Source organism: Cetorhinus maximus, chromosome 4, assembly GCF_964194155.1.
Source record: "Cetorhinus maximus chromosome 4, sCetMax3.hap1.1, whole genome shotgun sequence".
Taxonomy (NCBI): domain Eukaryota; kingdom Metazoa; phylum Chordata; class Chondrichthyes; order Lamniformes; family Cetorhinidae; genus Cetorhinus; species Cetorhinus maximus.
The window spans coordinates 19,033,668-19,091,935 of NC_135882.1; the positions used below are offsets into that span (position 1 = coordinate 19,033,668).

The 58,268-nt window shown below is 39.9% G+C and overlaps 1 protein-coding gene across 1 annotated transcript; it reads left to right on the forward strand.

Moving 5' to 3' along the window:
* Positions 1 to 400: 400 nt before the first annotated feature.
* On the forward strand, positions 401 to 43,632 carry LOC144679526 (antizyme inhibitor 1-like). The gene is made up of 12 exons (XM_078540005.1): positions 401 to 589; positions 18,152 to 18,292; positions 20,469 to 20,673; positions 28,565 to 28,741; positions 28,894 to 29,066; positions 34,937 to 35,071; positions 39,212 to 39,293; positions 39,864 to 39,944; positions 40,493 to 40,658; positions 41,909 to 42,027; positions 42,441 to 42,652; positions 42,922 to 43,632. Exons 3-12 carry the CDS (start codon positions 20,566 to 20,568, stop codon positions 43,049 to 43,051), a joined length of 1,383 nt encoding a protein of 460 aa, XP_078396131.1. The 5' UTR covers positions 401 to 589; positions 18,152 to 18,292; positions 20,469 to 20,565; the 3' UTR covers positions 43,052 to 43,632.
* The last annotated feature ends 14,636 nt before the right edge of the window (positions 43,633 to 58,268 follow it).

Genomic DNA, 58,268 nt, shown 5'->3' on the forward strand with positions numbered 1-58,268 from the left:
TATATTATTTATAAATCGTATTATTTTTATTCACCGTGTTAGCTGAAGCAACCTTTGCTCCCATCCCCTAAATACCATCTTCAGCCCACAGATAGAGTAAACGTGATGGCGTGGGCACGCCGCGGTATAAGACCGAAAAGGAAAGTGTTGACAGACTTAGTCATCCTGCCTTTGGCACCAGTCCTGCTGAGTGAGACTCCACACAACTAAAGTTGACCGTCTCCTGCCCAAAACGGGGGCCGCGCGAGATCGACGGCTCTAGTTGTACCACCCGCCCTTCGAGCGGTTGTTGTGGTAACCAGGACCTGCCTGAGGTGGGGGGGGTGGAAGGAGTGGCGGAGACATCACCATCCGGGTCCCCGACCGAGGCTATAAAAGCGTGCGCCAGGCGGACGGCTGCTCCTTTTCTATACTGTCTGCCGCTTGTACTGGATCTTATGTGAGTGGCTCCTTCCACCTTCGACTCGGACCAGCTTTTTATGGCAAAGGGCGATCGTCGTCTTTCTCTTGTGCGTCCCCCTATTACTTTTTAAAAATTCCGCCTAAAAAGAGAAGACGCTTTACCAAATCTTTTGGGCCGTTATCTCACGTAAGTACATTTTTTTCTCTGTCTTTTCAGCATCGAGTTTGGGGGGGGGTGCCATGTTTCTGAGATTTGTATCTGTAATCCGTCCATTCAATGAGACGAACAGTGGTGACAAAAAAAGGTCTCGGGCTGTGATCAACGAGTGGGATCGACGTTTAAATCATGTGAGGGTATGATGAGGAGCAGGACGCGATGGTGGTGTTTGAGGAAGCTTAATATGAACAGCTGGTTCCAGTCCGGCCTTCATTCCCTCAGATCGAAGGCGAAATGGGCTATCCCAGTATCCCCCGCGGCGGGGCTCCGCCCCTTCCCCCTGCCCTGCCGATCATCCTGCACGCCGGTTGGCGGAATGGGAACTCCCACATGCCTGTCGTATGGCCGGAGCCGCTGTCAATCAAAAAGGCGTCAGCACGCTGTGACGTCTGACCGAATGTTGAATGGAAGTGACGGTTGAGGATGGAAATTTATTTCAAATTTTGAAAAAAATAAACGCCCGGGCGGGGTGAAAATTTTCTGTTTGGCGGCGCAGTGTTCACACAAAGTCTGCTGTGCTGCATTGGATATGAAGGAATGGCGCACCAACGCCTCATTGTACATTTTATATTCACCAGTTCAAACCAGAAGCTTCTAACCAAGAGGCGCGTTTTTATATTTCCCGTTCAGAATGGGGTCCAGCCGTATTTTCGCCATGTATATATATGTATATAATGTATAATACATTAGCTTCTGGTGATGCTGACTGCGCTGTCAGCTACGTTATAATCAGCAAGTGGTGCAATAATGGCTGCCATGCATGTGGCAGTACCTGTTCGCCGAACTTGCAGGGAAGGCGGTGAGAATTCAACCTCCTCTTCCCCCAGGTTTGGGGGGGGAGGCTCCAATGAGTGTGGAGCCGGCTGCCTGGGCTGGCAACTCGCAAACCCCCCCCCCCCCCCATATCACTTGAAAAGCAAAATAACTGCGCATACTGGAAATGAAAACGAAGCGCTCAGCGAGTCTGGCAGCATCTGTGGATAGATGGAGAGAGACGAGAGTTTAACGTGTTTGAAGAGAAGAGCCATATTGCACTCTTGTTTCTCTGTCCACTGATGCCGCCCAGACCGGCTGAGCTTTTCCAGCGCTTTGTTTTTATTGCAAAATCCATCCTTGTCATTGCAAAGCACACTTTCCCGCGCCCCCTCTCCCCCCCCCCCCCCCCCCCCAAAAAAAGACCCAAAATAACTGGAAACTCTGACGTGCTTCCAAAATAACGAGAATGATGGAAACTTGGAGGCGTGGTTTTATTTTGGAGGGGGGGGGGGGGGTCGGGTTTAACTTTCCTACTCCGGTTCTGTTTGTTTTGGCCACGAGAAACTTTCCAAGGATTGTCGCCAGATCTTTAATAGGGAAAAACCAACAGATCATTTCCACCGCCGCACATCAAACTTTTTGAATCCCTCACGTTGGACGCGTTTCCATGCCTATTTATTTTGAAGTTAAACTTGTTAACCCCATCGGTCCACAATGGGATCGAACACAATGCTGCCTTCCCCTTTATTTTTTTTTAAAAAAAAAGTATAGCTTTCTGCTCCAGTGAGCTAAAACAAAACATTATGGAGTTTGATTGTGTTGTTTTGTTTGGATTGCCCCCTCCCCGCCCATCCGTTTCTGGTTTTGAAAAGGCGCGCCGGGCCGAGGGGAAAGTGGGAAAGGTGTGTGTGTGTGCGTGCGGGGTGCCGGTTATTATTGTTTTTAAATAGTCGGCGGTGGTAATGTTCCGGTTGGGGCCGGCACAGGCCAGATTGATGCTATTGTTGCGTGTGGACAATAGCGCCGGCTGCGCCTGCGGTAATAAATAGAGAGTGTGAAGCGGGGGACAGCTGGAGCCGGGCATGCAGGAGTGTGCAGACAGCAAATCAGACAACAGCTGATTTTAAACATTGTCAAGGAGTGAAGTCGGTCAGAGCTTTCGTAAATGTTTCAGGTAACATTGTGGGTTTTTATTTTTAAGGTCTGGAGGGGTAAAGTCTTTGTGTCGTGTTGAAAGAACGTCTTGTTTACATTATCACCCCCTCCCCCGCCGTTAAATTTATCCAGTTATAACGCTTCGAGGGAGATTGGATTGCCTTTGGTCGCTGGTGAAATTGGTAGATAATCTGTGCCACCAACACCGGACCTGAGGCTCAGGTAACAGCTCAAAAAGACAACGCCAAATTCAATCTAATTCCTGACCTAAGGGATTCTGTGTAAAGTGAGTTTTGTATGGTGTGCTTGGAAGTTTAAAGTGCACATAATATCTACCCTGATGTTCCAGGCTATTGAAAGCCCTGATTCCCATTGGTCCAGTTCACATATAAGTGCAAACACAGATCAAAGGAAAGCTGATAATTGGGGTGTTATTGCATTTCAAATCGAGTTAATAGCTGTACAGTAGAATGTAGTACTTGAATTTCTTTGAACTATTTTCTCAATTTTATTACTGGGAATGCATGTGGACCCAACAAAAATTATTATGAAGATATTTCTTATGTTTAGGAACCTACTGTTTCAAAACTTGACTTTCTGTTAAAAGTGCCTTTACTCTAAAATGGCCTGATACTAGCACTGACAATGGGAATTCAATAAATGTCATCTGGTGAGCAAAGGAAATGTTCTAACAATGTCCTTTAGAACTGTGAATAATACTCAAAGCTGTAAATGTCATTTGAGTGTATGGCAAAGCTTTTGAGTTACACAGTACAATGAATGCTGATGAGGACAAACTGGGATGGTTCTGAGAGCCAATTTTTACCTTTCTTTTATGTTCTGAGTTTAGCCTGACGACCAAACATAGTCAGCCTTGCATTATTAGAACAGCTGAGTGAAACACAGAGCAGGGGGTGCTGGAGGGACAAACAGTACAGACAGTTGTGATACTCATTTGATTGTTATAGATAACTGTCATAGCGCATTGCATTTCAATCAGCAGTGAGATTCACCTGTTTACTGGCACAAAAATAGATGCATCTATTTTACCTGACTCTACTACCAGAAAATTACCCTAATCTTTACCATATCTTCTGTGTCCATTTTGGCAAACACTCCTTTAATTGTATTATTAAGGTTAAGCATGCATAAATGGAGAGCATGGATGGATTAAGTACCTTGAGCACATATAAAGACAGACTTCTAGGGTACTGACCAGATAGGAGGCAGACATTTGTAATGTTGTATTCTGTAAATAAATCTAGTATTAAGTAAAGATTAGCATCTGGTTTCCTATTCCACTAACTGGCTTCAGAGTGAATTAACACTGCCCATAACTTACATTTTCCATTTTCTTCTTAACCGCCTTTTCCCCTGCCATCATACTTCCTTTCGTTGCTTCCTCCTGTTGGGTACTCTGCCAGCCCTACAGCTAAATCCCAACCTCAATGCTTCGCTTCTGCTCAAGTTTCCTATTCTTGTGCTGCTGTCTCAGGCTTGATTGTCTTGGGTAGTTCCACAACTTTCTTCTGAGTCTCACCATCCTCCAAAGGACCTAGCGAGGCACTCAGCATGTCCTTAAATGAAGCAGTCCCAGCCTCCCCTCTCTTTGACTTTCTTCTCACTGGGAGCAAGTGTCTGACCTTAACAAAAACAGAAATACCTGGAAAAACTCAGCAGGTCTGGCAGCATTGGCGGAGAAGAGCAAAGTTGACGTTTCGAGTCCTCATGACCCTTCAACAGAACTAAGTAGAAATAGGAAAGGGGTGAAATATAAGCTGGTTTAAGGGGGGAAGTGGGGGGGGGGAGGTTGTTGGGACAAGCAAGTAGTGATAGGAGGAGATAACCAAAAGATGTCACGGACAAAAGAACAAAGAGGTGTTGAAGGTGGTGATATTATCTAAAAGAATGTGCTAATTAAGAGTGGAGAGCAGGACAAGCAAGGTAGCTTTAGTGGGGGTGGGGTGAAATAAGCAATGGGTGGAATACATTTAAAAATAATGGAAATAGGTGGGAAAAGAAAAATCTATATAAATTATTGGAAAAAACAAAAGGGAGGGGGAAGAAACAGAAAGGGGATGGGAATGGAGGAGGGAGTTCAAGATCTAAAGTTGTTGAACTCAATATTCAGTCCGGAAGGCTGTAAAGTGCCTAGTCGGAAGATGAGGTGCTGTTCCTCCAGTTTGCGTTGAGCTTCACTGGAACAACATGTCTGTCCTTGGCTTGCTGCATTGTTCCAGTGAAGCTCAACGCAAACTGGAGGAACAGCACCTCATCTTCCGAATAGGCACTTGACAGCCTTCCGGACTGAATATTGAGTTCAACAACTTTAGATCTTGAACTCCCTCCTGCATCCCCACCCCCTTTCCGTTTCTTCCCCCTCCCTTTTGTTTTTTCCAATAATTTATATAGAATTTTCTTTTCCCACCTATTTCCATTATTTTTAAATGTATTCCACCCATTGTATATTTCACCCCACCCCCACTAGAGCTACCTTGCTTGTCATGCTCTCCACACTTAATTAGCACATTCTTTTAGATAATATCACCACCTTCAACACCTCTTTGTTCTTTTGTCTGTGACATCTTTTGGTTATCTCCTCCTATCACTGCTTGCTTGTCCCAACAACCCCCCCACCGCCGCCACCCCCCCCCCCCCCCCCCAAACCAGCTTATATTTCACCCCTTCCCTATTTCTACTTAGTTCTGTTGAAGGGTCATGAGGACTCGAAATGTCAACTTTGCTCTTCTCTGCCGATGCTGCCAGACCTGCTGAGTTTTCCAGATATTTCTGTTTTTGTTTTGGATTTCCAGCATCCGCAGTTTTTTGTTTTTATCTAAGTGTCTGACCTTATGCATGGCCACAAACATGTTGTAATTTAAAGGGGCCAGGAGGTGCACGGCCTGTGCACGGACTTTCAGGTTGCCATGTGGCCACACAACTTAGAGAAAACATTGGCCACAACCTAGAAGATTATTGTATCATCATCATCATGGCCTTGATGAAAATTTTGTGATGCTACCTTCCCCTTTACTGAATCCTCCCTGCTTGGCTATAGCTTCCACAACCTGCCCTTGCCATACTGCAGTGATGGTGTGATCCTCATTGCCAAGTCTCATCATGTTCCCTGTGCTTACTCCCTCAGTACCTTCCCCACCATTGAAAATCTCACCCCTACTTTTAAAATACTTATTTACTGCTCACACAAGCACCAACAGCAGCTTTTTCACAGAGAGATAATCACTGCTTCCCTCCCTGTACCTCAGCACCATCTTTTCCTTGAATGTTCAATCTCCATCTCAACTCACATTAACCTCTTTCCTTTTCGTTTACTGCCCTTTCTTAATCTCTCTATCTCCATATAAGCTTTCAAAGTGTTATTTGGTAAGGACTTCTGGAATTGTGAACTGCTGTACATGCCTAAACCAGAATGGTGTGTGATTTGCAAGAAATGTTGTTCCTGTGCACCTGCTACCCTTGTTCTTTTTAGGTGGTAGAGGTCAAGGCTTTTGGAGGTGCTGCTGAAGAAACCTTGAGAGTTTTTGCAGTCTATCCTATAGAAAGGACACACTGCAGCCACAGTGGTGGAGGGGACAGATGGTTGAGGATGTACTGTGGGTCAAGTGAACTGCTTTGCATTGAATAATGTTTGTCGTCTTGAGTGTTATTACAGCTGTCCCATCCAAGTGACCAGAGGGTATTCCGTCACAATTCTGACTTTTGTCTTGTAGGTCATGGTGAGGCTTTGGGGAGTCTGAGGTTGAGCCATAGGCTGTATAATATGCAGCCTCTGACCTGATTGGGTAGCCACAACATTTATGTGACTTGTTTTTCTGGTCAGTAGTAGCCCCCAAGATGTTGATGGTGGAGGATTCCATGGTATTGCCATTGAATGCCGTGGTGAGGCAATTGGACGCTGTTGGAAATGTCATTGTCTGGTGCTTGTCAATTGACAAATACTACTTGTCATTTATCAGCCCAAGCCTCATTATTGTTTAGGCCTTTTGCATATGGGCATGGGTTGCTTCATAAGATGTAGGAGCAAAAGTAGGCCAAGTCCCCCATTATCCAAGGAATGACAAATGGAGCTGAGCGCTGAAATCATCAGTAAACAATCTCCACTTTTGACCTTGTGTTAGAAGGAAAGTCATTGCAGATAACTGGGCCTATGATGTACCCTGTGGAACTGCACTGATACCACAAAACTGAGATAATTTGCCTCCAAAACCCACTGCAGCCACCCTTCGTGCTAGTTATGACCCCAGCCACTTGAGTTTCTCCCTGGTCCCCATTGACTTAATTTTTAATGAACTGCACTTGATTGACTCTTGCCTTGATGTCTGGAACAGTCACTGAATGGCCCTGGCAGAACCAAAGTGAACAAGTAGCACTTGACAGCAGCACTGATGACTCCTTGCACCATTTTGAGCGTAGGATGATGGAATGCATACTTAGAGTAGACCCATTAGCTCTTCGAGACTGTCCTGCAAGGCACTGTAACTGCCCAGCTTCTTGTGAAGGGATATACATGAGCAATTTTATACATAATTGAGTAGCTGTCAATGTTTTTGCTTTACTGGAACAGCACAGGTCTTCAGGACTGTAACCAGAATGTTATTGGGACCTGTAGCCTTGGCTATGTCTAGTCATTTTTTGGAATCACGTCTCATGCCCACATGTCCGTCCTTGGCCTGCTGCATTGTTCCAGTGAAGCTCAACGCAAACTGGAGGAACAGCACCTCATCTTCCAACTGGGCACTTTACAGCCTTCCGGACTGAATATTGAGTTCAACAATTTTAGATCATGAACTCTCTCCTCCATCCCCACCCCCTTTCCGATTCTCCCCCGCCCCCCCCCCCCCCCCCGCTTTTTTTCCCCAATAATTGATATAGATTTTTCCTTTCCCACCTATTTCCATTATTTTTAAATGCATTTCCATCCATTGTTTTATCTCTACCTTATGGCCTATTTCGATCCCTTCCCTTCACCCCACCCCCACTAAGGCTATCTGTATCTTGCTTGTCCTGCTTTCTACCCTTAATTAGCACATTCCTCAGATAATATCACCACCTTCAACACCTCTTTGCCCTTTTGCCTATGACATATTTTGGCTATCTCCACCTATCACTGGCCCTCTATCCAGCTCTACCCCCCCCCCCCCTTTAAACCAGCTTATATTTCACCTCTTTTCTATTTTTACTTAGTTCTGTTGAAGAGTCATACGGACTCGAAACGTTAACTGTATTCCTCTCCGCAGATGCTGCCAGACCTGCTGAGTTTTTCCAGGTATTTTTATTTTTGTTTTGGATTTCCAGCATCCGCAGTTTTTTGCTTTTATCTTAAGAGTGAATTGAATTGGCTAAAGACTGACATCTCTGATGGTGAGGACATCAGGAGGAGTTAGAGAAAGAACATCCATTCAGCACTTTTAGCAGAAGATATTTGCAAACACTTCAAACTCGTCTTTTGCTAGACTCTGGCATCGTTGAGGATGGGAATGTTAATTTAGCCGCCACCTCCAGTTAGTTGCTTGATTATCTGTGTAGTCCTTTATTGTAGCTCCATCAGGTTAGCACCCCATTTTCAGGCATGCCTAAATTTCCTTGTGCTCTTCTACACTCTTCATTGAACCAGGATTGGTCATTTTATTTGGTGATAGGGGAGTGAGGGATATGTGGGGCCATGAGATGATCGATTGTGATGGAATAAAATACTGCTAAAGGCTCTCTGCCTCATAGATGTCCAGTTTTGACCGTTAAATCTGTTCTTAATCAGTAGTGTTTAACAAAAAGAATCTTACAGCATAGAAGGAGCCTATACTGCATGTTGTGCCTGTACCAGCTCTTTGCAAGAGCTATCCAATTTGCTTCCTCACCCCAGATTTTCCCTATAATCCTGCAAATTAGCCCACTTCAAATACACGTTCAATTGCCTTTTGAAAGCTCTTTAGGAATCTGATTGTACCACCCTTTTAGGCAGTGTCTTCCAGATCTTTGACCCTCTGGAAAAATATTCTCATTTCTCCTCTTGTTCTTTTGCCAAGTGTTTTAAATCTATAACCTCTGTTTAGCAATCCACTTGCCAAAGGAAATGGTTTATCCTTCCCTGTTCTATCAAAACCCCTCAGAATTTTGCATACTTCTTTGGTCACCCCTTAGCCTTGTCTAAGAACAATAATCGCAGCTTTTCAATTTCTTCACATAACTGAAGTCTCTCATCCCTGTATCACCCTAGTAAACCATTGGTATTCAATGCCCTATTTACACCGCCAAGTATCCCATATGCTTTCTAAACTGTCATATCAACTTGCTCTGTCACCTTCAAAGATTTGTCAATATGCAGATGCACGCCCCACAAAGACCTTTCTGGTTTTGCATCCCTTTCAGAATAGTATGATTTAGGTTATGTTGTATTTCCATATTCCTTCTGGAATGAAACACTTCACATTTATCTGGGTTAAGTTGCACCTACCATGTGTCTGCTCATTTCACTAGTCTGTCTGTGTCTTCCCTGAAGTTTGCTACAATCCTGTTCACTATTTACTCCATTGCCAAGTTTTGTATCATCTGCATACTTTGAAACTGTGCTCCCTATACACAGATCCAGGTCATTTATTTTTATCTTTATTCTTGTATCACAATGGCCCTAATAGCGATCTCTGGGGGAACCCACTTAATGCTTCTTTCCAATCAGAAAAAAACTGCAACTCAATACCACTCTCTGCTTCTATGCCTTAGCCAATTTTGTATCCGGTGGAGGGTGTCTTGAGTATTGACTAGACTTTGTGTCCAAAAGGACTGTATCATGATCGCTCATGCAAACAGTCATGGCCAAATGAATCTGCAACGGGTAGATTGAGGATGAAATCAGTAGATTATTCCATCTTGATGTTTCCTCCTGCTGCAGGTATGTCCTTCAGCACGGTCAGCGGGAATACTATAGAACTGTATGTGTTGATGGACATTGAAGCCCTCACCCAGAGTAAGTTCTGTGCTCTTGCTGCCCCTCAGTGCTTCCTCCAAGTGGTATTCAATATGGAGAAATGCTGAGAGCCAGAAGGTGATAATCAACAGGAATATATCATAGGTCTTCAGGGTTAATTTTGAGGACTCCCAGTGCCATTCCCACCTAATTCTACCACTGTACCTTGGGTAGGACAGGATAACAGATGTTTGCTGATTTTGTGTTATTCTGAGTGTATAACCATTCTGAATTAGTCTGTGGGACAGCCCTCTCAATTTTGGCACTTGATCTCGGATATTTGTGAGGGCTGGATTTGCTTTTTCATGTCCTTATCTCGGTCACATTTGTCAGATTTTATTATCCTTTTACAGGCTCTGAGATTGGCTATCAGAGCCTGTAAATTGGACTCCACTACGTGGGAAAAACAAACCTGTACAGATCCAGATGTACAGCCTCTGTCATCAAGTAACCTCAACACTTGAGGAGGACAGTCAGGTCCAGACAGGACAAGTGGGTAGGTCACAAAACCATGCCTTCACCCACCCCTCCAAAGGTGGCTTCAGGTGTAATTATTTGCGATCTGATTTGCAAATTAAGATTTGGTTTAACATGTGAGATGGCACCAACCTAAACATTATTATCCTTTTATGTAGCAGGCCTATACAACTGAATGGTCTGACATGTAATTTCAAAGGGCAGTTACGAGTCAGCTACATTCGCTGTAGGAGATTATTGAACCATTTGCCTTTTCCAACAATCCGACAGCCGATATCAGTTTTATATTCCGGATTTATTTAGTTTTTCTTTAACTGAATTTGACTTCACTAACTGCTTTGGTGGGATTTGAATTTACATTGTATGGATTATTGGTCTAGGCTTCCAGATTACTAATCCAGTCACGTAACCTCTATGCTACTGTGAGATACCAAGTTGACTAAATAGTAAATAAACTTCAGGGCAATAATGGATAATAAAGAAATGTCTGACTTTGCTAACTTACTATTTTAAATTTCCTTTCATAGTTGAGGAAGAGGACAAAATACCAGAAGTACAAAGGAACCTAAAAAACGTCACAGGAAGATTTTAATGGATTTAATATTTTAAAAATAGTAATTGATAAAATAATAGGACTTAAAATAGCTGAGTTTTCATCCCAGGTTATTAAGAAAAAAGTAGATAAGGAAGTTGCAGATTTGTTGGTCAATAATAGATTTAAAGTGATTGGTAGAAGGATTAGAGGGGACATGAGGAAAAACCTCTTCACTAAAGGGTGGTGGGTGTTTAGAAGCCGCTGCTTGGTTTGGTGGTAGAGGCAGAAACCCTCAACTCATTTAAAAGGTACCTGGATCTGCACCTGAAGTGCTGTAACCTGCAAGGCTACGGACCTTGCTGGAAGGTGGGATTAGAATGGGCGGGCAGTTTTTTTTTTTTTGGCCGGCATAGACACGATGGGCTGAATGGCCTCTTTCTTTGCAGTAACTTTTGTATGATTCTGTAATTCAGGAATAGTTCCTTTGGATTCAGGAATGGATCCTTTGGATTGGAAAACTACAAATTTCACCCCATTCAAGAAGGAGAGAGAAATCGGGTAACTCCAGACCTGTCAATTTAACAGCAATTATGGGGAAGTTAACTGGAATCCATAATCCGAGACAGTGACTGTGCATCTGGACAAGTAATAACTGATCACAATCAGCATAGATTTGTGAAGTACAGGTCATGTCTGACCAGCCTAGTTGAATTTTTTGAGGCCATTGGCATGTTGGATAGCCAAAACTCTCTGAATATTGTCAATATGGACTTCCAGAAGGTATCTGCACAATGCAGCACAAGAGATTATTGGAAAGCTTGTGGGGGAATTAGGTAACCTTGTGACATTGTTTTGGAGCCGAAGGAACGAAGGGAGCCTTCTCTGGTTGGCCGGATGTGATTGGTCGTGTTTTCCAGTGACCTCTATGGGACCTGAGTTTCCCCCACCCCTATACATTAATTACTTGGATGAAGGAATAATGGAGTCTTATATCCAAGTTTACAGACGATACCAAGTTAAGAGGTTCCACAAGAACAGCAGCAGGAAGTTAACAAAGGGAGAGAGACAGACTTCAGTGTGGCGGCAAAACTACAGATGTTGTAAAATATTAGAAATTGGAAGGTTATCCACTTTAGATCTGATGAAGGCAAATTGGAATACTTTTTCATGGTGAGACACTGGGCTGCAAAGCAGCAGAGAGCTCAGGCATCATAAGATTACAGCTAGGCCATTTAGGAATAAAATCATATTGCATTATTTCACACAAAAGGTAGCGGAAATTTTGAATTCTCTTCTCAAAAAGTTGTTGGATGCTGTGTTAGTTAACATTTTCAAGCCTGTGATTGATAGATTTTTCTTGGGTAAGCCTGTGATTGATAGATTTTTCTTGGGTAAGGGTTGCAAGGAATATGGAACAGAAGGTTAATAAAGGAGCACATGCACAGATCAGTCATGATCTTATGAATGATAGAACAGACTTGAGGGGATGAATGGCCTACTCCTGTTGAATGCTCTTAAAAAAAATTGTCAAGGAGACTTTGGAAAAATTCTCTTTAGGCCAGCCCCAATTAGAACTGGGAGTTTATGGTTCTCATGGATGCCTCAAAGGCAATATTGGAACAATGCTGATTTGGGTAAAAATCCAAATGATCTCTTATCTGACCTAGAAGCTACTGCCAATAGAAGTGGAATTATCCTCTGAATACATCTGTGTTTGGGCATTATAAAGGCTCCACTTCTATTGGTATGGTTTGCATTTACAGTATATTCTGGTTGCAATTTTCTTCTCATATGGCTCAGCTGAACAATAAATAGTTGCTATGCTGACATTTCGAATGCATGTGTATAATGGTGTGGCAAATTATGCAGACAGGTTATTTCGATGAAAGAAGCACCTGTAATAAACTTAGTGATGTCACAAATGTTGAAATATCTTGTTTCATGGATTTTAAATTTTAATAGAAAATCAAGCATCTGATCAAGTAGATCTGCGAGTTAGAAGATCCTCCTTTGACCCTGGAACACTTAGTTTGCTGAGTATAAGCTGCTAATACATAATTCCGATTACTTGTTTTTCATAAACAGTTATTTTGTTTCATTGTAAAATTAATAACTGAGCTAAGAACTGGGTAGCCCTAGATAGTTGTGTATTTAGGCTTTGGCGATACGAATGAGTTTTTAATTGTGTGGATATGGCCACCTGCAGACTCAAACCAAAGGAATGCTCAGTGCCGCCTGTGCAACAAAATAATACATTTTGCTAACAACATGAAGCTTTCTGATTATCCCTTTTTATTCTTTAGGGGATGGGAGTGTTGCTGGCAAGGCCAGCGCTTATTGCCCATCCCTAATTGTCCTTGAGAAACTAGTGAGCTGCCTTTTTAAACTGCTGCAGTCTATGTAATGTAAATGTGTGTGGAATTCAAGTATTTTGACCCAGTAACAGTGAAGGAAACGGCTATATAGTTCCAAGTCACAATGGTGCTTGACTTGGAGGGGAACTTGCAGGTGGTGGTGTTCTCATGACCTTTTGCCCTTGTCCTTCTAGGGTAGGGTTTGGGGGATCGTGTCAATGGAGTCTTAGTGAGTTGCTGAAGTACATCTTGTTGGTGATATACACTGCAACCACAGTGCATGATGGTGGAGGAAGTAAATGTTTTTTTAAGGTGGTGGATAGGGTGTCAGCCAAGCAGGCTGCTTTGTCCTGGATAGTGTCGAGCTTCTTGAATGTTTCTGGAGCCAGGCAAGTGGCGAGTATTCCATCAGCCTTTTGATTTAGGCCTTGCAGATGGTGGAAAGTTTTTATGGAGGCAAGTGATGCCATTCAGCTCCTCAAGCCTGTTCTGCAACTCAGTAAGACGATGGCTGATCTACCTCAGCTATACTTTCCCATATCCCATGATTCCTTTAGTATCCAATATCTGTTGATCTGTCTAAGGTACTTGATGACTGAGCATCTGGAGAATTCTAAAGGTGCATAACCCTTTAAGTGAAGAAATCCTTCTTCATCTCAATCCTGAATGACTGACCATTTATTCTGAAATGGTGACCCCCTAGTTCTAGACTCCCAAGCTAGGGAAGCCATGTCAAGCCCCTTAATTGTTTTATGTTTAAATGAGATCACCTCCTATTCTTCTAACCTCTGGGGAATATATGCCTAGCTCTATTTAATATTTCTCCTCCATAGAACAATCCCCTCATCCCAGGAGTCAGTCTAGTCAATCTTTGTTGCATCCCTTCTATGACTCATTCTGTGACTCATTCCCTTCTGTGCCTCATTCCTTGGGCGAGGAGAGAAAACCTGTACACAGTACAGGGGAGACTGTTAGACTGTCTTTTGGTCATAGGCTGGAATTTGTGTGGCATGAAAGTTTATTTCCACTTGTTAGCCAAAGTTGATGTCCAGATCATGCTTCATGAAGGTACTGGGTTGTTTCTGAAGGAAGCAACTTGCAATTATATAGCATCTTTCAGGATGTCTTCAAAATGCTTCACAGTTGATGAGGTAGAAGAATTCCTCAGATTTTTTTTAAAGAGTGCTGTTGGGTCAATTTTATGTCCCCTGAACAGGCAGATGGGCCCTCACTTTAATGTCTCACCAATAAAAAAAAAGGTGCCTCCAACAGTGCAGCATTCCTTCTGTACTGCCTGGACTGTGGGCTCAGGTCTCTACAGTAGCATTTGAACTCAACTTTATGACTCATCATGGCTGGCACACGTGGTTGGTGTGAACCCCTGTTGAGCTAAAATTTGCATCTGAGTATGAGTTTCAATCTCACCAAATTTGGATGGAATAAAAATAAATGCTAGAAATTCACAGCTGGTTCATAAGATTATGCAGAGTCAAGACACATGTTTCAAAGACAAAAGCAAAATACCGCAGATGCTGGAAATCTGAAACAAAATCAGAAAATGTGGAAAAACTCAGCAGGTCTGACAGCATCTGTGGAGAGAGAAAAACAAAGTTAACGTTTCAAGTCCGTATGACCCTTCAGAGCTGAAGAGAAGTGGAAATGTGATGAAATTTATACTGTGTAAGGGGGATGGGGCAGTTGGAGCTGGATAGAAGGCCAGCATTAGGTGGAGACAAAGGAGGGACTGACAAAGATGTCATGAACTAAAGGACACCACTACCATTAACAATCCCTTTGTCCTTTAGTTCATGGCATCTTTGTCAATCCCTCCTTTGTCCCCACCTATCGCTGGCCTTCTATCCAGCTCCATCTGCCCCACTCACCTTAAACAGTGTAAATTTAATCACATTTCCACTTCTCTTCAGCTCTGAAGAAGAGTCATACGGACTCGAAACGTTAACTTTGTTTTTCTCTCTCCGCTGATGCTGTCAGACCTGTGTTTTTCCAGCATTTTCTGTTTTTGTTTCAAAGACATGTTTGTTTTAATATAGGCCCTTTGTCAGAAGTCTCATTAACAACATTTCCTGATGTTTTCAGGTTTTTATTTGTAGAGTTCAGATGGAAATATGGCTTCAGTGGAAATTAATGGAATAGCATTAGGAATCTGCAATTCTGCAGCTCAAATTTGGAATCAGGGGCTTTAACATGAGGATTGCTTTATGAATGTCATCATTTAAGTCACACTGCACACTAACGACCAAACATGCATCAGTAAAATGTGCAAACTGTTCCAGCATTGAAAACTCTGTTAATTTCGAAAGTCATTTTGTAATTAATCAGCCATAGACTCTTTCTCGTGATGAACACTTGGTGTTCACTGAATTGCCTTTGATTTTATTTGTAAATGTATTAATTTAGCATATACAAATTATGGTCTTGATTTTGAAGAGTTATATTACAGCACAAGACTTCATCTAATTTAAGAGGCAGATAGTCTCAAATAGGCTAACTGTGAATACCACAGACACGCAAATTATAAAAAAGATAGTTTACTGATCACAGGACAAAAATGGTCATAGTACAGTACTGTCATATGAATTGCAGTAAAACTGTTACTGAGAGGAGTTGTGTAATTGCCCAAAATTGTAATAATGTCACACAGGTATGATTAAACTTCAGTGGTCTTTGTGGGGGGAATTATCTTTCTTTGTTTGGTTAAGAGGACTGCCATAGAACAAAGTACAAGTAAGCATGCTATTCAATAAACTAATGCAAGGTAGAAAACGGAGTGGTTTTAGTTTCTATCAAAACAGGTTTTTGTACTCTAGGATTTTTTTGAGTGTGTGTGTGTATACTTACAGTTGTGACCACAATATTTTCCTTTCATGATCAGAAGGAAGATACTTCCTTAATCCTGAATGTTGATTGTTCTTATACATTAAAAATTAAATATTTTTCCATAGCTTAGCTTTTTATTAACCAAAAATTAATTTAACTTTTATTATGGTAAGCTTCATCCTAAAATGAATAAATTATTTGGAGGAGTTACCAAGCTGCGCAAAGTGACAGGCCATTAAAGGTAAAATAGAGAAAATAAATTGTAATGATTGGCAGTGAAAGTCTCATCAGTACTATTACTTGCAAACTAATTGGTTAGCTTACCTCGTACATTTCTATCCTGGTCAAATAAAAAGAAAAACTTGCTATTCTATTCTAGTGGTGGCTCTAAAGTTGGCATCTGTTGCTGGATATTCAGTTATTAATGGTATACATGACAAGCACGCATCATTGACAGATTTTATCCAGAACTTCAAGTACCACATTAGCTGGTAGCTTTGTAGGTGTTTTTTTAAACCAATGAGAAATGAGTTGAATGGTTACGACAGCTTTATACTGCTGCAATTGTAACTCCTGATTTGTTTTGTTAAACCTGTGTATGGTGTCATTTTTCAATATAATTTGATTACTCCATTTAGAAGTCTCTTTTGTAATGGGCATGAGTGATTCACAAAATTGGGCATGGCTGATTCATGTTATAGTAATAGGAGAATAGCGTTAGAATGAAGGGTAACTTTGAGTATGCTATATTTATGTCCAATTATTCACAGGATAGATCAAGCATTTGTTAAACGTAAAGTTTTCTGTACCTAATATTTGCACCTGTGAAATTTTTCATCATTTTTGTGATCTTTTTTGAATAAAATTTTCAATATATTACCGAATTGTAAGTTATATTGAAACATATTGGGATTGGGTTGAGACTACCTAACTTAATTTTGTTCAAGACAAAAAGACGACAGGAGACTTAACTGCCCAAGGGTAAATAAGCAGTGAGTTAAACCACAATGCCACTATAATTAGAAGAAATACCTAATAATCCATTTTCAAAGGATGACAAAATGTTTCTGGGGCCAAACCATGCTTTTTTTCCATATGAATTCCCAGTGTTATGCTTTTAATACAAATGAGACACTACTTGATAATATTCCACTGTGTGGCATAATGAATACAACAAGAAAATTAGTTGCTAGATAACAACATGGGAATGTGTTGTTAGGAATACGAGTAGGTCATTCAAATTTTAGAGCCTGTTGGATCATGGCTGATCTACGCTGCAACTCCACTTACCATCTTTACTGCATATCCGTTGATACTTTTGCCCAACAGAAATCTTTGTACCTTGGGCAATTGGCCAAGCGTACACAACCTTTTTGGGATTAAAGATTTCCAGATTTACACTCTCCTCGGTGTGGAAAATTGTTTCCTTCTTAATCTAGCTCTTATTTTAAGATGATGCTCAGTTGTTTTTGAATTCCCCACCGAGAAAAACCTTCCTCTCTATATCTACCCAATTTGAATCCCTTTATCGTTTTTAAGACCTCACCCAGATCACCCTTTAATCTTCTAAACTTGAGAATACAAATCAAGTTGATGACATCTACCCTAGTAATTTAGTTGAGTCTGCACTGTGCATCTTCCAAAGTCAATTTGTCTTTCAGTACCCGTTCTATACAACTAAACTAATACTTCCTCACTTTTGAATTCCAAACCCCTTGAGTTAATGGCCAATGTTCCTTTACATTTAATACCTGTGTGCAAGTTTTGCATACCCAAATCCCTTTGCTCCTCTGTTGCCTAAAATCTCACCATGAAGAAAATATTCAATTTTTCTTAGATGACCTTAGATGAAAATAGATTACCTCACATTTCTCACACTGAATGCCATCTGCAATAGTTTTGCCTATTCAGTCTCTCACTGTCCTTTTTGTAATTTTCTGGTTCCATCTACACTATCTATGGTACTTCCTAACTCAGTGTCACCTGCAGATATGCTAGTCCATTCATTCAAGTCATTAATATGTTGAAAGTTCAGGCCCCGGTTCAGACCCCTGGGGAACACCATTGGTCACATTACTACCAGTCAGGTCAACATCCTGTAGTTTACATTGTAGCTATCAGCATCCATATTTTAATCTAAGTGAATGACAACAGGTAAGTCACCAGGAAGATAAACTGCTTTCTTTATGCCAAAGCCGATTGAGTGAAAATAGACTTTATCTGCCTGGCGACGGAGAAGTATATTTGTTTCTCATTCTGACCAACCAACCAAAAAAAATCTGGGAGAACCCACTCGTTTAATTGTGGGAATGACTAGAACTTGTAGCCTCTGTTAGGATACTGGTTTTGGACTATGGAAGGATTTTTTTTTTGGTAATTTCATTGTATTTAGTTGTTTGCTTCTATGTTGACATTGTTTTAAATCACTTTTACAGGGCAGAATTTCTGTTCGGGTGTATAACAGTTATCCAGAAGGTCTGGGAGTAACACTCTACAGAGAGCAGTTCGACTTTAACGCCGAGCCACCTTGGGACCCCAGCTGATAGTGGTGGTGTTCCATCTCCCGACTTGTCCATGTAAGTGTAACCTGTTAGTTGGAATATATAGAAATGGTTGCTTTTCCTTATTTGCTGTTACTGCATTGATTGACCAGAAAAAAACATTTTTCTGGATCGGTAAATGAGCTACTATAATGGACCACCAAAAAATAGCTAGCTAAAATAAATACTTGCCATGTGATTAGGTTGTCATCTAGCAGTGTTTGCAAAGTGCTTCATAATACATTCCATGCAGAAAGCTGGTTGAAATGGAAATAATTCATGTACTGAATAATTAGGTGAATTGTAATTCACTTATTACAACTATACGCTTATGCTGGTGACAACCAGCCCTACTTTGCCACCTCTTTAACTCCTCCACTAAATTATCAGACTGCTTTTCGGACATCCAGTACTGGACGAGCAGAAATTTCCTCCAGTTAAACATTAGGAAGACTGAAGCTATTGCTTTTGGTCCCTGCTCCAGACTCTATTCCCTCTCTACCCTGGCAACAGTCTGATACTGAGCCATGTTGCATGCAACGTTGGTGTTAGTAACCTTGAGGTGAGCATCTAACCACATATTCGCACCATCACCTTATTTCCACCTCAAAGACTTGGGCTCTACCTCAGCTCATCTCTGCTGAAACCCACATTCATACCATTGTTACCTCGGGACTTGACTATTCCAATGCACTTTTGGCTGGTGCCCCACATTCTACCCTTTATAAACTTCAAGTCGTCCAAAGTTGCTATACATATCCTTGCCCACCAAGTTCCATTCATCTGCTGTCCCCGTGTTCGCTGACCTACATTGATTCCTGGTCAAGCAACATCTTGTTTTCAAATACCTCCATGGACTTCCCTCTATCTTTGTGATATCCTCCAGACCCACAACCGTCCAAGGTAATTATGCTTATCTAATTCTGATCCCTTGAGAATCCCAATTTTAATCGCTCTGCCATTGGTGGCCATGCCTTCAGTGCCTAGTCTCTGGAATTCCCTCCCTACACCTCTCTACCTCGCTTCTTTCATGAAGACACTCCTAACATACTTTGATCAAGCTTTTCGTCACCTGACCTTTGTGACATAATGTCATACTTTATAATGCTCCTGTGAATGGAACATTTTATATCCTTAAATGTGCTACATAAAGATAAGTTATAATTCAGGTTGTTTTAAAATTATTCAAATTTCATTGCTAAAACAACTTGTTTCTTTTCAGCCAAGAGGTCATGGTAGACATTGTCACTATAGTAATTTGCATGCAATTGGCCACCCTGTTGACAGGATAATATTTTGGGGTAAAGCTGTCTTTGTGGTTTGCCATTGCGCTGTCTTCCTTGTGCTCTTGTATTCTTTTCCCTAGTCATATTGCTCATTAAAAATGGGAGGTTCTTACAAGCAGCTAAATAAGAAAGCACAAAACTGCAAGGCATGAAGAAATGAATAGAGGCCATGCCATTAGGCAAATCAATACTACTACTGCTATGTTTTTGAGACTCGAGTCAAATCAAAATTTCAGGCACGGTGGTATTGTACCCTAAATTGTCATTCAGATCTGTTGATCTGCAGATAGAGGGACTGAGTTACTATCTAATGAGTTTTAGATTGTTAGACTTTATAACATTTGAAAGCTCTTAGCTTGAGGTCTGGAAAGACCTTTTAATTTGGCTTGGCATGCCAAAGGCAAGCAGGCTGTTGGAACTCAAACATGTGAATCCTGACTATAAGTTTCAAATGTGAGCATAATTTTTTTTAAAAATTGGACCAATTTATATTCCATCGAGCATATGGCTGAAAACATGAAAACTCGCTCTAAATTTTTGTTCTTAAAAAAGAAGACACCAATTGTTAAAGATTTGCACTTGTACATAACATACCTTGTGCAAGGTAATGTCTCTGAACAATAAGGAGGAGAAGGAAAGAGAGAGCAGTGGCTTTTGAGGAAAAGGGGAAGCTGTATATGGGATTTTTTAAATTAGGGAACAAGTTGATGTGCTGGAAAGAACTGGACCGAGAGCAGGAGCATGGTGGCTGAACAATGGTCGGCACAGATGTGAAGTCTGCTTTTAGAGGCATACAAGGTGTATATGGGGCAGTACCGCAAGACTTGATATTTTTGTAGGTTTTCTAGAAAATTGTTTAGGTGCAGTTCCCTTGTTTGGAGAGGATATAAAATCTTTTTGTAATACAAGACTGTTTTCTTTTGCAGTTTGTTGCATATTTTAAGAACCCCGATATTGAAGGCTCTGTGAGAACCTTCACTTGGTGTTTGGTTTAGGACTGTTGGCTTTGTGGATCACTGAAAGATGAAAGGTTTTGTTGAGCTAGAAGAGAGCTACCCCTTTGACCTTCTGGAGGAAAAAACTACCCTTAATGATGTTATTGACAACCATATCCGTGAGCATACGCTTGAGGTAAGCATATTTTGTTGTACATAGTTTAATAATGCTAAGGATAGGAAAGATTCATGGAGTTTGATGCTAAACTAATCTATGATAGTTGCATGCAGCGGCAACGCTACACTGCAGCGCAAAATAATCTCCCAATGGTTCTAATTTTGACATTCAATGGGAATTCATTGTTCAGGCAAACTGCAGTATGAGTATGTGCATTGACCAGGCTATCAATATTAAAACTGATAATGACCAAACAGTACAAAGTTTACCAGAGCACCCATGCTTGAAAAATTATTGAAACTCTTCGTTTTCAGACAACTTTGTTAATTCCGTTTGCTTTTATCCCAACTATTACGAGGTCACTTCGTGAGCTAAAGTCAAATTTATTCGCTTTTGGTATATGAATTTACATGGTTTCATTTTACCTAATATGCCCAAATAATTGCATCCTCTGTAGCTGCAACCTTAGGGTAAATCTAGTATTGAAGGATTTGTATTTACATATTACCGTATCACATCTCAGAAGTATGTCAAAGTACTTCATTTTGAAGTGCGCTGTTTTATTGGCTCAGCACAAGATTGCATAAGCAACAGTGAGATGTGAGCAGTTAATTTGTGTATGGTAGTGTTAGTTCTTTCCCTGGAGAGGGGTTAGAATGTGGAACTTGCTGCTAAATCGATTAGTTGAGATGAATAGCATAAATGCATTTAAGGGGAATCTAGATCACTACATGAGGGAGATAAGAATAGAAGAGCATGCTCGTAAAGTTAAATTAAGTAAGTTGAGGAGCATGAACACTGCATAGCCCAGTTGGCCTGAATGGCATATTTGTGTTATACATTCTGTGTCATTTCTGGAACAGGTTGAGCCCACAACCTTGTAACTCTTAAGATGAACATACTACAGTGGTGCGAAGGGAATACTTGGTAACAAGTGGTTAAATTGAAATTTATAGGAAAAATCATTCTCCCTCAAGCAAATGTTAAGAATGCATTCAAAATAGTGTTTCTTGGAGTGCTATATTTTAGAAACAAGAGATCAGGCCATGTTCCATTTAGTAATGAGCCAGACTTGGATAAGTGTTCTCTTAATGTTAAATTATCCCATAATCAGGATCATAATAACAAATTCAATGCTAAGATTAAAAAGGAGAAACTTAACAGGAGCTAAGATTAATGGGATGTGTTTGAGACTGGCAACAACAAACTGGTCAGTACTGTTATTGGGTAAAACTACAGACAGAGTGGAAGGTGTTCAAAAAACAATTTAGTTAAATACAGGACCAATATATAAGGGAAAAGAGCTCTATTTAATAAATAAAACAGCTGTCATTGATCAATAGAGGTAAATGCAAATAATATTGTAAATCCAGGAATTGGGGAAGACGTAACAAAAGAGTAAAGGAAGACAAAAAAGATAGTAAGACCTGCAAAAAGGGAATACCAAAAGAAACTTGAGGGCTATCAAGATTAACACTTTATCTTGGGAAAATAGTAATGCAGGGCAGTGTGGGGCCCTTTAAAAACAAATGGGGGTAATATTACAAGTGAAACAAGGGGAATGATAGACTTGCTGAATACTTATTTTGTGTCAGTCCTCTTGGTAGATAAAGAGAATAATATACCTGACGTTCCAGGGAACCTAATAATGAACCAAGAACTGGAACACACTAAAGCTAAACAAGAAAACAGTACAGTGAAGATATATTGGCACTAAAAACTGGCAAATCCCAGGTTCTAAAAGAAGTAGGTGAGGAAATCGCACCCACTCGACTCAATCTCCCAAAGCACTGTCAGTTCAAGTATTGTTCCATTAAAATGGAAATTGCAAATGTAAATCCATTATTTAAGGTGTGAAACAGAAACTAGGAAGATATAGACCTATATACCTATTATGGGAAGTTATTGGAATTTATGATTAAGGACACTGCGCACTTGGAAATTTGAGTTGATTAGAGAGAACCAATGTGGATTTGTAACAAAAACAAAATGGTGGGAATAACTCAACAGTTCTGCCAGCTTCTGTGGAGAGTGTAACATTTAGAAATATACTTTTTGAGCAAGTAAAAAAGGGGAGGATGGGGAGATGAGCAAAGCAGAAGGTCTTTGATGGGGTGGAGAAATTAAATAACAAAAGATTTAATGACACAAGGCCAAAGGCTATCTAGAAAAAAGGAAATGAGAGAAAAGACTAAACTAGCAAAGGAAAGGGGTGAGGGCAGAGGTTATAACCTAAAATTGTTGAACTCAATGTTGAGTCCAGAAGGCTGCTAACCCAGGTAAGTAGCATAGTCATAAATAAGGGAGTGCCTGAGTGTAGTTTATATGAACTTCCAGAAGGCGCTCAGTAAGGTTTCACACAAGACTGTTAGCTAAAATTAAAGCTTATGAAATCAAAGGCAAATTATTGGCTTGGTTAGGTGATAGAAGACAGAGTAGGGATAAAATAGGTATGTACTCAAATTGGAAGGAAGTGATTAGTGGATATCCCACAATGATCTTTGCTAGACTCTCAACTATTCACCCATTATTAATGACTTGGGTACCACAATAGAAAATCGCATATCCAAGTTTGGTGATGACGTAGTGATAGTAAGTAGTGCAGACTGAAGCATAAAACTGCAAAGAGATGTTGATTGAGTGAGTGCGGCAAAACTGTAGCTGATGCATTTCAATGCAGCTAAGTGTGAGGTCATACATTTTGGACCAAAAGGGATACCTTTGAGTATTTAAATGATAAGCTAGAAACAGTTGTGGTCCAAAGAGATTTATGGGTCTGTGTATGTAGATCCCTATGTAGCAGTCAGGTATAAAAAAAATCAAAAGGGCTAATGGAATGTTCACTTTTATAACTAGAGGGCTGGAATATAAAGAGAAGGAACTTTGCCAAACTAATCAAATCACTGGTTAACACACATCTAGAATACTGCAAGTAGCTTGAGCACTGCACATTAGAAAGGGCACAATATCCTTGGAATGAGTGCAGTGCAAATTGACCAGCATGTTACCAGGTACTCTAAGGGTTAAACTAAAAGGAGAATTTACAAGTGCACACTGCACACTGCCTATATCCAAAACACTGTGATTGATTCAAGAACATATGCTTATGATTGTCCTTTGAGTTAGTACCATCTTTAAAACTTGTACCAACAAAGTGAGTGCAGAGGCAATTTACCATCATGATACTAGGAACTTCAGTTATATAGAGAGATTAAAGAAACTGGGATTATTCAGAACAGAGGAAGAGGGAGATAAATTAAAGATGTTGAAAATTATGATGGGTTTCAGTAAATGAGAATAAATTGTTTCCACCAGTAACCAAGAGGACTCAAAAAATTTAAGGTAATTGGCAAAAGACCCAGCAGCTTCAGTAGTAACTTTCAAAAATGAATTGGATTTATACTTCAAGGAAAAACATTGCAAAGAGCAGGGGAGTAAAACTAATTGTATAAATCTTTCAGAAGCAGCATAGGTATGATGGTCTGAATGCCCTCTTGCACTGAGTGTTTGTAACTGTTACTGGATCTTCTTGGCTGTTGGCTGATATAATATCAGTTTTCTTTCCATTGTGTGAAAACCGCTTAATTTGTTCACTGGATGAAATGGAACCACATTAACCCAGAATGAGGTTAAGGTAGATGGGTGTTGCTGTCAAAATCAAAGAACTCCAGCGCTCATATGCCTTGTTTAATTTCAGCAGGCTAAACAATCTCCTCATTGGCAGATGTACAGGTCAGACTAGGACAAATCAAACACATATCAGTTTGCCAAGATCCACTAATGGTAAATAAACCCTTCAAATATCATGGCCTTTTTTTTTTACTGGTGCTGAGTTGTGCAAAATGTAACCTATCTGCTAATCATTATCATCTTAATTGCAGAATATAGAACTAAATTAACAAAAGGAGCTCTTTCTAGTACCACAGTCTCCATGGCAAGAGCATTTCACTTCTCTGAATGTGGCACTCTGAGAGCTGACCACTCTGTCAGCACTGGTGAGGCGCTGGAACAAACATCTATTAAAGATTAGTACTTGTCATGACCATGTGGATAATTGCTATCTTCCATGTTGCAAACAACAACCATAAATTTTGTGCACTGAATTGAGAGCCTGCAAGACTGATTAACCACAAATCACAATCTCAATTTTCTTCCTGCTCCCCTAATGTAGGGATTTGGCAAAGAATGCGATAGTGAGGAGAACTGTTTTTTTTTAAAACTTAAGGATTTCAGATTAGTAAAATGGAAAGGCGGGTAGCATATGCAAACTAGTGTGAATAAGTGTGAAGTTAAACATTTTGGGAGGAAAAACAAGGAATGAGAACATAACACTCAGTGGATAGAAATCAAAGGCAGGCACCTAGAAGTTTAAATATATCAATCCTTGAAAGTATGAATGCAATTACATCTAAAAAACAAAAAGACAAATAGCAATAGTTATCAAGGACCAAAATGGAAAAATAATAGATTTCTACAGAACATTGGTTAGGCCACAATTTGTTTACTGGGTGCAGTTTTGCATGCCCCATTATATTGCAGCATTAAAGCCGAAAAAAGTGCTTGTAGCGTAGATTCAACAGGATAATGCTGATGAGCTGAAACTTCAGTTATGAAGAGACTTTAGATACTTGGGACGATTTCCACAGGACCGAGAAGGCTGAGAAAATTTGATGATGGCTTTTAAAATAATGGCAAGTTTTAGTAAAGTGACTAGTCAAGATTATTTCCTGGTTCAAGAGACAGTAATGAGGTTATTAATTTAAAATGATTAACGTGAGAAGAGAGGTTGCAGGAAATGCCTTCACTCAAAGTGCGTAGGATGCTTTGCTACGGTGAGTGGGTGAGGCAGAGACCATTTGCAGCCTTTGAGGGAAAAAAACTAGAATAATATTTGAAATCAAGTTTATGGGTACAAGTGGAATTAATTCTGGATTGCTCTACCAAAGAGCTAGCATAAAACGGTGAACTGAATTACTTCCTTCTGTGCTTTTATGGTCCTACAAATGGACATTTGGGGGTGGGGTGGGGCGGTGGTGGGAGGGAAGGGACGTTCTGAATTTAGGTTCATAATGCTCGTTGGTCAGATTTTATTGTTTTATTCATATTAATGCTGTTATGACGTGGCAGATGATGTGTGCCAGGCAGACCAAATCCACAAGGGAAACTTGGCCACTTTATCACAATGGTTTTGCAATTTGTATTACAAAAAGTGTGCACTAAATTCAGAAGTAATGAGTCCAATAAGACCTTGAACGATTTTAAAAATTAAATTGAAATATGTATTAACAAAAGAAAAAAATTCAAGCACGTACTAAAGACTATGATTACTTAATACTATAACAACTCCTAAAATTCCTAATTAACCTGACTTCCAGTTACACACCCCCTTTAAGGCAACATTCCAAAATAGATTTTAGATTTTAAAAAAACCAGCTTGTTAATACAGTACCCTCTTGACAGTGGAATTCCAAATGGTTTTCTCCTACTTTAGTTATTGGACATAACAGACTTATGCACAAATGGCTGGAGGCTTCTTCAAGGCTGTTTCACACACACCTGTTAGATCTTACATGGCCCCCCACCACATAGCCTTTCATTCTCCTTTATATATGTTTCTCTCCCTTTAATATGTAAATTCCATTTTTCCATATATCTTTGGAACTATACCTTCCCCATAACAAAAAATTCCATGTTGCCAATATTGTCAGTCACCTTTGGGGAAAAATAAACACACTCCTTAGCCTTGCTTATCTGGCTAGTTGTAAACAGACTAACGCCCCTTTAAAATCCAAACAATCCCTTGACTTATCTAAAAATGCAAATTCCCATCACACCTTACATGCTAAGACAGCATCCATGTTTACTCATTAGCATTTCAAGTACATTTCTACACCTAGTTTCTTTTGATAATTTCAAGTTTGCAGCCTACCTGACTCCAAATGTAATTAAATCACACAGAACAATCTGCATTCACGCCCATAAATCTACTTTACAATAAACTGGAAAAATGTTATGAAAATTATTAAACTTTTGTAGCAATACACAGTTGACATGCTTGAAATTCCAAAGACCATTGCCATTTGTTTTCAGTAATCAAATTTAAGAGTGGGTTCATATTGCCAGTATGTTTACTGAAGCAAATCTGAAACGTTGACTTCCATTCCTAATGCTTTAGAAACTATAACGTTTATATTATTATGCTAATTTGTAGATGTGATTTTTTTTTTAAAAGCATCCCTGTGATGATTAGAACATTACATACAGCCAGTAAGAGATGAGGCATTTCTAAATTCACTGCCTGACTTGAGCTTTTGATGCTTTAATAATATATAACTCCTGTCCTCCATTCTGATAAATGCACTTACATGAGTAAATATAGTTGGACATCCAAAATTCGTTTGTCCAAAATCCAGATGTTTTTGAAAATATTCCATTTTGAAATATTCAGTTAAATGACATTTGGACTATTATCTTAATTTGGCTAGGCGCTAGTTCTCGGTGATGCGCCAGGCAAGTTTTCAGCTTCGCCACTTTTACAATAGTGCACCAGTCTAGTTCCCATGCTCCAAGGCAATCCAAACGACACCACTGGACATAGAGGTCCAAAATTGGGAAAAATTCAAAATCCAACACTGCCTTGATCCAGAGGGTACTGGATTTTGAAAGTCCAGCCTGTACTGTTTATTAAAGCAAACATTTGAATTTGTTCACCCATTTAAAGTCGTTTCAGTATAGGATATTTTTATGTGACAGTTATAAAAAAAACTTGTGTGCAAAAGAGGAGCCCTATGTCTAGACAATGTAGTGGCATGTTGATTTGATTGTTCAGTGCTGCATTTGTGAGAACCTTGCTATGGAGATAGTATGTTTCCTCAGTCTGTTTCTAAACATTTCCAACCAAATTATTAATCAATAGTTTATGGGTGATGTTTTATTACCTGCCAAACAGTTGGAAATCTTTAAAGGTAAATTTGTATTATTTATAATTTTAACAATTAAAATATACTTGTGTATGTTGTAACTGTTAAATTCGCAAGTGAATTTGAGTTTAATTTGATTCTTGAATCAACAAGCTGTGTTCACTAATACATTGTGCCCAGGCTCATTAGTTGAGAAGATTTGTATTGTTCCAGTTTTCTATTCGGAATCAGTAATTTGTTGGATATACCCAGGTTAGAAGTTTTTAAACAAGCTTCCAATTTCTGTTGATTTTGTTTTCTTTCCCCTCTTTTCTTGGATAGAAGAATAGATATTTGGAGGCTCCATTCTTTGTGCATTATTAATAGATGGAAAATTGGGAACACTCAACCTAACACACTGACCTCCTGCTTAGTTATCTGACTTGCACTACTGTCGAGTGACACTGCACTGGGAGCAGTGGCTGCTCTTTAAGACTTCCTAATTGGAGGAACTTTAATGTGTAAACCACCTCGTGCTTCTCTGTGAATGCTAGTGTGCTATTTGACTACATGGAGGATTGTAATTTGTTCTCATCTGGCTGGCATTCATGGAATCGTAGAATGGCTACAGCACAGGAGGCTCAGCTCATCGAGTCCCTTCCAGCTCTCATTAAGCATAATCCAGCTAGTGTCATTCCCAAACTTTCTCTATAACCTTGCAAATTTTTCTCCTTTGTGCATTTGTTTCCAAAGAATTGCCTGCAGTACTAAATTGGCTAGCTGAAACCAACTAATTCAGCAGATTGGAAACCTATGTGGGATCTTCCTGTTTACAGCTGAGCAGCACATTACGTAGATCAGTTGAGCCATCAAAGTTTTATTTCTGTAGTCACTGTTCTAAACAGTAACCATGAAGAGTAATGTTTCAGGTAACTGAAGCCAGATTAGCATACAGTTCTCCCTAATTTTAATTAGAAACTAATATTTTTCTTCTAATTTCTCAATTATAGCAAACTGAAAGGAATGCATTCTTTGTTGCTGATCTTGGGAATGTTGTAAAGAAGAACATTCGATGGAAGAATGTGATGACACATGTGAAACCATTTTACACTGTTAAGTGTAACAGCAGTCAATCTGTAATTGAAGTTCTGGCAGCTCTTGGAACTGGTTTTGCTTGTGCAAACAAGGTGACAATTGCTATAGTTTATATTTATGTTGTCTTGCATTAATTTTAGGGAAATTTGTATTACACAACTCTTTAAATTCTTAACTAAAATTATGTAGAGAATTGGCGGATATTAGCTCATATGTCTGAAAACTTATGTATTTCCTCACGCAGAATGAAATAACACTTGTGCAAAGCTTGGGTGTAACATCTGAAAATATCATCTACACAAACCCATGCAAGCAAGTCTCCCAGATTAAGTATGCAGCCAAAAAAGGAATAAACATCATGAGTTGTGATAACAATGTTGAACTTCTGAAAATTGCACGTAACCATCACAGTGCCAAGTAAGTGTGTAAAGCTAATGAAAATTTCTGGTATAGCTTGTTTAACTGGAATATTGTTTACCTCCACTGTGGTGCTGTGAATGGACAGTATATTTCATTGTTCAAGTTATCAACTTAACTAAACTCTATTGGTTTTAACCAAAAATTAATTTGTTCATTTAAGACGTGGGCTGCCTTTGAATATGGCATGAATGGATTTGTCTGTTGAAGGGCAGTGTCACTAGAAGATATCCCCCATTTTCTCCTTCAGAGTTGTGATTTAAAGTGAAAAGACAAACCCTACCAAGCAACGTTTTTTTTTAAATTGGGCCCTCCAAACATTTGCCATGCATGTACTTGCAGAATTTTTTGTAGGTATGTAAAATATGACAAAGAAGTGAAAAACAAGTGGATAGTAAGTTTTTTTGCAATAAAATAATTGCCCCAAAACCATGTTTCTGGTTTTAAAGTGAAAGTCTATGAATTGATGCGCTGTCTGTAAGAGTGATCATTTCATTTTTTTTAATAATAGGTAAAAGGATATCTAACCTTAGCTTGTGCCTTAAATTTTTAAAACCCAAACCACCTCTATATTCTGGCATGAAATTTAGCAGTGGAAGACTGAACTGAAGTTGTTATAAATTATTGTAATGCTTAGAGTAAGTAGCCTCTCTGGTAAAGCTATTTATACCTTGCGTAAATGCAAATGTTACCTGGTAGATTAATTAGCCATTTCGTGTTCATGAAAGAAAGCCAGAAGAGTGGACCAGGTATCGCACTAAGGCAGGTTTTGGAAAGAAGTGTAATTTCCTGTATATCCTCCATAGTGACTATATTCTAGCCTATTCTAAGGATGTTACCTTGCCTTCATGGTTAGTCGTGACTGGCAGTAAAAAAATAATTATGGTGTTTAGTGCCCGAGTTTGCAGAAAATCTGAACCACCTGGTGCATTACAAAGCAAAATACTGCAGATGCTGGAAACCTGAAATAAGAACATAAAATGCTGGAAATATTCAGAAGGTCAAGCAGTATTTGTAGAGAGTGAAACAGTTAACCTTTTAGGCCAATGGCCTTTTTCAGTGTTAGAAAAAGTTAGAAATGTAACGGGTTCTAAGCAAGTACGAAGGCAGGGAAATTGAAGTAGGATAGAACAAAAGGGGAGGTCTATGATAGGGTGAAAGGCTTAAGAACATAAGAAATAGGAGCAGGAGTAGACCATACAACCATTCCCTGCCATTCAAAATGATCATGGCTGATCTTTGGCTTCAGCTCCACATTCCCACCCACTCCCCATATCCCTTGATTCCCTGAGACACCAAAAATCTGTCTACCCCAGCCTTAAATGTATTGAACATTGAAGTATCCACAACCATCTGGGGTAGAGAATTCCTGAGACACTGCCCCATGTTCTTGATTCCCCAGTTGAGGAAACAACCTCTCAGTGTCAACTCTGTCAAGCCCCTCCAGAATCTTGTCTATTTCAAAGAGATCACCTCTCATTCTTCTGAACCCCAGAAAATATAGACCCAATTTGCTTGACCTTTCATTGGCCGACCCCCTCATCTAAGGAGCCAATCTAGTAAACCTCTATACTGCCTCCAATGCAAGTGAATACTTCCTTAAATATGCATACCAAAACTGCAGTTTTCCAAGTGCCCCTCCAAATGGCTGTACAACTTTAGCAAGACGACTTTATTTTTATACTCCAATCCCCTTGCAATAAAGGCCAACATGCCATTTGCCTTCTCTCCTGCTAGTCGTACTGAGGCTAGTTGTAGCATTCTAGCTCGAGTTAAACCCAGAATTTATTATTTTTCAATGGCTTAGGATGATGTGGTGGTATATTTACCCAATAAGCAACTTGGGCATGTTTTCCTTGTTTAACTACCTGTGGGTATATATGTAGTATCCCCCGGTGATGCAATGTTGGAGAAAATGTTGGGTTTCAATGATCTTGCATTCTATTTGCTTTGGCTACATTCATGTCTGAATATGATTTCAACTCCTGAAAGAAACTGAGTTGATTTGGAAATTATTGGACCACTATCACAGTGGCAAAGTTAATCAGTGAGTTGAATATGAAGTCTTGATAACTTGGAACATGAACAGATGTTATGCAGTATGCAGTGGAGCAATTGGTTATGCATTTTCCTGGAAAGTTAAACACCATAGAAGATGCCAAAGCCAGCACTGTTTGTTGTGTGAATGAGTTTTGCAAACAATTTTTGTGATATAAAATTGATATCACTCCAGCAGAAGGCAAGTTGTCAATTTTTTTAATAGTAATTGGGTTTGTACAGCCCTACCTTTTTGTCTTTGTTCTTAAGGATGGGATTAAGACTGCTTTTCCCCCCTCTATGTGGTTGTATTCCTCTTCAGAAAAAATTGCTCTCTCAGACTTGTTATACTAAAATATGTGACTAGGTATTACACAAAAAACTCCTATAAATGCAGGCTTTGGCATGCCATAAGCAACTTTTCTGAGCTAACACTTGGCAACTGCACAAGGGTGTTAAGCATTTGAGGACTGTACCAAGAGACAGCATATAATGTTACATCATCCACACAGTCTATATATCATATCAAATGGGAAGACTCCCTTCATTCTCTCCAGACAGGCCATAAAGCTGTGGTATAGCTAAGATTAAGTTTTACCTGTAAAACCTCGTGACTAGGTTCTTCAAAAATGGATGCTTGCCTGTGCATCTGTTCAAGTGAAAAGTCGTCTCTAATTTGGAATTACTTCAGTTTTAATTAGATTTTATTTGAATTTCTAAATTTCCTCTACATTTTATTTCCAATAATAGTAGACCTTCTAAAAAGAAGTTGGAAATATTTTCTTGTTCAGTGATATAGTCTCTTTAAATCCTTAGTGTGTATGTACCTCTCTGCTTGTCCTCTTTTATGACATTCCTTAAAGCCTATCATTTGTCCAAGCTTTTGGTCAACTATCCTCCTTTATGTAGCTCAGTGTCACATTTTGTTTAACATTCTTTTGAAGTACTTTGGGACATGTCACTGTGTTTAAGATGCTATAAAGTAAAAGTTGCTGGTACAGCACATGATCTCTTTTATGATCACTCTGTTATGTATACCATAAAATTTTTATCTAACTGCAGAAATGGAAAAATTAAAGGATGCTCATCCCTCAAAAGAAAACAACACTGAAATGATATTTTTCAATTACAAAACTTAAAATTAAAATCAAAAAAATTTTGGAACCCCCCCCTCCCAAAAACCACTGGTTTAAATTGAGTGTTGAAAATAAAAATTGGCCTGTTGAACCTGTAATTTTTTAAAATGTATCTCAGTTCACAACTTCTCCAAAACCACAGCCAAACAGAAAACAAAATCACCATTTGAATCTTAGACTGTGCAGCACAGTTTTGCTGTTTATCACTTCTCTTGTTGTTACTATACTCCTTTATTGATTTGATACAATAGCTTGGGTGACAGTAAGTAGCTGTTATCTCTGTGTTGTAGAGTCTAGATTCTGTGGTTGAGATTACGCAGTCAGACAGGCTGGTCTTTGTGTTTAGTTCAGATGTTAACTGCCCATTATAAAAATAATCCAAATGAAGAAAATGTCATAAATATTTTATTTTTAAATCACAACTTGAAAAATTATTTGATCCTCTTAAAAAATGGGTACACTCTAAGAAACTCCTGTGCAGGTTTTGCACTGGAAGGGGTTACATCTGTTTTTTTGGTTTTCTTATTGAATGGGTGACCAATCATTGTATGTGAAGCATTGCTAAATCAATAGAATGAGGACTATCCACACCTTTTGCGACACTAACTTTTTACCATTGATACCCTGTGTACAGTATTATGTCTCTGTATTTTAATATTTTGTTAATTCACCACTTCCTGTAAATTCTGCATTTTTAATGAGGACGAATACGCTCAGATGGTGTTAATTTAAATGAACTGCTTAAAAGAAAATGCTAGATGACATTCATTTTAATACTGTTTAAAAATACTTTGCTGCAACATTCCAGATATGACTTGATTTTAAAAATGAATACTTTTTAACCTGATTTGTTATTTTAAAATCTTTTCAGCAGTTCTGTTCTCTACCTCTTATTGTTACAAGAATCACATCTTCTCTAAGAATGATAAAGGTGGCAAAAACCCCATGATCTGCTCAAGACTTTGTTACACTACATGACAACCAATAGGAAAAGTTTGAAATTGCATTTGTAAGTGGACATTTGCTAGAAATGTCATGTTAGCCACAGACACCCTTGAACCTTTAATACTATCGCTGGCACAGAATGGAGCACTCATCCTCAGGGCATACAAAGTGCAAATATATGATCCAAATTAAGGGAAGAAAAATATCTAGAAATTGGATTTGCATTGCCTGTTTTTTAGGCAGAAAATGGCACTGCAAGTACCACTACAGCTTGCACAAGCTCACTTTGTGCAGGAGAGTGCAGCATGCCAAATTGATCAGAGCATCCCCAGAATCATGCAGGTTACCTGCTTGAAGCTAGACTAAGCTCATTGCCTTTAGAGGGCTGAATGTTCATTTCAGGTCCCTTTAGGAAACTGGATCAGGATGCACCATGCATGCTGCACTCAGTTTTCTCCAGTTAAAGCAGCCAAACCAGCAGACCTTATGGGACCACTGGAGGCTGTCATCAAAAAGGTAAAGGTAAGCGAAAATATTTTGAACACCTGAATATGGAGCCTGGGGAGCAGGCGTCTGATTTTCTGACAATGGCTTCATTCAAGTATTTTGATTGCACCCCCTATGAAAATGTTATTTTCTTTTTGAATTTGAAGTTAATCATTAGCGTTACTCAGTCTGCTTTATGATACCCAAAGCTGGCTGCACTGTAAAGTTCTGCAGTTTCACTGGATGTCCTTGACACTTCTTAGTAAAACTATTTGTAACTGTGGCCTGTTTGTAGCAGATAAATGTTTCAGAATTGGATAGTGAGTTGCTAGGTAATACTGAAAACCTAATGTGCATTGTAATATTGTAAAATAATTATACTTCCAAAGCCAACAAAACAATCTTGGATGAGAAGCGATCTGTCAAATTTTCTTTTAGAAGTTACATTTTGGCTAAGACTTTCAAAGCATATTCAATGAAAGTATTATAAAGAAGTGTGGAAAAGAAACGACTTGCTTTCCTCTCCTGAAGGTATGGCTTGTGCTGAGATACAGTTCCAGAAGTGAGGTACCGGAAGGCTATTAACACTCATTCTGCAGGTAGAGCCTGTACAATATCCATTGGCATGTTTTGCCATTGGTGGGAAACCCAGAGGCTTCAGCCATGTCTATATTAGATATTCATAAAATCGCACTTTCCATCAGCTGTGTAGGCAGTTGCTAGGAGCGGTGGAACATTCTGTCCTGCCAAAACTTTGAGACCCTAATGACCTGTTGTCAACCCACCTCAGCTGAGATAAGCAGGAGGAGTTTTAATTGCAGGGGAGGGGCGTGAGTAATTAGGTTAGCAATAATGTTACAGTATTACCAAAAAAGTGTTTGTCATAGCTAGAAACAATTGTATTCCAAGCATAAGTTTTTGTTTTTTTTTTGAAATAACTGTCTAATTGAATGACTTAAATGTACCAGTGTTCTTCATTGGTCTTTTGTTACAGCACCTAGTCAACTCTATTGATGAAACAATTGAGTCTTGGCTTGCTGCATTTTTTGCTCCCCATCATGTCCTTTGCAACATATGTAGCTACACATCTAGGCCCTAATCACCAGTTTTCTCTCCTGTGCAGGATTTTCTTTTTATTTAGATTCACATTCCAAGCTTGGAAGTGGGAGCTCCTGCCACCATAATCTTCATGCTACTGACAGTCTTCAAGCTGCACATGTGATGATGATGTAAACCAACTGTGCCCCAATCATCTTCCTCTTTTAGGCTCTTGGTAGACATTGCAACTGCTGATTCATGTGAAGAAAATGAGATGAGTCTGAAGTTTGGAGCTACTTTGAAGGACTGCAGACATCTGTTGGAATCTGCAAAAGAACTAGGGGTTCAGGTGGTTGGTGTCAGGTGAGCAGCGTAATTATTTTTCTAGTTCAATAATATTAACCTTGGATGGGATGTAATGTAACTAAGCAATGTGATATGTTTCCTTATTGAAAGCTATACACTAAACTACCATTAAAATTTGGTACAAGCATACATAATTGATTTTTATGATCTGTGCAACTTGCCCATTGGTGCAATTTTAGCATTTAGCTGGTGTGAAAATTCCAGTGTGTTTTTTTTTCCATTGAACATTAAGTGCCCAACGCACTTTTTTCAGGCAATTCAAACCTGAGAAATTGGAACGGCAATGTGAGAGAGAGAAGGGGTGTACAAATGGTGACTCATAGGCTCCTGTTGAACTGTTCTGGGGCTCTTTTTCTGTTTTCTGTCTTCCATGAAGCTCCTGATCCTGGGGGATGTAGGAAGGATGCTCTCCAATTGACCACAAACTACTTTTTCCAGTCCCAGTAACCTGAAAAGGCCGAATCTTCCAAGTTTATTGGTTTCAGGGGACTGGGAAATCTGAATTTGCAGGCATGGGGATCTCCTGTATATGTGGGTTGGCTTTTGTATTCATGCATTTTTTTTTTGTGTTTATGCAGCTCTCACTATTGGGATTCACTTTTACTATGGAAGAAATTCTTGAATTTCTGTGTAAAGGGCATTGCATTATTGCCCACCCACTCTTGTCTCTTGCTATAAAAGATTGGATAGTCCTGCTGTTTAAAACAAAAACTTGGTTTTGTGACCATGACTTCACTCAGAAGTAATTTAGCTTGAGATTGGAAAATACAAAGTGGAAGCCAAATAATTGCCCACACAAATGGAAATAGTGTTCTCCTTGGCCCACTTAAAAACCCCTTAGGTTCTGGTTTGAGACAGCATTGATAGAAAATGAAGAGCATGTATTCTTGATTTGGTAAATGGCCACATATCGGCAAACAGAAAATACCTAAAGTGACTTTCTGTCCAAAGTATGGAGAAAGCATAGGCTCCACATAATGTTATGATTGTTTAGAATGCTCAGTTTTGCTTCTTATGGTCCACAGAAAACATGTAATTTAAACTTACTTTTCCTGTGTAGATCAGTTGCTAAAAATGTAACACTAGAGATTTTTATTGTTGGAACTTAGACTGTCTAATTTAAACCTTTTGTCTCCTGTTAGAAAGCTGTCTTTAGCTTATATATAAAGTGAGATGCATTTTACTTGTCATGTTTTTTCTGTCATGATTTCTTGGGTGGATGGGGGGCTGTTGAGCTAGTCAGGAAGTGACGCTTAATTATATGTCCATTAGAGAATTAATTACACATTGAAGCTTACATTAATAATGTGGTCAAATGCTATATAATTGTATTCTTCAATGCCAAAATTCTTGTTACTGTGCACCCTCTATATAAGCAGTATGAAATCTAGGATGGAAAATATTGTCAGCAATTATGTGCAATCAATTGGACATGATCTTTGGGGAAATTGATTGCACATGCTCTTTGGGGGAAAAAACAACTTTGGAAATGGTCCCTAAAGGTAATTAAAGTGTTAGAGATTCAATTAGCTAGCAACTGTTTGTTTGAAATTTTATATTGGGATTCTTTGCCACTGGGTCCATATAGCAGCAATTTTTAAAAACATTTTCGTGTTTTTGTGGTCTATTTTGAGAGATAATAGATTCTTACAGTTCAAAAGAAGGCTATTCAGCCCATCATGCCTATGCTGACTCTGAAAGAGCTATACAATTAGTCTCACTCTGCTGCTCTTTGACCAAAGCAATTTTTTTCCTTTTACCTATATATCCAATTCCTGTTTGAAAATAACTATTGAGGCTGATTTCACCACCCTTTCAGGCATTGCATTTGAGATTACAAAAGAAAATTCTCATCTCTCGTTGGTCTTTTGCCTGTTATTCCAAGAACTCAAGAAATAAGAGTACACCAGACATCTGTCAAGCCTGTTCCACCATTCAATGTGATCTTGGGCTTCAACTCCACGTTCCCACCTGCTCCCCATACCGCCTTGGATACCAAAGATCTGTCTTTCCCAGCCTTAAATATATTCAATGATGAGCATCCACAACCCTCTGGGGCAGAGAATTCCAAAGATTTGCAATCCATTGCGTGAAGAAATTCCTTACTTTTCATCTCAGTCCTAATGATTGTCCCCTTATCCTGAAACTGTGCCCTATGTTCTAGATTCCCCAGCCAACAGAGCCAACCTCTCAGCTACTCTTTAAAGTTACGTCATATGAACGTCTCTTTGAGATCACCTCTCATTCTTATAAACTCCAGATAATATTGGCTTGATTTATTCGGCTTCTCATTGTAGGATAACCCTGTCATTCCAGGGACCAGTCTAGTGAACCTTTGCTGTACTGTCTCCAATGCAAGTATATTCTTAAATATGGAGACCAAAACCACAGACAGTGTTCTAGATGTATTGTAACTGAAGCCCTGTACAATTGTAGCTAGACTTCTTTATTCCTATACTCCAACCCTCTTGCAATAAAGGCCACATACCATTTGTCGTCTTAATTACTTGCTGTACCTGCATGCTAGCTTTGTGTTCCTTGTATGAGCATACCCAAGTGCCTCCTTAACATCAACATTTTGAAGTTTCACACTTTTTTTAAACAAAAAATATTGATTTTCTATCCTTGACTAAAGTGAACAACCTCACACTTTCCCACATTATCTCCATCTGCCATCTTGTTTCCCAGTTACTTAACCTGTCTGTATCTCTTTGCAGCCTCTGTGTTCTCACAGCTTACAATTTCCACCTAGCTTTATGTTGTCAGCAAACTTAGATACATTATTCTGCCTCTTCATATGAATCATTAAACTGTTAACTAGCTGAGGCCCCAGCACTGACCCTTGTGGCACTCCACTAGTCGCAGTCTGCTAACTTGAAAACACCCCACTTATACCTACTCTTTGTCTCTGTTATATTTGTATCCTGTGATTACTGACCCACCCATCAGTGGAAAGTTTTTCCTTAGTTACTCTTAAAACGCTTCAACATTTCTATTATATCTCCCTTTAATTTCCTCTGCTGTAAATAATTCCTGCTTCTCTGTGGAAATATAGCTTAGAAACACATGGTTAACATACAGAAACCTATTTTTAATTCAAGATGCCTTTTTATTTGCATTCACACCATTCCAAAATATGCTGAGGATAGGAACAAAGGCTATGGAACCTGGCATGGTGAGGGAAGTTAGAATCATTAAATGGATATTTGGAGCCTGTAGAATTGCTCAGGTTGTTTTCTTCAGGTCTAGTGCACAAAAGTCTTAAAGTTACAATGGTCAAACCATTGCAGAAAATCCAAATCTTACTGTTCGTAGACTGGAAAATTAAGAGACCCATAAACATTTCTACAAATCAATATTAATAACTTCTCTACCAATTAATTGTAGCTTCCACATTTAGCGCACAAATTAAAATTGTACACCTGTATGGTTGTGCTGTAGGTTCTGAAGGCTCCGTTTCATAATATTTGGCTTTGAGGGGTACAGCTTCGGTGTTAGCACCAATGTTCCCTCTAAGTTGCACAGTCCCACAACAGCCCAAAAGTTCTCATGCAGGCCATGTACAAGTAAAGGGGCTGCACAATTAAAGAAATTGCCCGTGCTCTCCCAAAAAAAAATAAGAGGCAATGTTGCTCAGCACCGATATCATTTCTATGTAGATGACTTATGTTCTATATTTCCAGTACCTTTTTATCTAATTATTACTAGCAGTGACAATTAAAGTGTGTCTACTCTAATCACTTAATTATTGGAGGAAATTGCTACAAATATTAAACATAAACAGCTCTTAATTTTGTACTTTTTTCCCCACACTTGATTCTAAAATCGCTAGAAATTCTATCTGCAGTCTGCCTGCCAATCAAATTAGCTGACTTTAGATATTTTTATGATGGAATTAAACCACAATTATTCAAGATTAATAAGTTACTATGTTGAATTGCATAGAAAGTTTTGTAACATGTAAGCTGATGAATGAGTAAACTAAGTTGTAATTCTGTGAATCCACAATAAAGAAGTAGACTTGGATGTGGTTAAGTTTAGAGAAGATGGGCTTGCAAAATCTTATAGACTAGTAAATGATTGATGCTAACTTATCTCAAATAAGCATTTGTCTTTTTTTTTAAACCTCTTTATCAGGTTTCATGTTCCAAGTTCAAACAGCAATACGGAGGCATATTTACATGCTTTGGCTGATGCTCGATGTGTCTTCGATATGGCTGTAAGTATCTTGTGCTTTAATGAAATCATGTGATTTACTGTAATAGTTTGAAGTTAGAATTTGTTTGCATAAGAATACATAAATTATCCAATAGAGGGTGCTGCTCTCAAGTTGATTTCTGTTGGTTTACTGAATTTTACAATTGTCAGTTGCGCATTAATGGGTCATCTCAGATATCAAATCTGTCAATGATTACTTTGCCCAAATTAAGTGCAACATAGTTAGAGTATAGCAGGCAGGTCTTGTGATATGTTGGAATCCCTGCTCTTAACAACTGAGCATCTGTTTTGAAAGTTTTTCGCTCCTAACACAGATTAACAACCTGAGCCAAATCAATGCATGATGCTGTAAATGACTGCCAAGCAACCCATGTTAAAACATGTCTTTCAGTTTTTATTGTGCTAAAAGATGTGTTATACACCTTTCTTCACATGTTTAATTTAATAGTTTATCCATGTTTAATCTTTTACCCTTGCATGTCATTTTACCGGAAAATGCAATTCACAAAGTATGGTAATTGTTTCAGAGCAAAGTTGAATAAAACTCCGATTTCCACTGTTCTTTGTTTAGGCAGAGCTTGGTTTCAACATGAATCTGCTTGACATTGGAGGTGGATTTTCTGGAACAGATGGGGAATTACAGCTTGAAAAGGTATGGGAAAGGCTTTGTTCTAATTTATGCTAAGTATAGAGTAAAATATTCAGTGTACCATGTCAAAGAATAATAGGATGTGGGGAATTTCCCTGTAGCGTGAATCTCTACTTCATGGTCAAGTGGTAAGCATAGGAGAGAATGCGATGTGAACTACTGTTGCGCACACAATGGCAGGTTGCAGAGTTTCATTGGCAAAGGTCTGGCAACAGGTTGTCTCTTCTGCATTTCTTCTCACCAAATGTTCATCTGGAGGTTTATGATTTCTCTCAGAATAGGAAAGATTCATAAGCTGCTTACAAAATATACTTTTTTTCAAAAAAGATTTGACCATTTGAATTTGTTTTTTAAACAATAACCTGGACATATTTGAAATGATTCATATTATTTTCACTATATGCAGACAGTGGTGGGTTTGTTCTTAAATTTGACTAACTATTCGAAGTGGGCTTCTATTCCATGAGTTTAAGAAATGTTGTTAAAAAGTATACAAAACAAATATATGAATATGGTTGGTATTTTAGTAATGAATTTGTCTCCTATTCTAGGTTTGTGACACCATTAATCCACTGCTTGATATTTACTTCCCTTCTGAAAGTGGCATTAAAATTATTGCTGAACCTGGTAGCTACTATGTGAATTCTGCATTCACTCTTGCAGTTAACATTGTAGCCAAGAAAGCTGTTGCAAGAGATTCACAGAATCAGTCTGAAGGTAATTCCAAGTGTTCTCATTGAGTTTCATTACTAGTAGAATATTATGCTATTTATACCTATTTACAGCATTTATATGATGGCTATTCATAGGATATTTATATTGCTAGCCTAGTAATTGTTTCCAGGGTTAAATTTTAATTACTTCTACTCCTTGTGTGCCTTTGATTCTTTATAGTTTAAAAAAATTGACCTCCTCCACTTTTAATGACTCACTGATGACATGAAGCATTTTCTAGATCAGATGTAACAAGTAGAGTTCTTTTATTCTGGCCCAGTAACATACTTTTATTATCAACCTTAAAGGAATAACCCCAATTTCTATTGGTTCAGTGCCATCATCCTCATCTTCCACCCTAGATTTACATTGTTGTAGTTTCACTGAATGAGAGTGCTACATTATAGGTGGGTTTATACCATGGATTTTTGACTCACTTGAAACTGGATTGGCTACTAGAAACTCAAAGATGATGGTGGCAATTTTGCTGATCTAGTTCATCTTGCCATAGAAACCTACGGTTTATTTTGTAACAGCATCCAATATACCTCAAATGAGTTGGGAGTTTGTGCTAATAAACTAATTAGAAGACAATCCAAGATATTAAGCACTCTGGTAAAAACAGTTCCTGGCCTCATTCCAGAATTCCCTATTACCAGTTTGTATCTCATGTCCCCTTATCATGTATTTATGGTTATCATGAAAAAGTGCCTGGGATTAACCTTATTTTTATTCCATGTAATATCTTGCAAATCTCAAAAGTTTCTTGTACTTTTTAGGGATGTTGAGTTTTTCTAACCTTTCCTTTTAAAATTCATCTTCCAATGAATCCTTCAACTGTTGACAGAGACTCTCATCCCATCAGTCTGGGCTGAAATGGACAATCTAAAATGCAATGTACAAATCCATTGAGCATCCAGTATATTGATGGCCATTTTTATAATCATACTAAATTCTATTTAATGCGGCAAATGTGAGTTTATGCTAGGAAAACAAGCTGACTATTATAAACTGCTCAGTACGGCATCCCTCTTGCAAAGGCATTATATTGTATGAATGAAAGTGTGTGACAATATTTACAGGACTGGGGAAAGGGAAAGGATTGGGGAAATGGGACCAATTGGACAGCTCTTTCAAAAGAGCTGGAACAAGCACAGTGGGCTGAATGGCCTCTTTCTCTGTTGCATGATTCTATAAACAGGAATTAACAAAAACTGAATTCTGAAAAGTAATGGTTTCCTTATCCCCCTCAGTGGTTGTGTCCTCCGTGAATGATGAGCCATTCTTCATATATTACATAAGTGATGGTGTTTATGGCTCCTTTGCAAACAACTTGTATGGAACTGTGAATGCCATTCCAATTCTTCACAAGGTGAGATTATTATTGTATGGTGGGCATTAGAGAGAGGAACTCTGTTGTAAAGTCAAACTTAATTGATTTTAAGTTGCAAGTTTGTTTGGTACAGTTAAGCATTTAAATCAAGTGAAAGTGTGATTTTTGCATGTCAACCTAAGAAAACCTGAACTGATGATGGGGCAGTTGTTACTATGAACAAATTTATAGAAGTTGTGTTTTATTCCTCAGGCAAGATATCTTGCTTTTGGAAGTGAAAACTAACACAAGCCCTCTCCTCAGTGTTTCTGAAACTAAAAATATGTTTGCAGATTGCTGCCTATTTGAAACCCCCGAGAACTTTTTTTTAAGATTCTTAGTTGCCTTCTCCCTGTGCTAATGTGTGAATGCAGCTGAGGAATCATTTTGACTTGTTTCCTTTTTGCCTTTAGAAACCTAATTCAGGAGAGCCTGTGTTTGCAAGCAGCCTGTGGGGACCATCCTGTGATGGGCTTGATCAAGTTGTGGAACACTGTCTCCTACCTGAACTAAGTGTTGGTGATTGGGTCATTTTTGAAAACATGGGTGCGTACACATTGGAGCAGTCTGCTTTCAGTGAGTTCCAGAGGCTACCAGTTTACTGTGTGATGTCAATCAGTGATTGGTAAGTAACCCAAAACTTAATTAGAGTGAAGAAAATATAACGACTTGTATAATAAAATATATATTTTATAATTAAATATAATAAAATTTGGTATTCTATCTATCCTGATGAGTGCAAGACAAAAAGTTTCAACAGCATGTCTTTTTTTTTTCAGCAATACTCAATATAATGGCTTCATTTTAATAGCCACTTGATTTGACAAAAGTAGGTGAAAAGTTAGATGCCTTTTATGCATTCATTATTTAATTGTTTTTTTTTATTTTTGTCAGGTATTGGATGCAGGAAGTTGGTTTAACCTTGGAAACATCTGTGAAGAACTTCTCTTGTGTGCCTTCTTGTTTTCAGTTGAGCCAAGAAGGCGGCTTTCCAGCTGCAAGTTTGTCTGGCATCAGTGCTTAAGTTACTGAATTTTGCAGTTCTGTTCAATCGCATGTCTGGTTGACATTCCAACATGGAAGAAAACCAGTGGAACAATCCTGCTTTGTTTTTATTTTTTTTGGTTAAATTTTAACTCGAACACTTGAAATAGTTAATCGGGACCAGGCAGAAATCAGCTAGAATAACTACAAGTGGTCATGTGGAAAAATTAACATTTTAACCATCTGAAATGAAGCCTGCGAGTTGATGTAACTTTTTACTTTCTCTTTCTCCCTCCCCACCCCCCGCCCCGCCTTCCCCCACAAACCAACAATAAAATATGCAACAAAATGGATGACTTGGAAGAGGTGGAAACCTATCACGGTTCCCTGCTTAAACAGTTTACATGTTCACAATTTTTATACAGATATTCTTATTATAGATGTCTTGAGGTTTTTTTTGCCCATTTAACAGAATAACCAGAGCAATTTGACTTGATGTGTAAAATGTTTAGGATGTGTAAAATATGTGCTTTGTTCTGTAGTTAATAAATGTAAAATTGCAGCAAACTTTATATGATCTATTGTCCCTGTTTTGATTTCCAATAAAATTATATAGCTTCATTTTGACTTTTTACATTAATTGAGCATCACATTGAAAATAAAATGCAGAGCACACTGAAGCTTGTTAGAGATGAGAGATAATACTAGTTACAATTACACACCCATTCAAGGTAAAATATATTGATATGCAAGGCATTACTTGATATTTGTTGCAAAATGTTGGTTGCTTCTTGTGAATATTGCTAGTCACTTAAATTTTCTTTGCAGGCAATATCAATGTAGTTGGTTTCACTTTTAGTTACCACACGTTTATTAATAAACGTTAAAGGTTCAGTTGGGTAAATTTCAAGCCGTCGGAAAAGGAATAGGAGAATACGAGTTGGCTAACCCACCCTACTTGCACCAAATACTTGCAGTGACAAAGCACCATATCACATCAAAACATCTCAAAAGTGTTGTTTTTTGTAGGCAAAATAGGTTCCACTTGTCTTCCAACTGCTTTATCTGAAACTTTAATTGAATTGCAGTATTTAAAAGCTATAATTTCCATGGCTGCTTTTTCATGAAATTATTCGTTCTGTTATTCACATGCACAACTATTGAATTGGCTGCAGATGAAGAAGAATCGACCTCCTCCATACTAAAAATCCCAGCCTCAAAACACATTTCTGTCCTCCACCCACACTAGAAATCTACAGCCACTCTCTTTACATAATCACCCCATTCAAGATCCAAACCTCTACAAAAATTCTAAGCTTGACTGTGCAGTAAAACAAAATGTACAAGCACCAAAACTGTACCTCAAACTTTTTGCTTTTCCATGCTTGGTCTGGTCCTTTTCATCTTAAGTAAACTAAATCAGGCAGATCCTCAAGGCTGGGGTGCTTGAACTGCTCAGCATACATAAACAGAAAGAAGTGGGCTTTTGAGGGAATTATCAGACCGCATCCTGTACAGCACTGCATTACCCAAATGGGGAAAGAGATAAGAGACTTGGCACTTTCAAGACTTCAAGCCATGATTTTACAATTTGGGCTTGCTTCCAATACAGTTTGGCAGTAATAGACAGCTTTCATAGGCAGGGCTGCACCTTCTGTGATTGAAAACTTAACTGTATGTACTTAACATGAGATCTAACATGCTGTGGGGCAGGTAATTCCTTTTATTGTAAATTTGTTTTTGGAGTTGTACTATCAATTCAGAAGACGTGTAATATCAAATACTCCAAATACATTTTGCAGCCAGCTAGATTTCTTTACAGAACTTGAAATATTGTACTCCAAAGCAAATGGTCAAGTTTGTTTCTCAACAAAAATAGCTTAGAATCTTCAAGTAGTTATTTAAGTGTATACAAAGTTGCGTCCTATCCCTGTGCCATCTCATTGCAACTAATTCCCAGCAGTCAATCCTGATAAGATTTACAAGATGACTAAGATTTGCAAAATAATCTTGGGTAATGATCTTTTAATCTCACATTGAACAACATAATCTGCAATAATAGGTAACAGGAATTGTTCTAGTTTGGCATCAGCTCCAACAACTAACTGATACTCTTGTTAACCTTTTGTCACCTTCAAAGGGTCCTTAGTCACCTTTGGTCAATGTTCTAACTATTCACATAATATGTTTAAGACAATCCTCTATGCCCTTATTATTTAACCCACTAAGAACAAAGCTGGTTCGTGGCAGCCAAGACCATGCTGTTGAGCCATGGTTTATGAAACTTAACCCTGAACATTGTTGAACTTGGGTACAATAAGGTACATGCAACTACTAGAATCCCATAACATACCATAGGCACATTAAAGCAACATTTCAGAAACCTTGGTTAATCACATACATCAACAACAACTTGTATTTATATGGTGTTTTTAACAGTTAAATGTTAACAAGATGCTTCATAAGAACTTTTATCAGACAAAATTTGAACTGAGCTACAAAAGGTATTGGGACAGATAGTCAGAAACTTGGTCAAAGAGGTAGGTTTTGGGAAGCATCTTAAAGGTAGGGAATTTTGACAGCCAAAGGCAGAGCTATCATAGGTGCACCGAAGGGAATCAGCCCTCAATATCCATATTGGATATTGATGATGGAAGCCCTTTCGTCAAGGGCCATATTTGGATGAATACAGAAGTCTGACTGCTGCAGAAGTTTAGTGAGATAGGGAGTGGCAGGTCCATAAAAGGATTTGAACACATGAGAATTTTTTATTTGGTAGTACAGTCCAAAGCCTTCAATTTGTAACAGCATGCTGCTGCCTTTGGCATCTAATGAAATAACTCGTGTTTGCAGGAAGATGACCAGTAAGAGTAAGCTTTGCAAGGTTCCACTCCTGTAATGACCCTCACTTGATGGTGAAAATTGGATGGAGAATTGTGCACAAGAATCAGTGTTTCATTTTACAGTGATTATTTTTGGTGAAAATTGGGGGTGATGAGAGTTGTGTGTGTGCTGTCTTTTCTCAGATCTATGCTACCTTTCAACTCTGCTAGGAACAAAGCCTGACAAAAAACAAGCAATCCAACACTGCCAAGTACACTTTATGGATGTATAGTCTCACTTTCCAACAGCCACATTGTATTCCCCTAAACGTAATATGTATCTCTAACATTTTTTACCCCAGTGCTTGACCTGTCTGATTATGTATAATTTGGTAGCTCTAAAACCTATCATATGCTCCCTCAATGGGAAGAGGACATGTTATAGCTGTGCTACAGGAAGTGTAGTTCAGCCTCCCTGCACCTCCTAGCCCTCCCTGAGCTCCCCTCTGCACCTGCTTGGATAACTGCATCATATGGCACATCATTATTATTGGAGATATTTCTAGGGTTTCAAAGCAGGATGCTCTCCACCCTATCCTGATAGAGCAATAGTTTTGCTGAAACCCTATTTGTATTTTCATGGAGTCAAGCACCTTGGATTTTATTTCTTGAATTCCATACTCAGTCATCAGCAACAACCCAAGAAGGTAATTCTGTTTGCTTGAGATTTATTAAGGACAGAAATGCCTTGAAGTAACGATGGAGCTATTGACTGGTATAAATAAGTGCATTGTAAATTCTACGGCTCCTGGCAACCACTGCCATCACATATTGGATATTGATGATGGAAGCCCATTCCATTCTTAAACATCAAGTTGCTGAAAGTTAACCATATGAGCACATGGGACTTAATAATGCAGCAATCTTAGGAAGCCAGTAACTTTAAAAAATGAGACAAGCTCCCTTGTGTTGTTGATAGTTGTCTATAGGAAAAATGGTGAAGTCCCTTACTCGGGCAAACAATGTTGCCAGTGACTTGATTTATGCAGAGGTGCACTGCAGACTGGCTAATTTGATAGTTGGTACCCAAGATGGCTTGAAAGGAGCCTGCAACAGAAGTTGAATGCAGTAGTAACTTTCACCATGACTGGCAGAACAGCCGGTTGTGAACAAGGTTTTGAGATCTGTTTGCAAAGTCTTGAGTCTGCTTCTCTTGGTGAAGCACAGTGGAAAAAGACCGTAATCCTTCAACCTGTCCAGTAATTGTGGCATAATCTGTACATATGAATCTGAGCATTAGGTTGCTGATCCCTCTTTATGTCTGTAGAACTCCTCATCCTCAAGCTCCCTGAGACAAGAGGAATTACTGAAGGCTTGACTGTCTCATTTTGCAAGGGCTATTTCTGGGCAGGGGTCAGCTCCCTGGAACAGGAGAGATGGATACATAGAATAAGCAAAAAAAAAACAGCAGTAAAGTAAAACCAATGGAAGTTCCAGAAAGCCAGCAAGAACTAATATAAATGCTTTTCATAAAATGCTAGCTCCCTAATACTTCCAACTGGCATAGGATTGTGCTGCAGACCAAAAAGCTCATTTCTCCTGGTGCACCATGTAATACTCAAGTAGCCTATTTTGTTAGGCACACAGCAATTACATCATGCTGGTGCAGTGATTGAACAGGAAATGTGGGGCAGGAAAGCACCTCCCTCACTTAATCACTCTTTGAAGCTTTTAATAAAACCCATGCACTCCAGCAACATCGCTTTCCAGTCAAAAAATAATGAGCAGCACACTGTCATTTTTCTGATGCTTGAATTCCACGCCCCATTTCCCATCTCGCCTTGTGTTAACAAGAGTGCTTGAGAGCAAAATGTTTCTCATAATTTAAAACAATCCTGCTCTATGATCCTTCACATGACTTTCCCTTGTTAAGGATTTTAGTCAGTGTTATTACTGTGATAATGACTGGAACAGCATCTATAGTTTCTTGCACCAAAACTGTGGGGGGATGCCTAACTGGTGTCTCATTGCCTGTGTTGAACTTTGGACCAAGTCTCACATAATCAGCTGCCCCTGATGACAGTGGCTGGATGTGTGCAGGCTTTGCCAATGGCTGCTTGCACTTGTTTTGACCACTGTTAGTCATACCTTGAGAAGTTTGCTCTTCTCCCAGTTAACACACTAAATACCTAAAGTCTTGTATCCTTCCCTTGAGCAGGTAAGACACGTCAAGCACAGATGAATCGATATTGTGCTGTATTGACAGATTGGCCTATTCATCTTCCTTTCTGCCCCTCAAGTTAATTCATGGAATCATAGATAGACATTTACAGTACAGAAAGAGGCCATTTGGCGCATCATGTCTGCTGCCTGGAAAAACAGCTATCCCACCTAATCTTACCTTCCAGCTCTTGGTCCATAGCCCTGTAGGTTACAGCCCCTCAAGTGCATGTCCAAGTGTTTTTTTTAAAATGCATTGAGGGTTTCTGCCTCTACCAACATTTCAGATAGTGAGTTCCAGACTCCCACACCCTCGAGCTGAAAAAGTTTCCCCGCAACTCTTATTCTACCAATTAGCTTACATCTGTGCTCCATAGTTATTGATATTTGCTAAGGGAAATGGGCCCATTCTTCTATCTAGGCCCCCATAATTTTATGCACCTCAATTAAATTTCCTCTCTGTTCCAAAGAAAGCAACCCCAGCCTATCCAAAAGCAAAATGCTGGAACTCTGAAATAAAAGTAGAAAATGCTGGAACTATTCAGCAGGTCAGATAGCATATGTGAAACCAAAAAACCTTTTGTCATTTAATCCCTCACCCTCTGACCTATCACAGATCTTAATTTTTGACCTTCTCCTCCCTTCACCCCTTTCCTTTGCTCAAAACATTATATTTCTAACTTTTCTTGGTTCTGATGAAAGGTCACAGACCTGAAATGTTACCTCTGTTTTTCTCTCCACAAATGTTGCCTGACCTGCCAGATAATTCCATCAGGTTTTTATCCTAGCCTACCTGATCTTTCTTCATAGCTTAAAATTCTCCATTCCTGTCAACATGCTCCTTTGTGGCCTCTGGTGTGATCACATCCTTCCTGTAATGTGATGACCAGAATTGTATACAACACTCTAGCGGTGGCCTAGATAGTGTTTTACACAGTTCTAGCATAACCTCCCTGCTCTTTTATTCTTTGCTTCAGCTAATAAAGGAAAGTATCATGAATGCTGCCTTAACCACCTTGTCTACCTGTCCTGTTACCTTCTGGGATCTGTAGACATACATACCAAGGTCCTTCTGTTTCTTTGCACTTCCCTTGCCTGCCCTCTCCAAATACATTACCTCACACTTCTCCAATTGAATTCCATTTGCCACTTCTCTGACCTCTTGAGCAGTCCATTGGTATGTTCCTGCAGTCTACATCCCTCTTCCTCACTGTCAACCACGTAGCCAATTTTGTAACATCTGCAAAATTTAAGTCTAAATCATTGACACATATCACAAAAATCAAGGGGGCTAAGACTGGTCTCTGCAGAATCCCACCAGAAAATGCCTTCTAGTCTCAAAAAGACCCTTTGCTCCTGCCACTGAGCCAATTTTGGATCCAGCTTGCCCTTGGATCCAATGGGCTTTTATTTTTCTGACAATTCTATTAGAAGTCTTGCTAAAATCTAAGTATACTACATCAAATGCTTCCACCCATCAACTCTCCTTGTTACCTTAAAATATTTCAATCAAGTTAGTAAGACAAGGCCTTCCACAATAAATTCTTGCTGACTCTCCTTGAGCAATCCATGCCTTTCTAAGTGACAATGTGTGCTGCCCTCAGAATTCTTTCCAATAATTTGCCCACCATTGAGGGTAGGCTGACTGGCTGGCCTGCAGTTACTCAGTCTGCTTCTCTCTTTTTAAACAGTACAGTCCTCTAGTCCTCCAGCACCACGCCTGTAGCAAGAAAGGATTAAAAATGATCAGAACCTCCATTATTTCCTCTGCTTCTATCAACAGCCTGGGATACATTTCATTCAGACCTAACGTTTTATCTACTTTGAAAGATACTAAACCCCTTAATATTTCTACCCTCATTCTATTTACTCCTTCCAATATTTCACATTCCTCTTACTTAACTACAATGTATCCATCTTTTATAATCACAGACTTGAAGTGTTCATAAAGGACTGTACCTATGTTTTCCACCTCCACATACACATTACCTTTTTGACCTCAAATAGGCCCTACTCTTTCCTTAGTTATTCTTTTGCTCTTTAAGTTTGGGGGTATTTGGGGTTTTACTTGCCAATATTTTTTCACGCTTTCTCTTTGCTTTTCTAATTTCCTTTTTATTTCACCCCTACAGTTTCTATACTTCTCTAGCTTGCTGCAGTGTTGCGCTCCAGGTACCTAAACACAAGTTTCCCTTTTGTGCCACCTCCCCCCACCCGCCCCATGCTCCTTGACATCCAGAGGATCTAGATTTAGGAGTCCCTTTTTTTGTGGGAGCCTATCTTTCCTGAGTCTTCACTATCTCCTCCTTGAATGCCTCCCACTGCTCTGCCAAGGATTTACCTTCAAGTAGCCATTTCCAATTCACTTTTGCAAAATCACATCTCAGCTTAGTAACATTGGCTTTTTCCCAGTTGAGAACTTTTACTCCAAGTCTATCCCTGTCCTCCATAACAACCCTAAATTTAATTAAATGATGATCACTGCCACTGAAAATGCTCTCCCGCAGATACTCCTTCTGCCTGCCCGATTTCATTCCTTAAAACGAACTCACTTAGGTCCACACTCTGTTCTCTCTCTCTTTCTCTCTTACTCTCTTCCAATGATTTATATTTTCAGGGCCACCACTTCTTCTCCTGCACTGCTCAGGTCTCCTGCTCCACAATTCAATTAGTTCATGGCTGATCTGTATCTTAACTACATCTGCCTAGTTTGCTTCGTAATCCTTACCCTCGCGTACCAAACTGTTTATCAACCCAGGAAGATATTTTTTACCATTCCAAATGAACTACATGACTCCAATTTGGTATAATGGTATTTTGTTAGGTTCTGAGCGCCTAGAGATGGCTCAACAATGGCTTACAGTCCAGAGTGAGAATTATATCATCTGTTCTGTACAGGGTGGAGATCATGCCCACTTGGTAAGAGGCTTGAAGGAAGTATCTCACCACCTGAGGCTGCTTTCTGTTTGTTGGTCAAACCTGCTGGGATATCCTCTGTTCAGATCCAAATCCAGACCCTCTAATGTATCTGCTCACCAGTTCTCTTCCAGGGTCAGCCCTTGCTCCAGTCCTGCTGGGTCTATGGTCTAACTCTGCAACTGGTCTCTCTTTTATGCTACTTCTGAGGGCTGGTATAGGAGTTGATATTAACACAAAAGTATCTACCCCATTGAGGTTTCTCAAAGGGTGTTGTGGCCAATGAAACATTGAGTACCTTCCAGTCAAAGGAAAGGGCGTCAGCCCACCCCTTATCTCCAATGTTTCAGGGGAAGGGTGAGGCGAGGGGGCAGAGCTGGAGTGGTCTTCAAGAGGTCATACCCCTTTAGTTGACCAATCATCAGCCTACAATACTAAAAAGAGGCTGTTTCCCATCTCATCTCTTTATGCTTCTTTCAAAGCTCAAGTCAGGATCTTTGAGCCCATTATCTCATATTCCTGGACTCAAGCCTGTTATCTCACAATTCTTGCTTGGTTTCAGGTTAATGGTTCTCAGGATACTATTGGCAGTTGAGATGGTTACTTATCTTGTGGCCGCAATTGAAGAACTTGTTAGTGTGGCTGTAGTTAAAAGCACTCTCAGGGGGTGTAGTTAATTGCATTCAGGACAGAATACTACTTTTACCTAATAGTTTTATAAAGCTTGGCGGTTTTTAGGTTATACTCCCTCGGTGGAGTTGACCAGGCCCTACCAAATTCCTTAAGATAAAAGCAAAATACTGTGGATGCTGGAAACCTGAAACAAAAGCAGAAAATGCTGGAAAAATTCAGAAGGTCTGACAGCATCTGTGGAGGGAGAGAAACAGAAATAACATTTTGAGTCCATATGACCCTTCTTTAGAGCTGAAGAGAAGTAGAAATGTGATGAAATTTATACTGTTTGGGGGTGAGGGGGGGATCAAGCAGGTGAAGCTGGATAGAAGGTCAACGATAGGTGGGGCTAAGGAGAGATTGACAAAGATATCATGAACGAAAGGACAAAGGGAGTGTTAATCGTGGTGGTAAGGGCTAATAAAGATGCTGATAGTGGCAAAGATAAGAAAGCAGAATGTGATAACTGCAGAACAAAGGTAAGCACTTTGAAAAGAACAACGTGAACAAGTAACAGGGGTAGGGTGAGGGGAAGAAAAACGGATCGAAAATGGGATAAAAAAGGGGGTAAAACAATTAATAAATGAATAAAAATAAGCGGATAAAAATAAGAATGAATTTTGAAAAAAAGAGGATAAAAAGGGGGTGAAGATAGAGAAGACATTTCTTGGTCTGAAGTTGTTGAACTCAATGTTAAGTCCAGAAGGCTGTAAAGTGCCAAACTGGAAGATGAGGTGCTGTTCCTCCAGTTTGCGTTAGGCTTCACTGGAACTTTACAGCAGGCCAAGGACGGACATGTGGGCATGAGAGTAGAGTAGTGTGTTGAAATGGCAAGCGACACGAAGGTCTGGGTCATGTTTGCTGACAGATCGAAGGTGTTCTGCAAAGCGCTCACCCAGTCTGCGTTTGGTCTCTCCAATGTAGAGGAGACCGCATTGGGAGCAGTGAATGCAGTAGACCAAATTGAAGGAGGTGCAAGTGAAATGCTGCTTCACCTGAAAGAAGTGTCTGGGCCCTTGGACGGTGAGGAGGGAGGAGGTAAAGGGGCAGGTGTTGCACCTTCTGCGACTGCATGGGAAGGTGCCATAGGAAGGGGATGAGGTTTTGTGGGTGATGGAGGAGTGGACCAGGGTGTCCCGAAGGGAACAGTCCCTGCGGAATGCTGACAGGGTGGGTGAGGGGAATGCGTTTGGCAGTGGCATCATGCTGGAGTTGACGGAAATGGTGGAGGACAATCCTGTGACTGCAGAGGCCGGTGAGGTAAAAAGTGAGGACAAGGGGAACCCTATCATAGTTCTGGGAGGGAGAGGAAGAGGTGAGGGCAGAGGCATGGAAGATAGGTCGGACTTGGTTGAGAGCCCTGTCAACCACAGCGGGTGGGAAACCTCAGTTAAGGAGGAAGGAAGACATGTCAGAAGTGCAGTTTTGAAAAGTGGCACCATCGGAACAGATGTGACAGAGGCGAAGGAGCTAAGAGAATGGGATGGAGTCCTTACAGGAAGCAGGGTGTGAGGAGCTGTAGTCAAGGTAGCTGTAGGAGTTGGTGGGCTTGTAATGAATATTAGTGGACAGTCTATTACCAGAAATGAAGACAGAGAGGTCAAGGAAGGGAAGGGAAGTGTCGGAGATGGACCATGTGAAGGTGATAGAGGGGTGGAAATTGGAAGCAAAATTGATAAACCTTTCCAGTTCCAGAAGAGAGCATGAAGTGGCACCGAAACAGTCATCAATGTATTGAAAAAAAGTTGCCAAATTCCTTGACTGCCTGTAGAAACAGTGGTGTCCTATGATTTCTGTTCCCAATTATACCATTTCTGCTGCTGGTCAGGCCAACTCATTTCCAAAATTTGGCAATACTCCAAACCTTTAGTTCTGATTGGCAACTTATGATCTCATCCTTGGTATTCCCTTTTTTAAAAAAAAGACAGGGTTTCCTGTGACACAATTCGTCTTTTTCCTGCTGATAATCAACCTCAAGAATGCAAGTCTTTCACACCTCTGATTCTTGTATTTACACTGCACCGAAGCTGATTTCTTTCCGTTTTCTGGTTTTTGAGGCCATTAGATATCTCTTTCCTCTTTGTGGGTGAGGGACACATATATTTATAGTACTTTACTTCCCAATTAAGCTATGTAATTGCTCCCGTCAAAATTTGTAACTCCAGCAGAAGCTCAAACTTAATCCATTGTTGTCCTTCATAGCCTCTATAGTTTTTTTTGGGAATAGGCTTCCAGATTCCTACTTTCCTCTGTGTGAATAAGTGCTTTCTGACATCTCCCTGATAGGTATAGCTCTAACTTAATGGTTATGCCCTCTTCTCTGGACTTCCCACCATAGGAAATAGTTTCTCTCTGTCCTCCTTCAGGCACCATGTCCTTAGAGGGCGTTGGCAACCTTGGACTTTCATTGGATTGATCCATAATTACACTTGGCGAAGCACTGCATTGGTTTGCTGTTGCCTTCTGCAGTATGGCTGACCAGGAAACTCTCCCATTCTTACCACCTGCCATCACGTATATTTGAAAGGATTTATAGGCTGATAATCAACCCATTTGGCCGCATGAATGCACCTTCCATGACCATCAAGTTCTGAATTGGGACTTAAACCTGGAGCTTCTGGCCCAGAGGTAGGGAAGATACCCACTGCGCCACAAGACCTCCTCTCTCTCGCTACCTTGTTAATTCTTCTAATCATCTCAAACACGTCAATTGGATTGCCTCTTACTTTCCTACACTCAAGGGAATACAAGCCTTATCTCTGTAACCTGTCCTCATAATTCAACCTTTTTAGCCCTGGTGTCATTCTAGTGAATTTGGACTGCACCACCTTCAAGGCTAATGTATCCTTCCACAGGAACATAGGAACAGGAGCCCTCAAGCCTGTTCCAGGTTCAATGAGATCGTGGCTGACCTGTGACCAAACTCCACGTACCTGCATTTGCTGAATGTTCCTTAATACTTTTGTCTAACAAAACCTAACAATCTCAGTTTTAAATTTAATAATCGATCTAGATCTTGCCAGTGGGGGAAGAGAGTTAAAGGCTTCCACCAGCCTTCATGTGAAGGCCAATTTCACTCCTGAAAGGCCTAACTCTAATTTCCTGTCACTGCTCCCACCCCTATGCTCCTCAACCAGCAGAAATAGGGTGAATTGGGAGAACTTATTTGTTGCTCTTAATACCTTGAAAGCTTTGATCAAGTCACCCCTTAACCTTCTAAATTCCAAGGAATAAAACATTAATTTGATTAATCTTTTGTTTAGCCAGTAGTTGTGGCTTTTGGAAAACAGTGCATGAGCAATGGACAGCACTGCATAGCTGTCAATAAGGATCAAAATGTGCAATTTTGGCAAGCCAGGCTGGTGCTACAATATCCAAATATCTTCCTCTTAATCAATATATTGAAATGAGCAATTGGGAGGAATAGGGCACTATTGGCGTAAAAGGAGAAATTACAGGAGATTGGCCATGAACCAAATGTCTATTACCTCTCCGGACATAGTGTTCAGGAATGGCAGATGACATCAATTCTGCTAAAATAGATACTGTTTACTTTTGAAGAAATATGCATTTTTGAAATAAACTGGAGTACACTGTCAGGAGCAGAACACCTCAGTTAACAGATTGCCGACACACTTTGAGAGTGTATACAGCAGACTTGCTTTGTGAAATGTGTGTATTGCAAATCCCTTTTGAAGCTGTTCTCCTGACTCTGGCAGTGGGTATATCAGTCTTGATTGCTGACAGTTTAAAACCTCAAGCCTATTTTCAAAAGACTGCGCATTTGTTTTATTAATATTACATATATGTTTTATCACGTGTTGAATATGATGACCTCGTCGCCACAAGTTTGGCGAGCACCGAAATTCTAATTAGACTACACAGGTCCAACCAGGGCTCTGAACAAGTTTAAGATAACTTCTCTGCTTTTGAAGTCTGTTGTATTATATTGAACTCCAGTGCTCGACCTGTATTTCTTATGGCCTTCTTAATCTGAGTTTTATACTGCACCCATAGATCTCTTTGCTTCTCTACCCCATTTAGACTCTTAGCGCTGGATTTTCACTCTGAATGTGCCGTGAGGTCAATGCTTTTATTTCATTTTCATGGAGAATATGCTGACTGAACCCTATTGAGCTATGTTCAGCTCACTGTGCCCAACTTGCTCCAGACAACCACGTACTGAGTCAATCCCTATTGGTAGCTTGCTGCCACTCCACGTGCCTCTGTGATTGAATTAGTTGACCTATGAAGGGACTGGCCACGTTACATTTTCAAGGTGAGTGAAGCATCTGCTCCTATACAATATCATCAACAACCATTATACCTGACGCATTGCGTGTAGCATTGGCTGGGCTGGGCTCCCTTTCCAGACCTAGTTCCCTTCTTATTAAGTAAGTTGGCCATACCCTTCCTTATGCCGAAAACCACTGCTTCTTATACCCTCATCCAGAAATGGTATTCGAGTAATACTGTGGCTAGGACATTTCTGTTGTCCCCCATCACCCCACCCCCCTAAGTCTAACCTCACAAACATGAACACAGACAATCCTTCCCCTTTACATCCCGATCATTCCGCATCAAATACAGCTGCAGTTTGGGAACACTGTGCTGTTGAGGTGGTCTGAACCCTTGGTGTTGATCTGTTTTTCCTTCTGACAGGCTCCTGGGTCACTTGCGCTTGCTCCGTTTTGCCAGTTTTTCATGCCACATCCTTAATTGCCCTTGAGAAGGTGATGGTGAGCTGCCTTCTTGAACCGCTGCAGTCCATGTGGTGTAGGTACACCCACAGTGCTGTTAGGAAGGGAGTTCCAGAATTTTGACCCAGCGACAATGAAGGCGATATATTTCCAAGTCAGAATGGTGGGTTGCTTGAAGGGGAAATTGCAAGTAGTGATGTTCCCATGTATCTGCTGCTCTTGATATTTTTGATGGTAGAGGTCACGGGTTTGGAAGGTGCTGTCAAAGGATCCTTGGTGAGTTGCCCTGGTGAGTTCACATGCTTTTAGTTTGTATGCGGGGCCCTTTGTCTTAGCAGATGAGCATACTCCTGTTGTCCAGCCTGGATTATGAAATGCAGATGGCCTTTGTCTTGCTCTCTTTGAATTTGGTCTGTGCAGCCCAAAGGGGGTTTTTTAGTGGCTCTTCAGGGATAATGAGGTGAGGGGAGTGGGGGTAGGTTTAGGTTTCCCTCCAACACTGAGGTCTGAGTGGCCCCTACATCCCAGAGTAGTGCAATGGACTTGCTCACATCCAGGGACAGGAATGGAGATGCTGCCTCTAAAAGGACAAAACTCTAGAAGCTCTTTGGCAGTTTGCCTGGCTCAGACACACAGAATACCATGGCCTCCAAAGGGTAAATTTCAGTAGCAAGAATCCCTGCCCCCTCTGCTGTGCTACTTATAGGGGCATCCTTTGGGCAGCTACTCATATGGGGCCCTATTAGACCTACAGGCTTCCCTTGCAATCTCCAGTTCTCAGGCCTGGGATGACTTATTTTATTGCAAGGAGAACACACCAGTCTCCAGGGGTGGCCCTTCCAGGCTGCAGGAGGGCTTCTCGCACCCTCTTCTGCGTTTTCTTTTCTGGGTGGGGGGCCTTTTCTATCTAGGTCACCCTGCTTATCTTTCCTTTGCTCGTGGGAATAGTTTGGAAAGGGTCTGCCTGAGTTTCAAGGCCTATGGGTGAGATCATGGCTGTCTGCTGTCACAGCTGTATCCCGGGCTGTGAGGATTCTCTGCTCCTCCAAATACATCCTCAGGCTGGAGGGTAAGCAGTTTTTAAATTCCTCTAACAATACCAGCTCATGCCACCCCTCATAGGTGCATGGGAGTTTTAGGGACCTCACCTATTGGTCGAACATGATTTGTTTCAGTTGTTTGAACTTGATGTGGGTTTATGCGGGTTTCTTATGAGCGTTCCAGAATTGCTGGAAATGTGCCTCCAGTAGGCACTTAGGATAGCAGCCTTGGTCTGCTCAGAATTCATGGACACATGGAGTCAGCATGGAGTAGACCTCTTGGGCTCTCCCTGACAGCTGCCCTTGAATTAAACACATCCAGATATCCGATGGCCATTTTAACCATCCTGTTACTTTCACACAAGTAGCAGAAAATGACTCCACCTCACTGGCTTCGAATTTGGGAATAAATCTAGCATACATGAGGGCCTCAGAGTGTGCTTCTGGGTTAGAGCGATAGGAGGTGCTACCGGGTAGTGACTGATGTTCCTTCACAGCTTCCAGCTGGTCTCTCCCTCTCTCCCTTTGAGCTGCTCGCTCCATTTCCAATTTTCAGAGCTGGAATTCTCTCTCTTTCCTGTTCCTGTGCTCTCTCTCTCTGTCGCTATCCCTTTCTCTCTCTTTGGCCGGAAATTTACGGCCACGTTGACATCGGGTGTCATGTTGTGGGGTGGGGGGGGCGCGTTGGGAGGGGGGATGAAGGTGTGAGGGGAGATGAGGTTGGGAGAGGGAGGACGAAGGTGTCGGGGAGGTGAGGTTGGGAGGGGGACGAGGGAGTACAGAGGAGGAGAGTGTCGTGGGGAGAATCTGGCAAGTTGGGAGGTAGGTGTAAAGGGGGAGGAAGTTGTAAGAGAAGGAGTTCAGAGGGGAAGGAGTTCAGAGGGGGG

What these genes read in the sequence shown, in the direction of transcription:
- LOC144679526 (XM_078540005.1), top strand. Translation starts at nt 20,566, where the DNA reads ATGAAAGGTTTTGTTGAGCTAGAAGAGAGCTACCCCTTTGACCTTCTG. An exon ending in TCCGTGAGCATACGCTTGAG is followed by an intron (nt 20,674 to 28,564) that starts GTAAGCATATTT and finishes TCTCAATTATAG; the next exon opens with CAAACTGAAAGGAATGCATT. An exon ending in GTGATGTCAATCAGTGATTG is followed by an intron (nt 42,653 to 42,921) that starts GTAAGTAACCCA and finishes TATTTTTGTCAG; the next exon opens with GTATTGGATGCAGGAAGTTG.